The sequence below is a fragment of the Crinia signifera genome, chromosome 9, assembly GCF_055691185.1.
Source record: "Crinia signifera chromosome 9, ASM5569118v1, whole genome shotgun sequence".
In the NCBI taxonomy this organism is placed as follows: domain Eukaryota; kingdom Metazoa; phylum Chordata; class Amphibia; order Anura; family Myobatrachidae; genus Crinia; species Crinia signifera.
Window position 1 is genome coordinate 121,495,283 of NC_139225.1, and position 72,089 is coordinate 121,567,371.

The window sequence follows — 72,089 nt, forward strand, 5'->3', positions numbered from 1 at the left end:
ATGCGCTAACAGGCTTCACACAGCTTGTCCACCGCTCTAACATACCTGCTTTGACCTACGCTATTCACCTTTTCTCCCCCCTGACTCCCTACAAGCTAACCAACTGGCTTTGTGCTACTAACAAATTACTGGCTGCTTGACTATTACATATACCTGCTTTTTGGATATACCCAGCTAAATAAATTCTTTCAGCTTGCGACCTCATTGGAGTGGGATACTCAAATAATAATCTACCTGATTATATGTTATAATATATCTGTTTTTAGACTAAATTGTTGTCTAAATTATATGTAACCCATTTTTTATTGTGTGTTTTTTATAAAATTTAATATAAAAACTTTAAATGTGTCTGGATACTCTTTTGTTCAGCATGGTTCACAGGCTATCTTATTAGATCCAGCAGCGCAAGTGCAAAAACCCTTCAAAGTGATAACTACTGGCATACATTTGATTCCTTGAATGGAGGCTGAGAACATAACGAGCTTTTGAGACTATAAGTCATGCAATAATACTTACCAATGGGGACGCCATAAAAACAAAATATTGTAATAAAAATGCCCTTTAGCCCTTTTTCTAGCTTCTGAGCATTAGAAAGCTGATTTTGCTATCCGGCTAAATAGCCCCTTATCTGGCGGTACTATTATGGTATTGCTTATGCTTTTCTATTTGAGTATCATGTTCTTGCTTCTGTATTATGGTTAAGTATTAACAGGTGGAGTTGTATACATTCCTATTGTTGTGTAATAGTTATCTAGAAGCTGCTTCTATATACAAAGAGGCCATAATTAAACTTTCCCCATTGAGAGCCATCTGTTGCTTGATTTAACAATTGGAAAGACACCAAATATGGCAGGGAGACTAATTAGGACTTGGGAAGCAGGATTCCATGAAAAGGAGTCTTCTGCAAATAGAGGGAATATGGTGATGTACAATGTGACAGTCAAATGTTTTAGTGCTGTGTTATCCTTAGTATAACACAATGATGGTTCACTACAGTTTAGTCATGTTATTACATTTACTAGAGAAGTGCGGGCTTGGATTTCCCAGATCCGAGCCCACACGAATGTCACTAATCCGAGCCCGGATCCGAGCTGCGGTTGGAGCTTCCCACCTGACTCGGATCCGGGCATGCTGGCAAAACGTCATTGCCCGGCGCCAGATACCGCTATATAAATAGCAAGCATACGGCGCCATTTTTCACTCGTGATTTGAGGATCCTGCAGCGCTACGCCTACTACTACTGCTGCTGCTGTTGCTGCTGCTGGGAGTCGGTCATCATCCCAGAGGGGAAGTCGTAAGACCGCTACGTCTTTCACTAAGCAATTGACCGTCCAACAGTCGTTTGCCATGAGGACGAAATACGACAGCAGTCATCCTATGGCAAAGCGGATAACTGCGGCCTTGACAGCTATGTTGGTGTTAGACGTGCGTACGGTGTCCACCATCAGTGGAGTGGGATTTAGACGGTTGATGGAGGTATTGTGTCCCCGATACCAAATCCGGTCTAGATTCCACTTCACTAGGCAGGCGATACCCGCGATGTACAGGGACCTCAGAAAAAGTGTCCTCAGTGCCCTGAAAAAAGCGGCTATACCCACTGTTCACTTAACTACAGACATGTGGACAAGTGGATCAGGGCAAACTAAGGACTATATGACTGTGACAGCCCACTGGGTAGATGCATCGCCTTCTGCAGCAGCAGCATCTCCTGCACGCCAGCTCCTTCCAAAGCAAGCTACACTGTGTATCACCGGTTTCAGTAAGACGCCGACAACCTCTTCAGAGTTGGGCGTTAAGGTTTTTTTAGCGGATCTGTTCACTTGTTCTACTTTTTTTGGATTTGAATTGTTATCGCGTATTCACACATTGTTTTTTCATCTGAATCTTCATTTTCAATTTTTGTAAATGAATTCTTCATTTCGCGTATTCGTAATCTCAGTGTATATTTCACTTTGGTATGATTTCTCTTATTCACTCTTTTAATTTCGATGCTTTTTCGCTGTTTGTTAGGATGACTTCCGCGATTTTGATTGCGCTTCTTTCTGCCGCGGAACCATGCCACATGTTAAAAATGCTTCGTATTTTTCCATATTTTTTATATTCATTTGTTCCTTTAAATGTGTTCCTTTCATTTTTCCAAGTTTCTTTACTTTTAATTGTTCTTGAATTTATTTTTGATTTTAAAGTATTATTATATTTGTCCCATGATGCACTGTCATGTGATCCATATTTTCACCCAGAATGCAGTTCTTCCCTAGTTTAGACAAGAAAAATTAACAAAAAAACAATATACTTACCACGTCTGCAGCAGGAAACAGGTTCACACAAGATTCCGGGTGTCCTCCGATATCCTTGGTACTCCTAGGCCGTTCTTCCGAAAGGAACTCCTCCTAGTCTGACATGCAAATGGCGTCTGACTACGCAGATAAAAAATTGATATAGGCGAAATAAAGGCGGGAAAGTGAAAAATATACGCCCTCTCATCGCGTGATTGGTCAGATTTCACGGGGGCGTAACACACCATTTGAAGTTAGAATATGCAAAAACTTCACCTAAGAAAAAGGATTTCGAATGCCGAATGAAACGTTAAGTTATAAATATTGAAAAATGGAAAAACAATGACAATGTCTGAATACCCCCCTTAGACTCTCCTGGGGATTTAGACTCTCCTGGGGATTTGTGTTGTCGGACAACGCCAGTAACATTGTGCGGCCCTTACACATGGACAATTTCCAGCACGTGCCATGTTTTGCCCACACAATAAATTTTGTGTTGCAGCATTTCATCAGAAGTGTCAGGAGCGTGCAGGAGATGTTTGGGGTGGCCCGCAAAATTTGTGGACACATTTGGCATTCTGCCACTGCCTGCCGAAGGCTGGAGTGGCAGCAAAAACTCCTCAACCTGCCCTGCCATCAGCTTAATGTGCAGATTCATACTGAATACAATTTCCAAAACGTCTGCCACCTTTTACCCATGACTTACCCACACAAACATGCCCCTCTCTACTCATGCCCCTCTCTACTCCCTAACACACAACCATCACCAACCTGTCCCCTCTATCCTCAAAGGCAGCCCAAAGGCACATTTTTTACTCACTAAGCTTTAGCAGGGCAAATAGGATCCCCCCTTGGCTGTGCATATTATATTGTAATTTAAAAGGTATAATGTTCATTTTTTGTATCTGTCTATATCACAACCATTGCCATTATGTTCAATGTCCACAGGGGTGTCAAACTCAAATTCATAAGGGGGCTGCATCAGCAGTTTGGTCACCCTCAAAGGGCCGGTTGTATCTATGTGTCCACTCTTTATTATCATAAATTATTGTCACTGCATTCAATTATTACTGTTTTTTGTAATAATGTAAGTAATAACTAGCAGGGAGATTGGCTGGGGGCCTGGCACAGGGCACAGTGACGTGACGTCAGATCACCCAGCAGGTGACCTGGGCCTCTGGGTTCGCAGGACTCTCGCTAGAGTTCTGGACTGGTGGTGACAGTGGGACAGATAATTATAATGACCCTGGACACAGGCAGCCGCACTGCAGATTTGTGGGCTCAGGCTGCGGCTGTGTGCTACTGGCCTGGCTCTCTGCCTGCCCGGCCACGGACTCTGGACTGGACAGACTGGTCTGGACAACAAGAGACAACACAACTGTGCCCACCCCACTGCCGAACTTACAGTAAATATACTGAACCAACTGATGCCACTGCTGCGCAGCGCGGCACCACAGGCAGGAGGCAGCTCACCGCCGGGCTGGCGTCCAAGTCCGACAGGCAGCCGCAGCAGCATGCATGTCACGGTGTCACTGGCACTGCTGTCAGGCGGGTGTGTGTCACACATGGCAGCGCCGTAGCCGCTGCCCGCTGGAGGAGCCTGGGAGGAGTCGGGCATGTCACACAGTGACACTAACAAGTCTGTGTCCACTGTCCTGCCTCCCTCCTCCTCCCAGCGAGCGCTGCAGCGGAGTGACTGTGTCACCCGGCTTCCTCACGTTGTTAGCTATGTCTCTCAGTCTTGAGTCGTCATGTGAGTGTCACTGAATGTGATGTGACACTCACACTGTGATGGCATCCCGCAGTAATGTAATTGGCGCCAGGCGGGGGTGGGTGGCGGCGGCTGCGTGGGCCACATGACGAGGTCTGGCGGGCCGGATTTGGCCCGCGGGCCTTGTGTTTGACACCCGTGTTCAATGACATACAGTGCACGAATTATCACTTACAAGTAAAACTAGCATAAAAACAGTACTAATGTGGTGTGATAAGGGAGGAGGTCCATGGGGTATGGGAGGGGGGAGACATAATGAGTTACCACATCGGGTGACACCAACCCTAGTGACGCCTCTGCTAAGCAGGGCCATAGGGAGGGGTGTGTGGGGGGTGTGTGGACTTATGGAAACATTTGGAAATTGTGTAGCACAGAGCAAACCAAATTAAAGTCAGTGCAGCTCTTCTCGAAATTAAAAGCCATTTTTCTTAGACAATTATTCCAGTTGGAATTATTTTATAGAGCAAGAGGGTTTCATATATTTCTGAGAAATCTCATCTCTCTCAATACAGTCTTGTTTCTCTTCAGTGCATATTTAAAAAAGAAAAACCCTCAATGTTGGGGAGGGGAGTGGTCATGCCTTGTCCCTATGGCAACGGCCCCTACTACTTCGGAGAATGATCCAGGCAGAGAATACTGTATTAATGGCTGTGCCCCATAGTGATGTCAGCAGGGAGACGCCCATGGGGCCACACCCCTTTCTTTCGACCGGGATGTAATATTAGCCGGCAGCTGCCAATGCAAGATGTAACATGGTGCAAAGGACACACAGACATGTCTACATAGAGAATGTTTAGCACACACAGATGGAATAATGCACAGGAGCAGAATTTTATGAACTATATATTTCATAGATTTTATTTTGTTTTATAAAGTGAATATCTTATAATAAACAGTTTCAGGTAGACAGTAATACATAACACATTAAGGGCCAGATGCACTAAGCTTCAAAAGTGATAAAATGGAGAGTGATAAAGAGCCAGCCAATCAGCTCCTACCTAACATTTTTCAAATCCAACCTGTGTCATGGCAGGTAGGAGCTGATTGGCTGGCTGTTTATCACTCTCCATTTTATCACTTTTGAAGCTTAGTACATCTGGCCCATTTACCTTGGTCTTGTATTGTGTATTCAACATTCACAGTACAAATATAAAATACCTATTTTATGTACAATTTGAAATGTTTTTTTTTTTATTTTTTATAAAAAGCTACATTATTGTAAATAACTTAATATAGTTCTAAAAACTAAAAACTAAAAAATATATTTTCATTCCTATCGGCCAAGAAATAGCTACAATCCTATTTAATATTATTGTGCAGATATAACAGAAATGTATTATATAGTACTTCAAATTATTCCTTCAGGCAACCTTGAGCTTTGGTCTCTGTAATTCACCAGTCTGGGCTATTGGCTGCTCCATGTTACGCCACATGTGATTCACTTGCATCATGGTATTAAATAAACAAACCGTTTCTGTTTCAACCATTTAATCTTTCTTGACATGTACTCAACAAATACCATATAATGTGAATGCTTTCAGTAACAGAACATGTAGGCAGTGGCATATCACCATATCCCCAGTGTCGGTCTGGAGCCAGAAGGACCCACCAGGAGAAATGCAGTGATAGGGTTGGGGCAAATTCAGGGGTGTGTCAAACTAATTTCTGCTAGTGCATGGACTGGAACCTGATCCTTAGAAGAGAAGATGGGGCCCCAGACTGGGGCCAGTTAATTTCCACGGTGCCCCTATGGGCCAGTCCAACCCTGCCCTGTACCCATTCGACAATACTTACCTCCCCGGAGTCTTACGGCAATGACAGTGACTCTGAGCACTAGGAGGTGCACAGGGCAGTAGTGAAAATCCGCTCTTAATACACCACTGCATGTATAGCAGAGGTGTCCACTGCGCTTGTAAATGAAAGCTGCTCAATATAATATGGTCAATTAAAGAGAAAAGATGAGTGCGAAAAATGAATGGTGACAAATGCAGCACAAAGTGAAGATAGATAGAAAAGGAAATGCACCTGTAAAAGAAAAATGTTATTAAAAATGTTTACAAATCTTTCAGATTTGATTTTGCTGATAATTATTGGAACCTGAACTCTCTGCCGACCTCTATGCAGCCATTGGTGGTATGTGGGCTAGAGTCCTGGATGCTGCAGTTGTTGATTGGCCGCTTGTGCCGCATGCCGGTCGTTGGTGGTATATGGGATATGGAGTGCTTGTGGCGATGTTGTTAAACCGCTCACGTCCCAAGATGTCTCTGCATCTTCTTCTGGGGGTTCGCCAGTCTTGCAGCAAGTCTCAACGCGATCTTGAAAAAGTGCACCCAGTGCACGAAACGTGTTGAGACTTGCTGCAAAATTGTGCCACCCGCCTCCTACAGCACTTAACGTCGGAGCCGAGGTCGCGGTAATGCAATGGAGAACTGGATGTACTTGTGTTCCTGGCTGTGACTGCAGTGGGCCATTGTTGGACATAGAGAACTGGAACTTGCAAGGCTTGATATACAGTGGATGAATACACTAGAGAGATGAGCTATAACTGAGAGAGGGGATGCTCTTCCACACACTTGCAGAGGGTACGCAAATGGTGGAATGAACCTCCTCTTCATATACAGTATTTGAAAGGTCCGGCTCACATATGGCATCCGCGGACACACTTCGACTGTCCTCTGGGATTTGTGACATTTGTGAACTCGCCTTTGTCTTCTTCTCATGTTTCCTTTGTTTGATTGTACTACCAGAAGGGCTACCATCATTCTGAGATGCTGTACCATCAGTCAGAAACAAAGGCCAAGGCCTTAGCCTTTCCTTCCTTTACCTGTTTGGATTTTTAATGGACCTTTGTAAAATGAAACTTCTGCTTTGATTTCACATGGCCTATAGGCATGCGCGGATTTAGGGGGGGGGGGGGGGGCACCCGGGCACGTGCCCCCCCCAGTCATTTCTGACACTTTTTTTTTTACTTTATCTCCCGCCAGCCGCCAGAGAGCATTTACACCTGGGCAGAGAGCAGAGAGCTGCCTGGCTGTATTGTCAAGATCAAGAGGACACTGCAGCAGCCCTAGGTCCCGTCCTCCTGACTCCCGGCTATTTTAAAACTTGCGCTGCTGCAGCAGCCTGTCGGGTCTGCAAGCCAATCGAACCTCGTTCGCGGTCCGGCAGCCAATCAGGAGACACCACTCCTGATTGGCTTTTGGACCGCAAGCGAGCTACGATTGGCTTGTGGACCCGGCAGGCAGCTGCAGCAGTGCAAGTTTTAAAATAGCCAGTAGTCAGGATGGGACCTAGGGCTGCTGCAGTGTCCTCTTGATCTTGACAATACAGCCGGGCAGCTCTCTGCTCTCTGCCCAGCTGTGAAGACACTAGCACCCTAGATTTATTAGCACCCGTCCCCAGCCCTAGGCAAAAATTCTACTACTGTGCGTGGCCCCTGCATCACCCCCACAGCCTGAACCCCTCACCCTGCGCCCCCACAACCTCCACACCCCTAACTCCCCACACACTGTGCCCCTTACACCCCTCATTCCCCACACCCTGCCCTCCACACCTCTCACTCCTCACCCCCTGCACCTCCACACCCCTCACTGCATTGACAAAATAACTAGTTTCCTCTGTGGTGACCGTTATCATGAGCAGACAGTAGCAATGCTGCCTGTACACCATGTAGGCGATCATATGAAGCATTGCTGTATAGTCACACCATTATAATGTGGCACCTGCTGGGGCATTGCACTGTGCAGCCTTTAATGGAGCCGGACATCACTGCGGGGGAAAGATAACGTTTAGCTATAAGCCACCCACCTGCAGCAGCAGGGAACAAAGGGGCACTTGTGGCTACTCCAGCTATTCACTGCTAACAGCACTGATCCAGCAATCCATCTGTTCTCTGCCCCTGTGCCCACTATGCTGCACAAATACTGGGTGCCCACTATGCTGCACCAATACTGGGTGCCAGTGTGCCCACCCCCGCACCGCACCTCACACACACTCACCAGGAGTCCAGGACTCACTATTCCTTTCTGCATAAGCATCATTGGCCGGGACAAAAAAAATAAATTTCCCACATGGCAATGAGCATGGAATCCCACATGGCATTGAGCATGGAATCCCATATGGAAATGAGCATGGAACCCCTGGCAACGAGCATGGAACCCCTGGCAACGAGCATGAAGGTAAGCAGCACTTATGTAGCATAATTTGTAATTGGCATTATGGTGTTTGGCATAATACGTAATGGACATATTGGCGTAATCTGTGTAGCATTATGTGAATTTTGGCTCCATCTGTGTTGCATCATGTGTAAGTGGCGGGTATAATGAAGTCTACTATTTTGTTGCATAATGTGTAGAAGTGGTATATGGTGTGGTACACTACACTCAAGATTACGCCCCCTTTTGATTGGCCCCACCCCCTTTTTCGGCGCGCGCGCCATCGGAAGGGTGGGCAATCCTCCCGGATTCAGGGGGGACCCCCGCTGCGCCCCCAACCGCGGCATTTAAATGGGTCTCAGAGGAGGGGGCGGGACTAAAATGGCAAAATCGCGTCATATTAGCCCCGCCCCCTCCACGGAGATACGTGAATTCAACTGTTTAACATCATGGGATGGGGCTTAGTGACGTCACGCTATAGCCCCCCCAGCAGCTGCTGAAACTCTCCCGGAGAGGAGAATATTAAAGTCGGCAACCCTGGTTTTTATTTTATTTATTACTTTTATTTATTTCTCTTACTTTACACTGGACACAGCCTGTCACACTGGACACAGCCCCTGGACATTGCGCCTGGACACAGCCCCTGGACACTGCCCCTGGACACAGCCCATGGACACAGCCCGTCACCCTGGACACAGCCCCTGGACAATGGACACCGCCCCTGGACACAGCTCCTGTACACTGGACACAGCTGTCACACTGGACACTGCCCCTGAACACTGCCCCTGTACACTTGACACAGCCCATCACCCTGGACACAGCCCCTGGACAATGGACACAGCCTCTGGACACAGCTCCTGTACACTGGACACAGCCGTCACACTGAACACTGCCCCTGGACACTGGACACAGCCCGTCACCCTGGACACAACCCCTGGACAATGGACATCACCCCTGGACACAGCTCCGGGACACTGGACACAGCCCGTCACCCTGGACACAGCCCCTGGACACAACCCCTGGACAATGGACACAGCCTCTGGACACAGCTCCTGTACACAGCCATCACACTGGACAATGGACACAGCCCGTCACCCTGGACACAGCTCTGGACAATGACACAGCCTCTGGACACTGCCCCTGGACACAGCTCCTGTACACTGGACACAGCCGTCACACTGGACACAGCCCCTGGGCACTGCCCCTGGACACTGGACACAGCCCGTCACTCAGGACACAGCCCCTGGACAATGGACACAGCCCGTCACCCTGGACACAGCCCCTGGACAATGGACACAGCCTGTGGACACCGCCCCGGGATACAGCTCCTGTACACTGGACACAGCCGTCCACTGGACACTGCCCCTGGACACAGCCCCTGAACACTGGACACAGCCCCTGTACACTGGACACAACCCCTGTATAAAGCCCCTGTACACTGGACACAACCCCTGTACACTGGACACAGCCCCTATCACACTGGACACAGGCCCTGTCACACTGGACACAGGCCTTGTCACACTGGACACAACCCCTGTATACAACCCCTGTACACTGGACACAGCCCCTGTACACAGCCCCTGTACACTGGACACAACCCCTGTACACTGGAGACAACCCCTGTACACAACCCCTGTACACTGGACACAGCCCCTGTCACACAGGACACAGGCCCTGTCACACTGAACACAGCCCCTGCAGCCCTTGTACACTGGACTTGTGTACAGTCAGCAGCCCCTGCGTGCAGACCCTAATTGAGTGGGCACTGCAGCACCAAACAAAAGCGTACAGCACTGAGCACAGTGCACAGATCCCAAACACCCTCTTCCCTCTCCTAGGGCAGGATGTACTAAAGGGAAAATGCAGTAAAACGGGGGTTTTACTGCATTTTCCTATGTACCAATACCCGTCCGCCCTGTTTTCGCCAGGCAGGGTATCGCCACCCTATAGAAGCCTATGGGCTTCTCTTCGCCGCCCGCCGCGTCGCCGCAACCCCGCCGCCTCACCGAACCCCCCTCTTACCTTCCCTTGGGCTTACCTTCTTGCAGGTGCTCCAGGACCCAGGAAGGTAAGCTCTTCCTCCCCCTATCAACGCAGCCGGACGTCCTTCCGGCTGCAGGGGGGAGGAAGAGGCGCCAGGGACAGCCTGCTTAGTTATGCGTGTAGGCATCAGGAGCCAGCAGGGAGGAGACGGAGACCCCCCGCAGACCACGGTACAGGTATCGCAGGGGGTCTCCGTTACCGCACCGCGATGCCAGCCGCATATGTTAGTACATATGCGCTGGCATCGCGGCGGACACCCGGCGAAGGGCGGCGATGTATATTAATACATCCCGCCCCTACAATGGAGTGAAGATGGCGGGGCGCGTGTGTGTCTTATATAAAATCCAGATCCCGCGAAAATCCGACAGCGCGATGATGACGTTTTGCCTCATTTTCGCTCCGGAATCGGGCGGGAACTCCCGAGTCAGCTCGGATCCGGACTCGGATGGCGATGTTGGGGTGGGTTCGGATCTCAAAGATCCGTACCCGCTTATCTCTACTGTATTCTAATGTTTATTGGGTTTTTCTTTGTAATGTTGTGCTGTTTTCGCTTTTGGTGGTAATTATTATTTGTTCTAAAAAACTCACCCTGAAAGTGCATTATAGTAATATAAAATCGAGTTGTACTTTTTATGAAGTGTCAGTCTGTGTCTGCAATCAAAGGGGAGAAATACCACTTGCCTCTCTGTCACGGTGTGCTTGAGACAAAGGAAAATAAGACTTACAGTAAGAAAAGAATAAGAAACTTCAGGTGAAATTTACTAAGATGTGAAATACACTTCACAGGTCATGTTGCTATGGCCAACCAATCAGAAGCTACTTCTTATTTATTTACCACCCTCTAGAAGATAGTAGACAGTATGTGATTGGTTTCCCATACCAACATGACCTGTGAAGTGTATTTCACATCTTCGTCAATTTCACCCTTTGTGTCCACCGGTTTCAAGCACATCTCAACTACCTGGGTAGTACATTACATATATATGGGAAATGCGATCTGCTTACTAATGAAAGGGTTTGAAGCAGTTTTTCAGGAAAATTGCTCTAAAAGCCCTTTAATTCATTTAAGTCAAATGAAAATAATGTTAGCCCCGTTTGCTAAAATTGGCCCTAGTGTGGTAAGCTTTGCCTGTGATAAATAACATTGTGAAACACAAATATGCTTTCTGTATACCTTCATTTACAAATATCAGCTTAACGGTGCTTTGTACTGTAACATCGTATTTGACCAACAACATTGCATAGTTATGCATAGTGCACTTAGGAACCTGTTTATCATTATTTCACCAAGATAAAAAGGAAGTATATTGCATCACCATGACAACAAAGGAAGTGTTTATTCTCATCACTTTTTGTGATAATAAATGACCGTTTCAATTACATTTCTAAAAAAAATACAATGAGAATTGTTGCTGCCCTGGGAATAGGGAATAGTAGCAGCAGTCCATCAGAGAGAATATAGGCATGCCTATATTCTCTCTGATGGACTGCTGCTACTACTTGTTGCTGGCTTGACAAAGACCCCTAGAGGGTCGAAATGTTGACATTCTAACTATTGCCTGTAGGGCTGCCATCAGAATTTATGATGCCCAAGGCAGGGCCCCCAGCCCCTGTTGTTACTAACAATTACATGAACAGCAGGCTGAGTAATTTACAGGGGCAGATTGGGATTTAACACCAGCCCAGAAAATGTGGCTGGGTGTATGTGTGGATAGGGTTAGGCAAGGGTTGGGTGTGTGTATATATTGATAGGGTTAGGGTGTGCGGCTGGGTGTGTGTGTGTGTGTGGATAGGGTTGGGCTACGGGAGTGTGTGTGTGTGTGTGTGTGTGTGTGTATGGAAAGTGTTAGGCTATGTATGTGTGTGTGTGAATGGATAGTGTTATGCTATATCAGGGTTGCCGACACTAAGATTCTCCTCTCCGGGAGAAGCCCGGAGAGGAGAGTTTCAGCAGCCGCTCAGGGGGCGGGGCTTACTAGTGACATCACTAAGCCCCGCCCCCATGTTGTTAAAGCAGCTAATTCAGTGATCTCCGTGGAGGGGGCGGGGCTAAAATGACGCGATTGTGCCGTTTTAGCTCCGCCCCCTCCTCTGAGACCCGAGGATTGCGGCATTTTAATGCCGCAATCCGGGGGTCAGCGGGGGTCCCACCTGAATCCGGGAGGGTTGCCCACCCTTCCGGGGGCCGGGAGGGGGTACCCGATTTTCGGGAGACTCCCGGAAATTCCGGGAGGGTCGGCAACCCGGTGCTATATATATGTGTGTGTGTATGTATGGATAGGGTTAGGCTGTGTGTGTATGTATGGATAGGGTTAGGCTGCGGCTAGGTGTTTGTATGGATACGGTTAGGCTGGGGGTGTATGGGTAGGGTTAGGCTATGGGTGGGTGTATGGACAGAGTTAGGCTGCGGATGGGTGTGTGTGTATGGATAAGGTTAGACTACAGGTGTGTGTGAATGGATATGGGTAGGCTGCCAGAAGGTGTACAGTTTGGGTTAAGCTGCAGGGAGAGTGGGGTGTGCGGTTAGATTTATGATGGGGTTATGTTTATGGTTAGGGTAAGGCTACGGGAGATACAGTTAGGGATAGGCTGGGAGGTGTGTATGGTGAGGGTTAGGCTGGGAGGAGGTGCACGGTTAGAGTGAGGCAGCAGGAAAAGGGGTTCTATGATTAGGGATAGGCTGTGTGGGAGGTGTATGGTAAGGCTTAGGCTGGGGTGGTGGTGTATGGTTAGGCTGTGGGGGGAGGGGGGTTAGGGTTAGTTGACTAACCTAGCCATCCTATGATTGTAATTACACTGCTTGATGCTCCACGCTGCTATGGTCCCCGGGATATCTCTTCTGCAGCCTTGTTCTTCTCCTTTTCTGCTCCAGCTTCTGTGCTATATTTCCTTCGTCACTGCGAATGTCGGAACACGCTGTTCTTCTGCTCCACGGCTGAGTGTGACTGCTCTAATCTGTCCTGGTTCCTTGGATCAGCGCACAGCTCAGCTCACTCAGGGGTAGATTTATTAAGCTAAAGTGAAAAAGTGTCTGGTTTTTATCACCGGCCAATCAGCTCCTACCTGTCATTTTTCAAACCAAGCCTGTAACTTCACATATAGGTTTAGCCGGTGATAAAAACCAGACAGTTTATCACTTCACCTAGCTTAATAAATCTGCCCCTCAATCCGGAGTCCTTGGTGGGGTGGGCGTGGCAGCCTTCCCGGCACGCAGGCACTGAAGAGGGCAGGCGACGGTAGTCTAGAAAGGGCCCAGGGACACTGCACACAGTGAGCTCTTAAGCTCTGTGATCTGCGAGATGCGTAAATATACTGTAGGAATTGCTGTTGAGGGGTTGTTGGCAGGCTGTGTGCGGCTGTGCTGCGGGCTGGCGACCACCCGTGGATTTTATTGGGGGGAGAATGGCAGCCATGCGGGTGACCCGGGCCCGCCCCACACTCAGGGTGGCTGGGCCCAGGACAGTGTCCCCTTAGCACCCCCCTAATGGTGGCCCTGATTGCCTGTATGGATTAAAAGAGAACTTTGACTACTAATTTGTTGGTGAGTTCTCTTAGATATCACTTCCATCAGCCCCTGCAGCAATAAGTACAGTACCTGTGTTTGAAGACAGGTGGCGTTACTGAGGAAGTTGGTATTATTATCTTGTACTACCATCTTTCAAACAACAACATACTAAATTTCAGCTTGAGTCATAGATTATTTTTTTTCCCACCATGACAAGGCTCCAGCTCCCTCATCCGGAATAATTGCGGCCAAATTGCATGAATTGCACTATGAATTGTTGCCGCATCCACCGTACTCACCTGACTTGGTTCTCTGCAACTTCAATCTATTCCCTAACCTGAAATCGTGGCTTGCGGGAAAAAAATTCACTTCAAATGAGGAGGTCATCGTCGAGACAGAAGCCCATGTGGAGTTTGACAAATCATATTTTTTAGAGGGTTTGCAAAAAAGGCAGGGACATTGGGAAAAGTGTATTGCCGTGAAAGGAGATTATGTTGAAAAAGAAATAAAGGTACTTATGTAATATCTGGGCTCCCGGTTTTCTTATGAGACCGTGTCCGCTCGCCACGCTTCAGGCACGGTGCCTCGCTGCGCTCGCCACACTATATAAAATCAACTCCATGCGTAGTTGGATAGTAGGGGTATGAAAAAATGGGGTGCATTTAACATGGGAGTCCAGATAATACATAAGTACCGAAATAAAACATTTTGTGAAAAATTTTCATTTTCATTCTTAACAGAATACATAATGTTGTTTTAGGTGATATATTTTTTGGGTACTTGTGTAGTTTCATGGCGCCACTGCCAAGGATCGCATTGCATGCAAATCGAGGGGGTGCTGAATACACAGTAAGTAATCCGCGTCCCCTCACGGGGCTCACTGTGCTCGCCATGCTTCGGGCTCATTTTACGCATCCCCTCACGGGGCTCGATGCACTCGCCATGCTTTGAGCTGAAGTAGATAGTGGGAGTGTGCTAAATCGCATCGCATGCAAATCGTATGTAAATCGCATGCGATACGCAGGCAGTGGCGCCGTGAAACTAAACAAGTACCATTTTTTGTAATCTTTATATTTTGAAAATTGTGCGGCCCTCTCACCCCCAGGGTGGAGTGATAATGAAATTTGCATTAAATTGCATCAATGTAGCCTCCCTCCCCACTTTACAATGATGTAATGGTATTGTAAAGTAGGGGGCAGGGCTATAATGTTGCTATGCTGATTGGCTGCTCCAGAGGGAGCAGCCAAAAAGTTGGTAACTATGGGTCCAGTTCAGTCCCACTCATAGCGAGCTGAATTTGTCCTAATGGTTGGGGCTTGTGCATTCATAAGCACGAATATGCGCATCTGCAAATACGGCTTCGACGAGTTTCACACTTGCTAGAGCCATTCGCTCCAGGTGGAGCGGGAAGGGAGAGTTTACCTGTTCGCTAGGCTGCCAACATATGCAGCCTAGGAAACAGGTCTGAATCAGGCACTATGTTCCCGACTGTGCACTGATACTTCGGTCTATTCTCTACAACGCATTTTATGTAAATTATCATGCATGCACTAGCAGTATTTACTAAATACATTTAGCAAGGTCCATACCATGCTGTCACTAATGGTTAACCAAGACTCTATTGCAGCTGGCCACAACCTGTCTGGAGACTGGCCACACCCTTTATCATGGGCCCCTATCATTGCATTCCCCCGATGGGCCCTTAATGCCCCAGTCCGGCACTAAGACAGGTGTGAGTGCAACCAGGCTGTATCGCCAGCAGAGGGAAATGAGTTCAAAGTAGCTTCAAATAAAGCATATTTATTATTATATGCCTTCATTATAAGTTTAAACAACTGTTTTCAATGTTTTTTTTTTCTATTATAAAGTTTACCAGTGTCAACACATATACATCAAATGTGCTTTCAGCATGTACAGTGATGGTAAAAGCAAATTTGTAGATAAGAAGCAAGGAACATCCAGTGGTTAGTTACACTATGTTTTCTAGGCGCTGCAATGTCCTTGTTAAACCTCAAGTGTGAGGAACTAGGGGCTGTACATTGAACAAAAACAAAATGTGGACATGAGAATAGTACAGAACGTTCATATAACAGCATGTCATAATTACCCAAAACACTGGTTATTCTGTCTTGTTTAAGGTTTGTTACATAGATCAAAGAGAACATGGATCACAAATTCTACTTGCAAATTGCAGTATTATCAAACAGCTAACATTCTTATGGGCCCTACACACGTAGCGATGTCAGGTCATTTTCTGAGCGATGTTACTTAATTTAACTACATCATTCAGAAAATTCCCCCTTAATAAATAGACCTGTAATCCGCGAGGTTCTTCGCTTAGTTATGGCCATAAGTAACGGCTTGCCCACCGCGACCAGGTGACCTCATTAGTCGGGCAAGTCCCTAACATTTTGGGGGGTACAAATCTAGGGCTCAGGGCACCCCAAAATGGTGCAGCTGAGTGACCCCAGGGCAACACAAGACTGAAAGAAATATATATAGTGAAACAAAGTGAGGATAGGTTAGTGAGAGAGGCTGCTAAAAGATAGCAGGGGTAAGTAAGTGAGAGGTAAAAAAATGAGAGATAAAGTAGTGAGAGGTGAAGTAGTGAGAGGTAAAGGTTAGAAATGAATTACATTGAAATAAAACACACAATAGGGATGAAAGTGAAAATGAAAATAAGTGTTAATTTGTGTCGCTCCTGAGGCCAAACAGCCACACCAGTCCAGGGGGGCCCACAACCCAGAAATGCACCCCCCCATCTGATAATCCATTAAACATTTGTGCAGGTCTCACCTTGCTCTGCATGCAGTCTAAGAAATGTCAGGAACCTAATTAAAACCAATATATAGGACAGGTGGGCGTGGGTGCTACCACCAGGCGCAGAAGGGGTCTCTGGCCTTCTAATGTGTATGGAAATACACGGCATTAGATATACAGGGGTGGGGTCCTGGGGTGCACACCAATTGAGAGGTGCGACCCTGCGGAGACCTTTCAGTAGAACTGCATACAAAGTCAAAAGGTGCAGGTGCACAAATTAAACTCCCAATTTCAAAATTTTTGCAATAAAATTTTGCATTTTTAGCGAGGTTCTTCGCTTAGTTATGGCCATAAGTAACGGCTTGCCCACCGCGACCAGGTGACCTCATTAGTCGGGCAAGTCCCTAACATTTTGGGGGGTACAAATCTAGGGCTCAGGGCACCCCAAAATGGTGCAGCTGAGTGACCCCTGAAAGAAATATATACATTTCTTAGACTGCATGCAGAGCAAGGTGAGACCTGCACAAATGTTTAATGGATTATCAGATGGGGGGGTGCATTTCTGGGTTGTGGGCCCCCCTGGACTGGTGTGGCTGTTTGGCCTCAGGAGCGACACAAATTAACACTTATTTTCATTTTCACTTTCATCCCTATTGTGTGTTTTATTTCAATGTAATTCATTTCTAACCTTTACCTCTCACTACTTCACCTCTCACTACTTTATCTCTCATTTTTTTACCTCTCACTTACTTACCCCTGCTATCTTTTAGCAGCCTCTCTCACTAACCTATCCTCACTTTGTTTCACTATATATATATTTCTTTCAGTCTTGTGTTGCCCTGGGGTCACTCAGCTGCACCATTTTGGGGTGCCCTGAGCCCTAGATTTGTACCCCCCAAAATGTTAGGGACTTGCCCGACTAATGAGGTCACCTGGTTGCGGTGGGCAAGCCGTTACTTATGGCCATAACTAAGCGAAGAACCTCGCTAAAAATGCAAAATTTTATTGCAAAAATTTTGAAATTGGGAGTTTAATTTGTGCACCTGCACCTTTTGACTTTGTATGCAGTTCTACTGAAAGGTCTCCGCAGGGTCGCACCTCTCAATTGGTGTGCACCCCAGGACCCCACCCCTGTAGACCTGTAATCCCTTGTTGAACACTGGTAAACTATACATTTTACAATTTTCAATGGATTCAGGTGTTCTAACCCCAGTGCTATCAGGTGTAATACTTTGATTTAGTTATAGCTTTCTTTTGACTAAACAGTAAATCATACTTGGCTACCCTCCCGGAATGGCCAGGAGGCTCCCAAAAATCAGGTCCCCCTCCCGGCACCCCTGGGAAGGTGGGCAAGTCTCCCGCATGCTCCCCAAAGCCCCCACCCCCCCACCTCATGTGCATCAATACACTCATGAATACATCATGCATTTTTTCTGTGCAATTTTATCACTTGCCTGTGCAAGCTATTTTGAGGTTATCCTATTTCCATTCATCCCTGAATTTTTTTATTCTTTATTATTCCATTTATGTTTTATCTTTATTACTTATATTCCAAATATACTTTAATTCTGAAGTTCACTTCAGCGTTGAATAAATATTATATTTTTATATACAGGTTGAGTATCCCTTATCCAAGATGCTTGGCACCAGAAGAATTTTGGATAACTGATTATTCCGTATTTCAGAATATTTTATATTTCAGTTATGTTTCTTGAAGTATCTTGCATTTATGCTGTATAAACTCATGAAATACACACAAATATATTTATTTGTGGATAAAACAAGGTTTCAAAACATGAAACAAAGTTTGTGTACTATCTCAGATACTGAATTTGGATGCCAAGCAATCATTTTCTTGCAGATATCTAGTGCCAGTTACATTTTATTTCCACAGTAGTTACAGATGTCCCAAGCAGGTTTCACTTTCTGGAATGTATGGTTTTCAGAATAATTTGGATAACGGATACTTAGATAAGGGATACTCAACCTGTATTGAGTGCTTTCTCTTACATTGGGAATAGCATCCCTAATTAGACAACACTTTTTCTAAACTTTTTCTAAACACTTTTTCTAAACTTCTGCTCCATCAACACTGAGGTTACAAATGAATGTCCAAGACAAATATCACATTTATAATAGATGAGTTTGATCCTGAAGGATTTGTTTATCCACATGCACCATACGCTACAGTAGACACTATAGTGTTTGTTCCCTGTAGCCCTAACTGCGTATCCTGAGGACCACCCACCAGAAGGTCTGAAAGACATCATTGTATCCAGCAATCACTTGTGGGCAACAGTGCAATATTATCAAGGCTTGATTATATCCAAGAATCGGAGAACATACATCACATTGAGTGCCTATTTTTGTATTAACAAAGTGTGTGTACATTGTATTGGTTTTCCTCTCTGTGTGGTAAAATTACCAGCACACATCGAAACTAAAGACTGGAGAAGAGCTGGAACACAAACTATGTAATTCTGCTACTTCCTTAGAACATAATGGTTTAGTTCCAAAGTTCTAGCTACATACTACAAACCTTCAGTGTACCTTCTTCTGTAGGGCAAGACCTATTTGATTCCTTTTAACTACCTTATCATTCATCAAGACTCACAATACATGTACAGCATGGAACAATTAGCACTCCAGGCAGAGTGGTTCCAACTTATCCTGAGATCAAATCTCACAGTGCATTATACTTATAGATGGCAGCTACAACATGACATATTATTAAGCATATTATGAAGAACACATCCAGAAATATACAGTAACAATAATCTATTACCAGTATAGGTTTGTCACAGTTCATCCTTTGAATTGTCTCTGAAGTACGGTATATAAGACAGTGAGTTACTGCTCCTTTCTGAACAAGAAAGGCACTAGCGTCACATCCATATTTGGAATATGCCCACATATGATGGTTCCTTAAACCCAGTCCTGAGGCTTGATGGCCCAGTACCATGTATATTGGCCTGTACCCATTAAATAAATCCTACCATAGCTTACTTACTTAAACACAGGTGGATTTATATTTCATATCAACTGGTGCTTAGCACTGAATCAGTTGAGTAGGCAACTGGTGCTTAGCACTGTATCAGTTGAGTAGGCTACTCCAAGGAACTCTACCAAAATTGTTCTTTGAGCATTCTGACAGGGGGCATTAACAATGCTTTGAAAATCATGTCAATAGGGCAAGCCTGTCACACATGGATCTGGTCATTTTGTCACTGTGAAGTGTTCTGCTCCGAGAATGCACTCCATAACCTCTTTTTTTTTGCCACTGTGAAGAAGTAATTATCAACATGGGACATCTGCAAATGTCACGATGTTCCAACCTAACTTTCATCGCTATTCTGGTTCTCCAGCGCAGGATCTACTTCAGACTTCTCATGTAAGCTTCCTGACTTTTTCCTTTTATTGTCCGGGAAGATACTTGTAACTGACTGTTTTCTAAAGGTAGAAAGTCTCCTTCGAAAGTTTTCCCCTGAGAAGAAGTAAAGCATGGGATCAAAGCAGCAATTAGAGGCAGCGAGGGCCAGTGTTATCACCACCTTCTTCTGCTCCCAGACCTCTGCGCTACAATCATTTCTGCTCTTTACTGCATTGAGGTGTATTGTCCGCTGGATGTGATACGGCATGAAACTTAGAAAGAACACAAACATGACAATAATTATCATCCGGATTGCTTTCTTCCTGGAAGCCTGCTGTTTCTTAAGAGAGTTTTTCAGCAATGTCCTTATAATCATAGTATAGCAAAACAGTATAATCAGAAATGGGATGATGAAGCCAATGGTCAGGGAGACATAGTTGAGGATGAGAACCATTTGCCTCTTTGTTTTGGAAGGAGGATGCTCAAAACACTTTGTTGTATTTCCATGTTTGTGCGACCCTGATATAAGGAAAGGTGAACTTGTCAAAGTGACAAACAACCATATTCCAACACAAACCCATTTGGCTGTCTTCACAGATACAAACTTGAGGTTTTTCACTGGGAAGACTATTGCCAAGAAGCGAGAGAAGCTCATGGCTGTCAGGAGGAAAATACTGCAATACAGGTTGACGTAGAAGACGTAGGAGCTGATTCTACACAAGACATCACCAAATAACCACTGTCCTTTCCGGACATAGTAGACCACTCTCAGGGGGAGAGTGCAGATGAAGAGCAGGTCGGAGATGGCCAAGTTCAGCATGTAGATGTGGAAAGCTGTTCTCGTTCTGTAGGTTTTTAGAAGAACAAACAAAGCAAAACTGTTCCCGGTGAGACCAAAGAGGGTAAACATGGAGTATGCCGTAGAGTACACTTGGTTACGAAACTCATCAATGCTACAATTTGATGTATTCGACATGGCTTCTTCCAGAGGATATAAAGATGACATCTACAAAAACAAAGGCATTGTATTTAAATATATATATATATATATATATATATATATATATATATATATATTGGAGACAGTTGGGAGGTAGGTATTCAATATATCATAATGTGCATTAGAGATGATGTAACAACATTTGTGGTACTTGTTTCCTAGCACGGCGCCCATCGTATGCCATTGCATACCACTAATTAAGGTATGCGATGGGATGCGATGGGACCCGAAGAGCCGCACTGTACAATTTTAATATTGCATGCCATTACAATGGCATGCAATGCGATATTTAATTGTACAGGCACCCTGATGGGTGATTACTATGTTAAATGCACCCCCATTGTTAACGCCACCCCCACTATCAACGCCAACCCGAAGCGCGGAGAGCGCAGCGAGCCCGCGAGGGGTGGCGCTACGCGTCCTCCGACCTTTACATACCCCCATTATCCACGTCAGCATGGAGTTGATTTTATATAGTGTGGCGAGCGCAAAGAGCCACCGATCCCGAAGCATGGCGAGCGCTGCGAGCCCCGCAGAATACATGTGAAGTAATCCGCGTCCCCTAGCGGGGCTCGCTGCGCTCACCACGCTTCAGGCTCAGTGGCTCGCTGCGCTTGCCACACTATATAAATCGACTCCACACCGACGTGGATAGTGGGGGTATGAAAAGGTTGGAGGACGCGTACCACCGCCCCTCGCGGGCTCGCTGCGCTTGCCACGCTTTGGGTTGCCATTCATAGTGGGGGTGGCGTTAACAATGCGGGTGCATTTAACATAGTAATCACCCATCAGGGTGCCTGTACAATTAAAAAATAGTTTTAATCGCATCGCATGTGATCGGGTCGCATGCGATGCAATCAAAACGATGGCATAAGATGAAAATCGTGGGCGCCGTGCTAGGAAACAAGTACCACATTTGTTATAAACGCATACATAAGTTATTTAGCATTTTGCAATATATCCACTTGTCCTGCTGGTAAAAACTCTTCTACTGAAATTACAAAACATCATATAGCAATAGGCACAAGCTCAATTTGGTAAAAATTATGACACTGCATGTACATTACCGTTCAAAAGTTTGGGGTCACTTTTCCTCTTTTTATATAAAAGCACTGTTTTTTCAATGAAGATAACATTAAATTAATCAAAAATAAACTACACGTATATACATTGATAGTGTGGTAAATGACTATACTAGATGCAAATGTCTAGTTTTCAATGGAATATCTACATAGGTGCATAGAGGCCCATTTCCAGCAACCATTACTCCAGTGTTTTAATGGTACATTGTGTTTGCTAATCACATTAGAAGACTAATGAATGATTAGAAAACCCTTGTGCAATTATGTTAGCACAACTGAAAACAGGTTTGCTCATTAGAGAAGCTATAAAACTGGCCTTCCCTTGAGCTAGTTAAGTATCTGGAGCATCACATTTGTGGGTTCGATAATACTCTCAAAATGCCCTTAAAAATGGAACTTTCATGTGAAACTCGACAGTCTATTCTTGTTCTTCAAAATGACGGCTATTCCAAGTGAGCAATTGTCAAGAACCTAAACATTTCCTACAACGGCGTGTAATACTCCCTTCAGAGAACAGCACAAACAGGCTCTTCCTAGAGTAGAAAGAGAAATTGAAGGCCCTGTCGCACAACTTAGCAAGAAGGCAAGTACATTAGAGTCTCTAGTTTGAGAAATAGATGCCTCAAAGGTCCTCAACTGGCAGCTTCATTAAGGGTAGCCATAAAACGCAAAAAAATAAAAAATAAAAAGGAAAAGATTAATATGGGCAAAAGAGCACAGACCATGGACAGAGGTAGATTGGAAAAAAGTGTTATGGACAGAAGAATCAAAGTTTGAAGTGTTTGGATCACACTGAAGAACACTTGTGAGATGCAGAACAAGAAAAAAAGATGTTGGAAGAGTGCCTGACGCCATTTGTCAAACATGGTGGAGGTCTGGGGATGGGGCTGATTTGGTGCTGGTAATGTGGGAGATTTGTACAAGGTAAAAGGGATTTTGAATAAGAAAGGCTATCACTCCATTTTGCAACACCATGCCATACCCTGTGGACAGTGCTTGATTGGAGCCAATTTCCTCCTACAACAGGACAATGACCTCCATATTATTCAATAACTACTTAGGGAAGAACAAGGCAGCTAGTATTCCATCTGTGCAATGCCTGAAATACCGCATTGCATGGCCACGAGGATGCAATCGTCTTTACACCCCCAAAGATGACCTTCATCCATAACTCTGCCCCTTCTGCCCCTTTCTCATCCCTTCAGTGGCCCCGCCCCCCTGCCTCAAGTAACTGGCTGCCCTCTCCCGGAGAAGGCAGCCAGAAAGTGTGCAACCCTGGTCTAACTGCTATTTTACAAGATGTGTTTGTCAAATGACAGGAGCGGACTGGTTGGTAATTTATCTCTCTCTAAAAGCAATGCATTGGTGCATCTACTACCTAATGGTATCTGCTACCATTCATTCTAAAGATATAAAAAAAGAATGTGGCAGGAAAGAAGAGGGAACCTAATGATAATCTGACCCTCAGGAAAAGAAGTACAGTAAATAAAGTACAGACTGCTGCTTTTCTTTATCACCTGCTCTTCATTTTCACTAGTTACACAATGTATGAAGACGTTAACTGTCTAAAACGACAAAGATAAATCATGTTACAGATATTTTGGGGATGTTTGATTTGCCAATAAACAGCGAGTTATGTACCTGCGTGATCATTTCTAACATCTGAATTCCTGCAGAGGGTCCTCTGTGCCAGCTGCAAGGTCCAAGGAGTCTTTCTGGCAGCACAACTGTTCCCTATGAGAACATGGAGTATTCCACTTTACACCGAAGATCCTAAACATCAAGGAAAAAAAGTAATTAATTGGCCTTTTCCTTACAACTATGTACATGATAGAGGTTATGCATAGAAATGTAGCATGCTCACTGAATGCCCCATTAATTTGTGGGTGCGCCTAGATTTACACGATATATGCGTGTACTAGTGGGCACATGCAATTATCGGCACCAGGGAACCGCATTAAATACAATATGCAATCAGGGCAGCCAAGAGGAATACCGGGCCTGGTAAAATTGTGGGGGTGTGGCCTAAGTGTGGGAGGTGTGGGCACCTCCCGCACATAGGCCACACCCCCAAAATGTTTAGAGGAGGGTGAAAGAAAACTCTAAAAACTGTAATCTCAGCAGCACCACACACCTACAGCATGTGCTGTGCTGACAGCAGGCTCAGCATGACCTCTCACGCTGTCAGTGAGACACTCATGCTGAGCCTACCATCAGCACAGCACATGCTGTAGAAGTGTCTGCTGCTGTTACTACCTGTGAGGGATGGAGGACAAAGCCATGCTGCACCGCAAGTGGGGCAGATGTAACGTGCAGAGAGAGAAAGTTAGATTTGGGGGAGTTATTTTGTTTCCGTGCAGGGTAAATATTGGCTGCTTTATACTTTCACTGCAATTTAGATTTCAGTTTGAACACACCTCAAAAAAAAAGAAAAAAAAATATATACAGTATATAAAAATAAGCATCAAACAGACTGGCACTCTCTCCACACCGTCATTTGGCTGCGTGCCACTCAGCACGGCACTGCAGCAACTGGATTCAAACAGTTTTATTTCCTCTACGTTTCGGGGCAATCCGCCCCGTCTGCACATGTCCTCCTGAAGACGGGCGAATTGCCCCGAAACGTAGAGGAAATAAAACTGTTTGAATCCAGTTGCTGCAGTGCCGTGCTGATTTTCTTACCTATTGGTGTTGGAGATCGAGGAAGCTATATATATACAGATGGGGCAGGTCCCATCTTGGTAGGGGATGGTGATGGCGACGCCAGCCGCCATCCCCCGCCAGCACCATATCGATTGCGAGAAGGGGACGCGCACGCACGAGAGGCGCGCGCGTCCCCTTCCAACGGCGCTTCCAGCTGCTCCCCCAGGTCCCCGCCGGCTTGTCGACGGTAACCCGGGGTCCCCGCCGCCTGCCCACACCCCACCTAACCCCCCCTAACCCTGTCCATCTCCCTGAGGCGGAGACGGACAGGGTTCCCTTCGCCCCACCGACGGAGATTGAGGCGCGTGTGCGCGTGAGACGCACGCACGTCTCAGTCTGATGGCTGGCGAGGCTGCTGGCGGTTCGCCAGCGGAGACGTTCTGGCGATTTGCCAGCTAGGAAGAGGCCTGCCCCATCTGTATTCAGCGGATTTCCTGACTAAACAGTGTTTTTCTTTATTTCCATTTCTCTTATCCCATGCATGTAACGTGCTAGTTCCCTGCTCTGTGTGGGAAGGAAACAGGGTTTCTGTTAATTTCATTATTATGTCAGGAAATTTTTTCATGTACCTAATATTCCATGCTCGGAAATGCTGGCCTGCTAACAAGTATTTGTGAAATGAAAACATGAATTCAATATGCTAATGTGTTCTTTAACTGTTAAGAAGGGAAAGGTTGTAAGAAACCATAGAAATACTGTTAGCTGAAATTCATCCAAATTTTGTCCCAATAGACATGCATTTTCCTCATAAAAATAAAAATAAAAAAAATAAGGAAATTAACTCCCCAACCTTTGTACAGGTTTTGATGTCACAGGGTGGATGTTTACAGTTCAAAACAAAATATGAAAAGAAATGTGCAACCTGCTCTTCTTCCCAAATCCTTAACCAGTCACAACTCTATGGGCCCCATACATTAGCAATCACAATTAATGGATTTCCAGATCCAGGGATTTTTTGGCCAGATAAATGGATTCTACAATCTATTTGACTTGCCCACACATTACAGATTTATTTCAGTGATCGTCAGATTTTTCCATCTAAAGATTGCATGAAGAAGATGAATTGGGAATGCCCACACATATAAAAAAGAACCTCAGATAATACCAGATTAATAAGCATGTTTAAAAATCTGATTCAGCAATCGATTGGCGATCCCGATCAATTTTTGATCAGGATCGCCAAGAGGGGAGCCCACACATCTAAGATTAATTGTGGCAATCATCTCCATATCTCAGGATTGTCACAATTAATTGCTGATGTATGGGGCCCATAACACTATGTGCTGTCTCTTAATTGTTTGTTATTGTGAATAACTCATCTGTCTAAATAACATCACATGTCAGTTAAAGGTCAAATTAACTCGACTCCATGTGCAGGACTTGTTTACAGGCCTCTATAAAAGCATCTGCATGTGTACTAGTCTGTCACTATATTATTGGAGAGCCACAGTGCTGTATGGTGGTACCAGGAACGTTTTAGGACAAGATGAAGACAATTTGAACCCTCCTCCATTGTGCAGTGCTGCACTATAGAGTCTGAGCACTAGAGGGCTCCGTCTCTAATGCACGGTATGGCAAACATTTTTCCAGTGACTTCTGCAGCATTTCTTCCAATATCTCGGGACTCCGCGAAGATGGGAGTAGAAAATCTGTGCAATTTATGCCGCTCGGTCGCCCATTATAAATACGCAACTGGGTAGTACTACACTCAATAGAGATGATACCTTATCATATTGACTGCTGTTTGTATTCATTCACATGATATATGTTATATTCAGTAAAACTACTCCAGGTTCGAATCAGAGTGTGGACTAACCTCCTTGAGTACATCCGATATGCACCTTCAGGGATAACAGGTACACCAAGCAGGAGATTACAGTGCCGTTTCCAGCATTGCCTGTGTGATTCATAGGGCCAGACCAAAGGTAGGTGTTTACCTACTTTTAAAGATGATGAATAGTGATGTCACTATAGAGGGTGCAGAGAATGCAGCTGCCATGGGGCCCTTCAGCTTGAGAGGCCCCAAATGCAATCCTACTGCACCCTTTAAAAAAAAAAGATTTTTTTTTAATAACTGCTGCCCCCAGATACGGACAGGAGGAGAAAGCCGAAACTGCTTGACTGATGAGGGAACCACTTCGTGGAAGTCGCCATTTTCTTATTCCCACGAGTGCCTCTACTGTCTCCTCAGCTCTCACTCACCCGCACACTCACCAAGCTGCATCCCACTGCCGCCAGCACTCCAGTGGCTTCTTCTGTGACTCAGTCAGCACAATCTCCCACTGCAATTTGTTGTCTGTGACCCTATCCTATTGCCATAGCCCTGGATCTGCCCGCGTGCTACCCACCAACCACAGCCCCATTAAAGAAGGACAAAATCACTGCTGACAAGAGGTCCGCATTGGCTACAGACCAAAAGCCTGGATAAATGCAGCCAGCATCAGACCTACATCTGGCCCATGCCTGTACTCCTCTGTAAAGGCCTCCCTCCACCCTGCAGGGGTGACAGGGGCACATAGAGCTGCAGGGAAGGAGGGAACAAGAGGTTGAGGGGTGATGGGGATGGAGTGGTGCAGGGAAGGAGGGAGTTAGAGGTGTTTAATATATATATATATATATATATATATATATATTTAATTGTATCATGATTTTAATTTTGGACCTTATGGCCCCTCTGTTTTAAGTACTCCAGGCTCTCCAGAGCCTTAATCCTCCTAGTTACTGTACATCTACCCTATAACCAGTGCACCCTCTCCCCCAGTTACATCCATCCTATAACTAGTATGCCCTCCCCCCCAATTACATCTGTCCTATAACCAGTGCACCCTCTCCCCCAGTTACAGCTATCCGAAAAACCAGTACGCTCTCTCCCCCAGTTACATCTATCCTATAACCAGTGTGCCCTCTCCCTCAGTTACAGCTATCCTATAACCAGTACGCTCTCTCCCCCAGTTACATCTATCCTATAACCAGTACGCTCTTTCCCCCAGTTACATCTGTCCTATAACCAGTGCGCCCTCTCCCCCAGTTACAGCTATCCTATAACCAGTGCACCCTCTCCCCCAGTTACATCCATCCTATAACTAGTATGCCCTCCCCCCCAGTTACATCTGTCCTATAACCAGTGCGCCCTCTCCCCCAGTTACAGCTATCCTATAACCAGTGCACCCTCTCCCCCAGTTACATCTATCCTATAACCAGTGCACCCTCTCCCCCAGTTACATCTGTCCTATAACCAGTACGCTCTCTCCCCCAGTTACATCTATCCTATAACCAGTACGCTCTCTCCCCCAGTTACATCTATCCTATAACCAGTACGCTCTCTCCCCCAGTTACATTTATCCTATAACCAGTACGCTCTTTAACCAAGTTACATCTATCCTATAACCAGTACGCTCTCTCCCCCATTTACATCTATCCTATAACCAGTATGCCCTCCACCCCAGTTACATCTGTCCTATAACCAGTATGCCCTCCCCCCCAGTTACATCTGTCTTATAACCAGTGCACCCTCTCCCCCAGTTACATCTATCCTATAACCAGTGAGCCCTCTCCCCCAATTACATATATCCTATAACCAGTACGCTCTTTCCCCAAGTTACATCTGTCCTATAACCAGTGCACCCTCTCCCCCAGTTACATCTGTCCTATAACCAGTGCACCCTCTCCCCCAATTACATATATCCTATAACCAGTGCACCCTCTTCCCCACTTACATCTATCCTATAACCAGTGCACCCTCTTCCCCACTTACATCTATCCTATAACCAGTGAGCCCTCTCCCCCAGTTACATCCATCCTATACCCAGTATGCCCTCTCCCCCAGTTACATCTGTCCTATAACCAGGGCACCCTCTGCCCCCAGTTACATCTATCCTCAAACCAGTGCGCCCTCTCCCCCAGTTACATCTGTCCTATAACCAGTGTGCCCTCTCCCTCAGTTACATCTCTCCTATATCGAGCACCCCTTACACAAATAAAGCTTTTTGTGGTTCCAGGATCCATGCATCCCCTCCTCTCTTATGTTATCCTTCAGTTTTCAGTGTGTGGAGCCGGGTGCACCACTTATTATTTATTAAGTTTCTTGTATAATGCAAAAAATTCCGTTGCACCTTAAAACTGGAAACAGTGATAAAACAAATGAGTTAGTTACAGTCAAACAGTAGGAAGGCCCTGCTCGCAAGCTTACAATCTATGCACATATCATCTATTGCGGTGGACTTCCGTTATTTTGGTGTCATCCCTTTTGATAGTGTAATTCGGTGCGATACGCACCTCCTGCACCTCTCTAGTGAAGCCACTTCATGCAGTTACCATGTACTCCCCAAATCTGAAGGGTCTATGACAGTGGCTCTCAAACTCGGTCCTCAGGACGCTAAATAGATAATGTTTTGCCCAGTGTTTTCATCATACCTCCCAACTTCTGTCCGGCGCGAGCGTCCGAAAAGGTGGCGGGCGTATGCAAATGAGGGCGCGGTTTATGCTAATTAGCCGCGGCCTCATTTTCATACGAGAATAGACGCTGTGCGCATGCGCACAGCGTCTATTCTACTAGATTGGGGGTCTCCCAACTGTCACCCCCCCGCAGCGGGACAATGCCTGCCGCGGGTGGGACAGCGGGACAGGACCCGAAAATCGGGACTGTCCCTCTAAAATCGTGACAGTTGGGAGGTATGTTTTCATGGGGGCACCCAAAAAATGCTGGGGTTTCCAATGGGCGAGCCCCATTACCACCGCCGTCCGCCCCAGGCCTGATATTTGCAAATGGCTCAGCCACTATGCAAGTCACCAAAGCCATTCACATAATAGACCATGCGCAGTTCCCTAAACATCGGGACGAGGCAGAAATCGCAATAGTGCGAAGGAACCATAATCATCCTTATGTGAAGATATTTTGTTCATCTTATATAAAATATGATTTATGCAAAACATATACAAAATCAAAAATATGTCAAGTAACCAATGTGCTATATAGTTATATATATATATATATATATATATATGTGTGTGTCTGTGTGTCTCCAAAACACTGCCTTCTGCTGGCAGTGAGTGAAACTACATCTCTCTCTCACACATGCACAAACACAGAGGCAAATTATTATTATTATAATTTTATTTATAAGGCGCCACAAGTGTTTCGCAGCACCGTACAAAGGAACAATACAGGGAGACAAAGCTTGGTATAACATTGAATAAATAACAAAAATACAGTACAAATACAGAGCACCACAGATCAATACACATTACAGCTTAAATGTAAGTAGTGAGGACTCAATCAACATACAACTAGAGGCTTGAGGCCAATGATGGAGAGGATTATGCAGACGAAGATGGTCACTGAGTGTTTGAGTATAGGAGAGCTTTGAGTGAAATGTGAAGAGAAGTGGGCTTTGACAACAGGAGGGAAGAGGGCCCTGCTCAGAGGAGCTTACAATCTAGTAGGAAGGGGAGATAGACAGATTACAAGAGGTGCAAGCAAGTGGGTTGTGGTTAGATAGCAAATCACAAGGTAGCAGACTAGCTTTCGACGCATTTGCTTCGAGTTGGCTTACTAGTGATATAATATTGATATCATGTTTAATGCTTTCCATAATGAGGCACATACTGTACTATGTAACACTTTAACAATCTAATTGTTTCCTCTCTACAATGTAAGACTTCTAAAACATAAACTTTGCTTTATATGTATCTGAAGGGGCATACACATGGGGCAATTTCAGCCCCTTTTCTAAACAATCTGACTGGATAACTTATAAAAGGAGCATGGAACACAACATTTGTAAGCCCTTCAGGGATGTCGATGCGGGATCCAGCCCACTGGTGTCGCCCACAGCTTTCCTTAGATTGTGGGGCTTTGCCTATTATAAAAAGAGGCAAAGCCGTGCTCAGCACGAATGCTCAGCACAAAGCATTGCAGTGAGGTGGACCGCGATGTGTGCTGCAGCACGTTGCTTAGCGAAAAGCTTGGTCGACCCATACAACTGCCTCTCTAGGTCCCTCCCCTGTTGTGGGCACATCGCTAAAGTGTGAGGGCTTCGCCCCAAAGCAAAGGGCTTGCAAATAACCATCAGCCCCCTGGTTGCGGAACCTACAGCAGCTGCGAAGCCAGGTGCAGGCCGGCTAGGTTCTGGTGTGCAGCGGCTATGTGTGATGTCAGCAGCCACCACTGCCCACCCGCCGAGCGGTCCAGACATGCCTGCGTATGAATCAAGATATTCTGAGATAGTTACCCTTGAGGCTTACTGTGCATTGTAGTTGGCAGCAATTGAAAAGCTCAGGACGTTAAGACCTATGGCTAATTTATACAACTTAATAAAAAATATATCCCAAATCCACAGAAGGTAATCAAACCTTTATTTCTTCCACACTGGTTACCTTTTTTTAAATAATAAATACACATAGCTTCAATTTGACATAGATTAAATATTAGGTACTTGTCGCCTAGCACGGCGCCACCGATTGTGTGCAATTGTGTGTAATTGTATGCAATCGGGTTGCAAAAATCGGGTCAATCGCATCGGATGCAACCAAATTGCATCCAATGCGATTGTCCCGACCAACTCGATTTTTTACATTGGAACCAATGTTAAATGGTCCCTGAGACCCGATTTTACATTGGCCCCAATGTTAAATGCCCCCCAGAACCCATTTTTCTTTGATTGCACCCCCATTGTTAGCGCCACGCCATGATCAACGCGAACCCGAAGTGTAGCGAGTGCAGCGAGCCCGCGAGGGGCGGCGGTACGCATCCGCCGACCTTTTCATACCCCCACTATCCACGTCGGCGTGGAGTTGATAACATATAGTATGGCGAGCGCAGTGAGCCACCGAGCCCGATGCATGGCGAAAGCAGCGAGCCCCGCGAGGGGACGCGCATTACTTCTGACGTATTAAGCGTCCGCTCACCACGCTTCGGGCTCGGTGGCTTGCTGTGCTTGCCACACTATATAAAATCAACACCACACTGACGTGGATAGTGGGGTTATGAAAAGGACGCGTACCACCGCCCATCGCGGGCTCACTGAGCTCGCCATGCTTCGAGTTGCCATTCATTGTGGGGTGGCGTTAACAATGGGGGGGCATTTGACATACAAATTACCCATCAGGGTGGGTATACAATCAAAAATTGGGTATGGGGGGCCATTTAACATTGGTTCCTATGTAAAATCGGGTCCATCGCATTGGTTGCATTGTATGCCATTATAATGGGATACAATGGACCCGATTTTACATAGGAATTTAACATTATATAAAATACTTACAATGTAAAATCGGGTCGGTCGCATCGCATGCCATTATAATGGACCCGATTTTACATTTGTCGGCAAACCTCAAAAAAAGCCAGAAATTGGGTCTGTCGGGTCCCATTGCATACCTTAAGTTAAGGTATGCGATGGGACCCGATGGGCGCCGTGCTAGTAAACCGTACCAAATATTACAATACAAAAGCACAGACAGCAGCAAGCTGAACTGCTCCTTTTTCCAGCCATGCAATGTTCTCAGTAAATAACTAAGCCAACCGCCATATAAACAGCATAGTGCTCAGGGCTGGCTCTACCATTAGGCAGCTTTAGGCAGCTGCCTAGGGCGCCGGGATCTGGGGGGCGCCACAAGTCTGCCTATCAAAAAATCAAGGATGTCCATGAGGATCCTGGTTGTACTTAATGCAGGTGGCTGATGTGGAACATCTAATACCTCATCTCCATACTTTCCCTTGAGGCATACTTCCCAACATTTGCTGCCCCATCCTCCATGCACTCTATTGTGGGTTTCAAAAGGGTGCCTCCAGGTAAAGTAAGGGACTTGCCCACCTTCCTCGGTGGCTGAGCAGACCACCCAATTTTTGGGAGCCTCCCTGCCATTCCAGAATTTTAGGCAAGTATATGTTAAGGGGTTGGAAAGAGGGTATTGATGGCAGTATGGGGTTGCAGAAGGTTGAAGTTTTGCCTAGGGTGCTGAGAAGCCTTACAACGGCCCCGATAGTGCTCCCCAATAAACAGAAGAAAACCCTTCATAGCCAATTACATGACACCAGCACAAAATAGAAAGGAGTCCAAAAAATAAAAACACATTAAGTGGTGAGCAACACTCCAAGACATGCCTAGCAACAGATACATGCACATATGGAAAAGACTTCTCAATGGCATTCCCATGTTTCAGAATATGGTAATAGAGACAGACCAGGATGGAGGATGAAATCACAAGAAGAATCAAGCCATAGATTCACAAATAGTCTTAACCCTTTGAGTGCCAAGTGAATTTGTCAAAACGGATGTGAATATGACCAAGCAACTAATTTTATTCCTCATAATGACCTGTAATGTTTACCTTATATAGGAAATATCATCTTTTTTACACATTTTTATTTAAATCTATATAACAAATGTGACCGACGCTGGTATTTTTAGACGATATTTTGCACATCCCTCACAGGTGATGTCTCAAATCTGTCCCTGAAGAACATTTCCCTCAGATGTCCAGATGGCAGGTTCTCAATTCAGCCACTTACCATTGAAGTCTAGGTGACGAGTCATTCCAGACCATACCCCGATGCGTGGTCCTGCGGGTCAGTCGGTCGTTATTCAGATCCTACCTGCAGCAGATAGGATCTGGAAATGACCATATTCCCGGGTGCGGGTCGCCATCGGATCGGACCCGCTCCCGGTGCACATCATGAGCGGTTCGGAAGAAACACTGATGACCCACTCACGATGTACATCGTGAGTGGGTCATCCTGGTGGGTACTTGTGGAGTATCACGGCTCCCACGACCTGCATCGTATGCAGATCGTATGCTAAAAATCGCATCGCATACGATCAAATCGCATGCGATGCGATGCGATCGCACCCGATTTTGCACTGAAATGCATCAGAATGCATTGAAATGTGTATTAAACTTGTGAAATGCCCCCAAATGCCCTTTTTCATAGTGCACCACCCCCACTATCAACGTCAACCCGAAGCGTGGCGAGCGCAGCGAGCCCGCGAGGGGCGGCGGTACGCGTCCTACGACCTTTTCATACCCCCACTATCCACGTCGGCGTGGAGTTGAGAATAGAAAGTGTGGCGAGCGCAGCGAGCCACCGAGCCCGAAGCGTGGCGAGCGCACGCGGATACCTGTGAAGCCCGCGAGGGGATGCGTATAGCTGTGAAGGTATCCGCGTCCCCTCGCGGGGCTCGCTACGCTCGCCACGCTTCCGGCTCGGTGGCTCGCTGCGCTCGCCACACTTTCTATTCTCAACTCCACGCCGACGTGGATAGTGGGGGTATGAAAAGGTCGTTCGGTTCTTCCTTGGCTTTCAGGTGCCTTTGTATTTGGCTTGTAAGAGGCACATTACTAATATTTATTTCTACAATGAGACTGTTTATAAATTATGTTTATAAATGTGGATAAAATATGTAACGGTAATGGTATTGCTCACACTTTTATCGTTGTAAATTATGTCTTAGCTCCTGGGTTAAGGATCTGCTGTTTTATAAATGAATGTCACGATGTTGACACTAAAAGAATGTTGGCCTGATTCAGACCCATATGCAGGACTGCGAATACACAGCCCTGCCGATTATCTAAGGATAGCGCATATACACTGCACACATGTGCGCGATCCCTTTGCCAACAGACCATGCCAAGGCTAGCCTTCGCAAGGTGATTGACAGGCATTGGGCATTTGGGAGCCTAATGCCAGCGTTTTATGGGAGTGTCCCAGAAAATGCAGGCAATTCCCGGCCGTTAGGAGGGAGGGCCATTGATGTCTGCAGTGGCCACATTCTCTTCACAGCCTTCGCAGCGCTGAGTGAGTCTAGACTTATTCAGCTCCGTGAGCAGGGGAAAAATGGGGTCTGCTGTTTCTTAGCAACAGCTGACCACAACTCTTTCCCTGGAGCACCTCAATTGCATGTTAACTTTGCATTTGTACAAACACAAGTCCCCCTTTAGTAATCATTACTCTCCCCATTTCAATATTATATTTTATGATTAATGGGCAAACTATGCCATCTGACAGGGACTAATGAGCAAACTATGACATCCGATAGGGACATTGTTTCACTTTCTTCCATACTTGTTGTAGAACAACCACATCACATCCAGCAAGATTCACATCTGGGGGATCAGCTAACCCTCCGCCATGTGCCATTCCCCGCCCACTGACTTTCTCCCTGACTCTGGCCTCAGATCAGGATGTTAATCTTCTTTACAATATCCTTGCAAACCGTTAGTTCCGCCCTTACAACATCCCAGCCAGCTCTTCACATCCGCCCTGACCTCTCAGGATTGTCCAATATGCCTACCATGTGATCATCGCCCCATCCTTTTGGATACCATGTTGATAGGTGATGCCTGACTTTTCCTCTTATCTTATATTAGAACCACACTCCTAGATCACTGTACATTTAATTGGACATATTGTTTTATCTTACTATCCCATTAACCTATTTAGTGTTTAGAATCATATGACCCATGAAGGGGTGGACACTTCCAGCTCCCCCACCTAGCCCATCCCCCTTATAGGAGGTCATAAGGTAGAACAGGGCACCAGTCAAGAACCTGGTAAACAAGTCTACTCTGTGCAAAACCTACGTCCAGTCAGCGCCCAGTCCATGCATGGACTGGCACCTTGTACCACCCCTGAAAACTATGTATCCACCCCAGACCAATTATATTTATTATTGTTTTTTGATCTATTGTATATTTGCATGGAATATTCAATATTGAACTCCTGGGTGCCCATATCTGTCACTTGCTTTATAACCTAGCAGATATTTCTCTGCTCATTACACACTGTTGGTGTACATCTTAGGGGGCTGCAGAATTGTGTGTGCACCCTATACTTGATATACTGTAAGACACACCATATGCTTACACTAAATGGTAAACTTTATTTCCATTACCATAGATTGTTAAACCATCCTGAACCTACTAACTGTGACCTTCAGGGATAGACCAACCCTTTTTTCAGGGAGACATTTTGGATATCCCATGTTTCCCGACATGCTCCTGTGAAGGATTGGGCCCCAGATATACCTCTCCTACATTCATACCTCATGGAATAAGTCCAATCTCATCCGATCTTGCCAGCCATATCATGTTGGGCCTGACTGTACCTGAGTGTGTAACCATCATAGAAGATCTGGTACTATAGGTGTCCATCTCCTATCGGTCTTCCTGTCCTTATCACACCCCAGGTCCAGGAGGGTTATTAATTCATACTGTGCTATACCTTACTACATGACTCAGTACCTTCCCAGCATACACCACTGTGTCTTATATGCACCATCACAAGGTCGTATCAAATATTTGTACCCTTCTTTGATTTCCCAGGCTCTTATTGTTTTGTCTCCCTGGTGCTGTTCCTGCTCTGGATCCCCCAACTGAGGGCAATGGGAGATTGTCCATCAACAGCAGACTTGGATACTTTACTTTCTTCCGTTATGGACCGCAAACTGGTACCAAAGCATACGGTACACTCATCCATCTGTTCACTGTGGGACACACATGGAAGGACAGCAGATACCCATTAGAATTCCTTGCAGTTTCCTGACATGCGCCTGGATCCTTCCTTCTAGCAGATTACTTTCATACTAGGAGAGAATGGCAGGTGGGACACCCCTGATACTGGGCCCATTACTCATCTATCCATTATAAATCGTGGGAACCAACCCTGCATCCAATATACTCTTATATATTTACCCATAGGTTTATGAAGTGATATATATTTGCCAATCCAAACTACTGCAATCAGAGCTGTTACAAACCTATTTTTAATTCTACTTATTACTTTTATCTTGTAGCCACTGTTGTATGCCCCGACACTATATAAATTTAGAACTATGAAATAAAAGTTAGGGTTAGTGCCCGGGTCTTTTTTCTCCTTTGTGTGACCAGATTACTACTACTAGGAGCTCATCAGCTCAAATACTGTATCGGCGGCGCCCCTGTGCTCTGTGGTGTGCACTGGCTTTGCACTCCCCTGGGAACGGAGAGGAGGTGCAGGGGTTCCGGGGAGAAATCCCTAAGCAAGCAGAGGACTGCCGTCCCGCTGAGTCCCCCCGCAGTGCAACCTGGGAAATGTAGTCTAGGCAACTCATACTACACAAAGAGCAGCTGGCAGTGTAACAGATGAAGACTACAATTCCCAGAGTCGCAGGAGTCACCTCAAAAATCGGTACATTCGGTACAGTTAGATTTAGCTGGTACAGACCATTAAAAAACGGTACTGTACCGGCTAAATCGGAGCAATTGGAGGGTATGCATTGTTACCCCATTTTGGGTAATTTACCCCTGTTCCCTGATCACTGATATAAAGGGTGGAATGCATGAAGTATCACATTTTATGTACGATGCATCCCCCAAGTCACTGCAAGCATAACTCCATATGGTAGTATAAAATCGCAATATACAGCTCTGCCTGTATGAGCTGTCCTTTGCAATAGAAGAACTTCTGCATGTGTGCACCCACCCCTGGAAATTATGGGGTTATTCTGGTTCACTCCTTCTGGCGAATTGCCTCTTAGATGGACAAAACCATGTGCAGATGTAAAATTAGATTTGGGTGAGGTATTTTGTTTCTGTGCAGGGAAAATACTGACTGCTTTATTTTTACACTGCAATATACAGTAGATCTCACTTTGAAGCACAACCCCACCCAAATCTAACTCTCTCTGCTCAAGTAACATCTGCCCCACCTGCAGTGCACATGGTTTTGTCCATCTAAGACGGAATTTGCAAGGAGTGAACCAGAATAACCCCTATGAGAGAGTATTGAACACAAAAAGAAGCCCATAGTCTTCTATAGGATAATGCCATCTAAAGATGGCTTTGCCAACCGAATCAAAGCTCTTTATTACATTCCGGAGATTGGTGTAAATGAGAAAAGCGTCCAAACCTCCAAAAAAAAAAAAACATTGGTACTTATGTAATATCTGGGCTCCCGTTTTTCTTATGAGACCGCGTCCCCTCGCGGGGCTCACCACGCTTCGGGCACGGTGGCTCGCTGCGCTCGCCACACTATATAAAATCAACTCCATGCGTAGTTGGATAGTAGGGGTATGAAAAAATGGGGTGCATTTAACATGGGAGCCCAGATAATACATAAGTACCAAAATATTTTTCTAGGCTTGACTTCTGTTTTAGTTTTGCACCAGTCTGCTCAAAGAATGTACCTGTAGGTGGAGGGAGTTAAAGAAGGACACTTCAGTGATCACAAGTGCCCCTGGATTGGGGTGGCTGTGTGGTGCTGAAGTGGAGGATTCAGTACAAAATCCTGGCGGTCGGAATCCCGGCGGTCGAAATACAGACAACGTAATCCCGACCGCTGAAATACCGACATGGGGCGGAAGTGGATCACCCCCCCTTGCAGGCTCGTTGCGCTCGCCACACAGCGGGCCCAGTGCCTCGCCGCGCTCTGCACACTTTTTTATTCTCCCTCATGGACACCCATAGAGGGAGAAATTGCAGGCATTGCGGCGGTCGGGATTTCGGCATCAGTATTTTGACCGCCGGGATTCCGACCTCTGGGATTTTGACTCCATCCGGAGTTGGCACACTACTACATTCCATTTAACACTTTTCTCTTATGAGTAATCACTTTGTGTACATAGCTCTTATATTACATATTAACACTCTAGTCGTTATTAATTCTTTTAACTGATATCATTCAGTATTCCTCATCAGAACATAGAGCATGTAATGTGTAAATGGCAGGCACATGTAGAACTAGATATGGGGTCATTGAGACAAATGCATCTCCATATCCACTTGCAAACTTTAATGGCGAAAATAACTACTGTAGTAAAAGCATTTTAATGCCTGCAGATAACAGACCTAAACCAACTTCCACCCTGGATTCTCAATCCATCATTATGCCAGGCACCAGAAATGAGTCCCTAGAAACATCTGTTATGGGATGAGATGCCATTATAATGTCATTTATGGTTAGTATAAAATGTAATCGCTTTGGGGAAGGAATTACAAACCACAAAGCTCAGGAACATTAATAATAACAAAAGGCTAATTGTTACCACAGACTAGATTATAATTAGTCTCTTATACTGCACAGGACTGGTGTATTTTCTACACTGCGTTGCTGTTATTTATCCGTCATTAGAATTTTTTGATATTCATGCCTATTAACCTTTTGTAACACTCAATTTGGGACCTGACGTGTCAAATGTGTAATCGTCCAGAAAAGGGGGCGGGGTGAATGGGTGGTTGGCGCGCCCTCAAGTAGAGGGGTGTGGCCTAGCACCACGACTCCTGTTTTTATCATTTTCAGCTCCTTCTCTGTCCTCCCTTTCTCCCTGCACTGAAGAGATGCCGATGCAGAGCAGACAGCGGCGTAGCTAGGGTGGAGCCGGTGGAGCATGGGCTCCGGGCGCCGGAGCCGTGCACTTTGCCACCGGCACCCCCGCCCTGCTCGCCCGCTCCCCCAGCACGCCCGCTCAGTGGCATAACTATGCTGCCTGCAGGGAGCGCCAGACAAAAAAAATGCTGTACAGGGATTCGGGATGTGTTGTCCCAAGCTGTCAATCAGCAGCGCCGACAGCGGAAACTCTCCCGACCTTTAACCCCTCCCGACCTCACATCCACTCTTTGAGGTTTGACATTCAGGCAAGCACCACCGGCGCTTACCTGCATTGTACACAGCATTGCCATGGACAGGCGCTTTCCCCGCTCTGCTGCTTGCTTGCTCCTGTCAAACAGCTGACAGGCCAGGGCAAGCTAAAGCAGAGTAAGCACTGCAGCATGACACAGCTCACAGTGAGTGTACTTTCTATATCCATGCCTCTTTCCTGGCCATCTGTGCCTCTGATACTTCCTCCTCCTCTGTGTCCCTGCTCTCCATGCCATCTTTACCTCTGCCACAATCTCCATTTGTCCCTCAAGGAGCCCCTCTTCCTTTCCCCATCTGCACATCTGCAACCTCCTCATGTTTGCCTGTGCCTCTCCCATCCATGGCTGGTGGCTGCCATTAAAAGTGGTAATGACCAACAGAAACAAGAATCATGGCAGGTAAGCACAATTTACACACACACACACACACACACACACACACACACACACACACATGTGAGATGTGTCATTACAGTGTGTCATATTGTGTAAGGGGTACTACGGTGAGTGGCATATAGTGTAAGATGCATTATGGAGGGGGGGGGGGTAAGTGTCACTTATGTGTCAAATGTGTAATGGGCATTACAGTGTGTTACATAGTATGTAATGGTCATCACGGTGTGTTATATAGTATGTAATGGGCATTACGGTGTGTTATATAGTATGTAATGGGCATTATGGTGTGTTATATAGTGTGTAAAGGGCATTATGGTGTGTTATATAGTATGTAATGGGCATTACGGTGTGTTATATAGTATGTAATGGGCATCACGGTGTGTTATATAGTATGTAATGGGCATTACGGTGTGTTATATAGTATGTAATGGGCATCACGGTGTTATATAGTATGTAATGGGCATTACGGTGTGTTATATAGTATGCAATGGGCATCATGTGTGACCTTATGTGTAATTGGCATTACGGCATGTGGCTTTATGTGTAATGGGTATTATGAAGTTTGCAAAAATGTGCAATGGGCATTACGGTGTGTGGTATAATATTAGGCCATACCCCCTTTTTGCCGTGCAGGAGCCGTGTCTAATACAAATCGGGGGCAGTTGGGGGCACTGTGCACCTAGCTACACCACTGATAGCAGAGCAGTGATGATCTCCGCCTCCCTCAACTGCCCCCCCCCCCACCCACCTGAATATTCAGAAATGTCATTTAGTTGTCAGTTTTTTCTGTTTATTCTGGTGAATTTCTTGATGGCCTCTACAAGTTTGTGCGTCTGAGCTTCCGCAGTACATCATGCTGTGGTGCAGAATATATCCATCCCTCCACACTGGCCCAATTATAGTGGGATAATTTGGCTATTTGAAGACTGCCCCACTGTCTCTGCTGCGGGTGGCAATGTTCTGAGGGTGGGGGGGGGGGGGCAGTTGGGGGAGGCGGAGATCATCACTGCTCTGCTATCAGTGGTGTAGCTAGGTGCCACAGTGCCCAGAGCAAGGGTATGTTTCGAGCCCCCCCGATTTGTAGTAGACGGGGCTCCTGCGCGGCAAAAAGGGGGTATGGCCTAATATTATACCACACACCGTAATGCCCATCGCACATTTTTTGCAAACTTTGTAATACCCATTACACATAAAGCCACATGCCGTAATGCCAATTACACATAAGGTCACACATGATGCCCATTACATACTATATAACACACCGTAATGCCCATTACACACTATATAACACACCGTAATGCCCATTACATACTATATAACACACCGTAATGCCCATTACACACTATATAACACACCGTAATGCCCATTACATACTATATAACACACTGTAATGCCCATTACATACTATATAACACCGTAATGCCCATTACATACTATATAACACACCGTAATGCCCATGACATACTATATAACACACCGCAATGCCCATGACATACTATATAACACACCGTAATGCCCATTACACACTATATAACACACCGTGATGACCATTACATACTATATAACACACCGTAATGCCCATTACATACTATATAACACACCGTAATGCCCATTACATACTATATAACACACCGTGATGCCCATTACATACTATATAACACACCGTAATGCCCATTACACACTATATAACACACCGTAATGCCCATTACATACTATATAACACACCGTAATGCCCATTACATACTATATAACACACTGTAATGCCCATTACATACTATATAACACCGTAATGCCCATTACATACTATATAACACACCGTAATGCCCATGACATACTATATAACACACCACAATGCCCATGACATACTATATAACACACCGTAATGCCCATTACACACTATATAACACACCGTGATTACCATTACATACTATATAACACACCGTAATGCCCATTACATACTATATAACACACCGTAATGCCCATTACATACTATATAACACACCGTAATGCCCATTACACACTATATAACACACCGTAATGCCCATTACATACTATATAACACACCGTAATGCCCATTACATACTATATAACACACTGTAATGCCCATTACATACCATATAACACCGTAATGCCCATTACATACTATATAACACACCGTAATGCCCATGACATACTATATAACACACCGCAATGCCCATGACATACTATATAACACACCGTAATGCCCATTACACACTATATAACACACCGTGATGACCATTACATACTATATAACACACCGTAATGCCCATTACATACTATATAACACACCGTGATGCCCATTACATACTATATAACACACAACAATGCCCATTACATACTATAGAACACACCGTGATGCCCATTACATACTATATAACACACCGTAATGCCCATTACATACTATATAACACACCGTTATGCCCATTACATACTATATAACACACAGCAATGCCCATTACATACCAGGGACGTGCAGTCAGGGGAGGCAGGGGAGGCAGAGCCCCCCCTGTCATAATGATGAAAATAATAAAAAGAAGATTTTTATATATCTTCTTTTATTATTTTCATCATTTCTACCTCTCCGGCTGCCTCCCACTGCTGCATGTGAGGGTGGGAGGCAGCGGGAGAGGTGCCTCCCGCTGTTAACATTAAAACTCCGGGCAGCGGGGGGCGGGTAGGGGTGGGCAGGGGGCAGGGTGCAGCAATGGGCTGTAAAAGCCCATTGAAAATGAATGGGGAAGCAGCACTAATACTGATGCCGCAATGACAGGGGCACCAGTATAAACGCACGCCCCCAGATGTGATTGGGCCAGCAGATCCAGTGCTGTATCCGCTGTCCAATCACATACATGCAGGGCCCTGGAGAGGAGATGCAGCAGCGCGGGCAGTGGGGAGTTCGGCGCCTGCAGGGAGAAAGCAGATGTCACTCACCCGTCTCACCGCCGAGAGGACTGGCCACCGCCGAGGACAGGTGAGTCCGCCGGATGCTGGGAGGGGAGGGGGGGCGCATGTACCGGCGGCCGCTGCATATGTAGCACCGCCATGTCCGGGGGGGGGGGGGGGTTGGTGGTGGTGAGGTCAGTGCCTCCCCAGGCAATGACCTCACCGCACGTCACTGTTACATACTATATAACACACCGTAATGCCCATTACATACTATATAACACACCGTAATGCCCATTACATACTGTATAACACAGCGTAATGCCCATTACATGCTATATAACATAGATAGATATTGCTGGGGGGAGCCTGGAGTGCCAGTTATGCCCCCACAGTGGCAGATATTGCTGGGGGGAGGGGGGAGGGGGGAGGGGGGGAGATATGCCCCCCACAGTGCTAGATATTGCTGGGGGGAGCGTGGAGGGGGGGAGAGCGCTTACCCAGTCCCAGTCGGCTTCCAGAACACGGACGTGGCTACAGGAAAATGGCCGCCGGCCTCCTGCACTGAGTACATGTCCTCAGTGCAGGGGGCCAGCGGCCATTTTCCTGCAGCCGTGTTCTGCTTATGGAAGCCGCGGCCAGCGCAGGAGGTCCAGCGCGGGCCGCAGACAGGGACTGGGTAAGCGTGCCGGGGGGCATATGGCACCCTGCCCCCGGCCCAGCCCGACATTGGTCCGCGCCTGCCCAGCCCCCCTGCCGGACACGCCCCCCCGGCCTGGCGCTCCAGGATACACATGACAACTGCCCGGGTGCTGCACTCAAAGAAATGGTTCTATCCTTGAAAACGGAGTAAAATCCGAAATGTTGGAGCTGATTCCGACTGAGTAGTCATTTTTGTGGAGTCCAAAGGAGTGCCACTTTCCACACACACACATATATATATATATATATATATATATATATATATATATATCCCCTGCAGTTACCCATTGACCAAGTTTATACTGCCTTTACTCTGTGTTTTGACAGTGTAAAATTCTCCCATGCAGTTTGCGGCCAGTAATGACAAGTGCAAGGGGGCCCCCCTGTCTAAAGTGCCCCTGGCCCCCAAAGCCTTAATCTGGCACTGCTGGCGATGTAACTAGATTTATCCTGCATGCTGGATATTACTCGCCGGGCCCTGAAATGATCCCATTAGACTCAGAGCCTATCCATTTTAAAGTGGGTGATTCGGGAGCTTGATGACACAACTTGTGTTAGGATTTTTAAAATGTTGGCATGAATCATTTTAATGAAATAAATCTTAATATGTTTTGTAGGGATGATTCATGTTATTCCCTTTATAAGATTGTTTGGCAAAGTCAATATATATTGTATGCTGTAATCAGACAGATTATATACTGCATATTTACTACTAATTTGGCTTAACAGGCTAAATGACCATTGCAAATGATATTGATAAACAGACTCAACACTTCTGGTTACAGAATGACGCATGATCTTGGGATATTATTCCTGCTTTTAGAGAAATGATCCATAAAATTTTATTTTATGGCTTCATGAGCAAACATGTTTGACATATTAATTAATTTTATCTATATACATAGTGTGATAAATTGGCATTCTGTGTAATGGGGCAAATTTACTAATCGGTGCGGCCGGGTAATAGTACATATGAAAATGTGGTAAAACTGCCTAGTGGATTGTTTATTTGGGCAGAGCTGTCATTTTATAACAACTTCAGCTGGGTCACTCAGTCAGTTGTAACAGTTCTGTTCTACGATGTTAAATCAATAACTTGCGTTATAGAAGTGCAGTAGGCAACAATTGTTGTAACGTGTAGAAACTCCACTGATTAGGTTATATACATATAATCACACTGAGTATCGGAAGGAAAGCCTTTTAATAATGAATCACATTTAGGAGTGAATTGTATAATGTAAAACGAATATATAAATCTGTTGACACCTCTCACTAAATTAGCTTAGATAGTGAGCTGTAGTTAAACTGTTGCTTATGGTGGTTAGGTGGATCTCAATTAATATTGACAGTTGTTATTATTATATCCAGATCTAACTCGAAATTAGGACTCCTTAAATATTAACAGTCTATATTCATAAACGATTGATATATCTCAATCTAAATTTCCCACTGATATTGGGTAACTGATATACGCCGCCATAGTGGTGTAACTAGAATATTTCTTTCCCCTGCAAAAATGTTTCTAGTGAAGAACCCCCCCCCCCCCTCCTCAACTAACTGGGAAGTACTTTATGTTATAGGATGTGCTTATAGTATAGGCCTGTGGATCCAGGGGTAAAGCACCACTATAACAGTTCCTGCTTTGCCTCATTTGCGAGGCGAAGCAGGAGGGGACACGACAAGATATATCAACATCTTGCCGGCCGAAGCGGGAGAGCGTTAACTCCCCCCTCCGGCGATGTCCTTTCCTGGAGACAGCGCATCAGTTAATACTGATGTGCTGTCTCCTTCCCCCCCCGACCGGCTGGACTGCGCATGCGCGGGATCTTGCTACTCACGCGAGATCCCAGCGCAGCTCAGAGCCAGCAGCAGGGACAGAGCTGTCCCTGCTGTAGGCATAGGGCTCGCAGCCTGCAGCTGTCAAAGTTGATAGCTGCAGGCGGCGGAACCGTTCATAAATTAGGCAGGAGGCAGGCGTGCAGTACAAAATATTGTATCTGCGCTATGCCTCCTGCCCCACACCGCCGCACGTGAGACACCAGCTCAGCGGGTGTCATAGATCAGGGGAAACTCTATCCCCTCTCTTATTTCCCTTATCGTCAGTTCGTAAATCTACCCCTGTATCCTTCCCTGGGGGCGAGGGGTGGCACTGGCGGCCACCGGGCTGTCTCTTCATGTATTTTCAGTGTGCCCCGCAGACCCCGCAGCACTTCCTCTCCCAAGCCACTGCGGTGTCTCTATTGTTATGCCACTGCGCCGTCAGATAGTAATATGGTCTGATCTTATGTCAGTCATATGTTGAAGCAATTAATAGACTGTGGGTTAAATTATTAATAATAAGGGTTGAGAGATAAAACACACCTTGTATATAAAGTGAGAGATTCCACAAATGCATGTATTGTGATGTACTGTAATTGGGGTGATATCGCCCTTTCACTGAGTCAGTTTATGTGTATACAGTCAAGCAGTAATAAACGATTTATTTATATATGCAAGTGATACAGCAGCTCATGCATTAATAAAAAAGCCAATGCAGTAGACTCTATAGTCTGAGTCTAAACTGCAGTATATACGGTTGGAGCTGGCTGGCCATAGAATGGCCAGCCCTCGCCAGCCGCCAGGCCCCACATCCATTGGAAGAGGGGGCGCACGAGATGCTCACACGCCATGTTGCGATGGAGCTCCCTGCTGCCATCCACCGCCTCCTTGTTTTTTGTTGCGGGTCCCCACTGCCTCCCAGAACGCCCCCCCTAACCCTCCCTGTCTCCCTAAATCGGAAATGGGCAGGGTTTCCGCCGCCCAGCCACCAGGTGACTGGGACGCTCGTGCGGGTGAGACGCCCCAGTCTGATGGAGTCGCCAGCGGGGACATTCTGGCGGGCACTGGGAATGAATGAGAGGGGCTCCATCCCATCTGTATATGTATTCGGCACCTAAATATGCTATGCATATAGTTGTATGTAGGAATATGGGCTTCAATAGTGTGCTGTGAAAGATAGTGGAAAAGTACTGCTGTGTACACACGGTGAGATTCCTTTGTTATTCGACGAAGATTCCATTTCTATGCAATCTTTGTTTTCTCTGTACTATTTACATACAATTCACACTATCTTCATTCAATGTGCACTATGTAGTCATTGCTGCACTGTCTATTTGGCTTTTCGATTTAAGCTGTACGGGAGCGCGCATCGGCATGGAATCGGGATGGAACACTTAAAAACATGTTCTATCTCCATTCGATGCCTATGCGATACCAATTTGATTTTGACTATTTCAAAATTGAAGGCTAATTTGCACCGTGTGTATACACCATTAATCAATAGCAGCACGTGTCTCTACAAGGAGACAAAGCGCCGAACTGTCAGTGTGAATCCGACTGCAGCAGCGTTTAGCAAAGCTGTCTCTGAAAGGATCACATAAACGGTGCGTACACACGGGCATAAAATCGCTGGCAACATGGTTGCTCCCGTTTTCAGCCCCCTAATGGTCGCTGGTCGGAGGAGCACGCTCCTCTGACCAGCGACTTCCCCTGCCTCGTCTCCCGACAGTGTGTCATTTTCATCAGCGACCATCTCTGGTCGCTGATGCAAACGGGACACTGAAAAATATTTGAGGAGTCCAAATTTCGAGTTAGATCTGGATATAATAATAACAACTGTCAATATTAATTGAGATCCACCTAACCACCATAAGCAACAGTTTAACTACAGCTCACTATCTAAGCTAATTTAGTGAGAGGTGTCAACAGATTTATATATTCGTTTTACATTATAAAATTCACTCCTAAATGTGATTTATTATTAAAAGGCTTTCCTTTCCGATACTCTGTGTGATTATATGTATATAACCTAATCAGTGGAGTTTCTACACGTTACAACAATTGTTGCCTACTGCACTTCTATAACGCAAGTTATTGATTTAACATCGTAGAACAGAACTGTTACAATTGACTGAGTGACCCAGCTGAAGTTGTTATAAAATGACATCTCTGCCCAAATAAACAATCCACTAGGCAGTTTTACCGCATTTTCATATGTACTATTACCCGGCCGCACCGATTAGTCAATTTGCCCCATTACACAGAATGACAATTTATCACACTATGTATATAGATAAAATTAATTAATATGTCAAACATGTTTGCTCATGAAGCCATAAAATAAAATTTTATGGATCATTTCCCTAAAAGCAGAAATAATATCCCAAGATCATGAGTCATTCTGTAACCAGAAGTGTTGAGTCTGTTTATCAATATCATTTGCAATGGTCATTTTGCCTGTTAAGCCAAATTAGTAATAAATATGCAGTATATAATCTGTCTGATTACAGCATCACTATACAATATATATTGACTTTGCCAAACAATCTAATAAAGGGAATAACCTATCAACATGAATCATCCCTACAAAACATATTAAGATTTATTTCATTAAAATGATTCATGCCAACATTTTAAAAATCCTAACACAAGTTGTGTCATCAAGCTCCCGAATCACCCACTTTAAAATGGATAGGCTCTGAGTCTAATGGGATCATTTCAGGGCCCGGCGAGTAATATCCAGCATGCAGGATAAATCTAGTTACATCGCCAGCAGTGCCAGATTAAGGCTTTGGGGGCCAGGGGCACTTTAGACAGGGGGGCCCCCTTGCACTTGTCATTACTGGCCGCAAACTGCATGGGAGAATTTTACACTGTCAAAACAGAGAGTAAAGGCAGTATAAACTTGGTCAATGGGTAACTGCAGGGGATATATATATATATATATATATATATATATATATATATATGTGTGTGTGGAAAGTGGCACTCCTTTGGACTCCACAAAAATGACTACTCAGTCGGAATCAGCTCCAACGTTTCAGATTTTACTCCGTTTTCAAGGATAGAACCATTTCTTTGAGTGCAGCACCCGGGCAGTTGTCATGTGTATCCTGGAGCGCCAGTATATATATATATATCTCTTATATATTTGGCTACATGTGTCAATCATCCGGACACTGTGTCCGTAACGCTGGGCGGGGTCACACACCCCCTCCCAGCTGACACATGTAGCCAAATAGCCATACAGCACGACGTCATGGAAAGAAATGCATCAGGACCAATTAGCCAACGGCAGCAGGCCGGGGGGGGGGGGGGGGGCGTGTCCAGCAGGGGGGCAGGCACGGGCAGCGCACACTCCGGCAGCGCCTACTCCAGGGCGCGGACCAATGTCGGGCTGGGCCGGGGGGCAGGGTGCCATATGCCCCCCGGCACGGTTACCCAGTCCCTGTCTGCAGCCCGTGCTGGACCTCCTGCGCTGGCCGCGGCTTCCAGAAGCAGAACACGGCCGCGGCTACAGGAAAATGGCCGGCGGCCCCCTGCACTGAGGACATGTCCTCAGTGCAGGAGGCCGGTGGCCATTTTCCTGTAGCCGCGGCCGTGTTCTGGAAGCCGACTGGGACTGGGTAAGCGCTTCCCCCCCTCCACGCTCCCCCCAGCAATATCTAGCACTGTGGGGGCATATCTCCCCCCTCCCCCCAGCAATATCTGCCACTGTGGGGGCATATCTGGCACTGTGGGGGCATATGTGTCTGGCACTGTGGGGGCATATGTGTCTCTGGCACTGTGGGGGAATATCTGGCACTGTGGGGGAATATGTGTCTGCCACTGTGGGGGCATATGTGTATCTGGCACTGTGGGGGCATATGTGTCTCTGGCACTGTGGGTGCATAGGTGTCTCTGGCACTGTGGGGGCATATCTGGCACTGTGGAGACATATGTGTATTTGGCACTGTGGCGGAATATCTGGCACTGTGGGGGCATATCTGCCACTGTGGGGGCATATGTGCCACTGTGGGGCCATATGTGTAGGCTCTGTGACGGAATATCTAGCACTGTGAGGGCATATCTGGCACTGTGGACATCACATTGTGCGGTGTAATGGGCATCATGGTATGGGGCGTAATGGGCATTACGGTGTGGGCAGCATTGGGTAATTGCCATCACAGTATGGGGTGTAATGGGCATCAAGGTGTGCGTCATAATGTGTCATTAGCATCACAGTGTGCTCTCATTTTAATGGGGCGTAGCCCCCTACGACGGTGTGAAGAGCGCCCGTAGGGCGCAATGAATCACCTAGTATATATATATACACACACACACACACACACACACATACACAGACATACATACAATACCACATGAAAAGCCTGTGTTTGTCCCTCTGCACCTTACTCTGTAGGAGACCTCACAGTCCCAGTGCTGCCTCTGATTAAAAACCTTCCCATGACTAGGCTGCTGCTGTTCTCTGAGAAGCATGTAATGAGCTCCACCAATCAGAGCTCAGCACAAACGTCTCAGCCTCTGCCCTCTGGTGCAAAGCATCATGGGACTTAGTCAACTCCCAGTAATTCACTGCATATTTGTGCAATCAGTGTGCCTTGGCTCCCGATGCTCAGCACCATTAATCATTGTCACATTGGCAGATAGGTGAAGCTGCAGCACTACCCCACTCCCATGCACCTTAACCTTTTTTTTTTAAAATACATATATTAAACATTTAGAGAAAGAAGACTCTTTTTGGGGGCACACTTGAAACAAAAGATATATGTATCAAAGGTATACTATAGAATCAATGGGTAGTTGGTGATTTAAAAGCTTTTAATAGTATCAAATTTATAAGATAGAGTAATCTCAAAGCATGAGATACATTGTAACACACATAACATATACAAACACAGATTTTAAAAGGCAAAAATCCCCCGCCTAAGGAGCGGGGGTACTAGACCACACCCCTGAAAATAATCACTAGATTGTGGATGTCTCAGCAAAGCAAAAGAGATATATATATAGATATAAACACAGGGTATATGTTTACAGATATGGGGAATATTGCCGAGTTCGGTTTATCAGGAACAGTTGTCAGCACACAATTTTAAACACACAATTTAGTTAAAGCCGTTTTAAAAGTAACAGCTTTTTAAATACTCCTGAAACTCAGTAATCAAAGGATTAATTGGTGACAATGGACACTTCTTAAATTCAGTGTATCAGTGTCTCATTTGATCATCAACCAACATTACACAATATTCACTGGTCTGAAAACAGTATGTAATTGGTAATATCAAAAGCTCAAATAGGGCATTTAGTTTCCAATCAGCAGAAACAATCCTGTATCCAATCAAGTCAATTCAAAACAAAACAGAACAGTTTTCCTGTGTAAAACGTTACTGTATCAATTTAGAGTAAACATAAGTATCCAGATATTTTAGTGATAATTTATTGGCCCTTTAGATAGAAAATGAAACAAAGAGACGGCTACAATATCTAGTTTCTCACTCTGTTTCTGCTGTCTTATCATCATATATCGATATATATCGGATGATAGATGAGAGAACAGAGGATAGATAGTGTAATGCCTGAAATTGGCCAAAGAGGAAAGATCTTTCTGCTTTTCCTGTATACGGTATCTTGCTCAGGCTGTTACACAATTAAGTCAGAGCAACCATTGCCAGACCATACCAGCGAATGAGAGAAGATTAAAGAAGGTTTTAGCATAGTAAGATAAAGTCATAGAGAGATAAATATGGTATATTTACGGATTGGAAAGGCGTCCAAATTGTAGTTTGGATGCTAGAGTGCCAATGGTTACCCTTAGTTACTCCCTGTAGCCCCAACCATCGTGAATCAGAGGATGATTGTTAGGAAGGGTAGAGAAAAAAGGGAGATTGTGGCATAAATAAAGGTTGGCCAAAAATAATCCTTCTGCTGCTCATTAAAAACGGTACCTAATTACCACTGTTGTCCATAAAGAACAGTGCAGTGAAATAATGGCAGTTCCGTGAGTGATAGAGGATTTGAAATACAGACACAGGTTAAGAGAAATTGACAGAGTGCTTGATTGGTTTAAATACAATATGTTAAATGTTGCTTATCTGTTAGGAGCAGTATGCCGTGGAACCGTCCTACATACTGATATTGTAAAGGACTTCAATCTCTTACTGGCATGTTACCAAACAGGAGGCGCCGGTTTAACAGCAGGTCGCTGTTACACAGTGTGCAGAGTGTAGCGATAGCCAGGCGACGCGCGCAGGGTATTATCTGTGTCAATCACGAAAGCAGTCTGCTCTGGAGCCGGTCCTCGCTTTGCTGCAATGTCAGGGGTGTGGAAAGGTTTGCCAGGTGGCACGGAAGACGCGTTTCGCCCCTCCCTGGGGCTTTTTCACATCCTCACTGTGGGGGCATATCTGGCACTGTGGACATCACATTGTGCGGTGTAATGGGCATCATGGTATGGGGCGTAATGGAAATTACGGTGTGGGCAGCATTGGGTAATTACCATCACAGTATGGGGTGTAATGGGCATCAAAGTGTGCGGCATAATGTGTCATTAGCATCACAGTGTGCTCTCATTTTAATGGGGCGTAGCCCCCTACGATGGTGTGAAGAGCGCTCGTAGGGCGCGATGAATCACCTAGTATATATATATATACACACACACACATACACAGACATACATACAATACCACATGAAAAGCCTGTGTTTGTCCCTCTGCACCTTACTCTGTAGGAGACCTCACAGTCCCAGTGCTGCCTCTGATTAAAAACCTTCCCATGACTAGGTTGCTGCTGCTGCTGTTCTCTGAGAAGCATGTAATGAGCTCCACCAATCAGAGCTCAGCACAAACATCTTAGCCTCTGCCCTCTGGTGCAAAGCATCATGGGACTTAGTCAACTCCCAGTAATTCACTGCACATTTGTGCAATCAGTGTGCCTTGGCTCCCGATGCTCAGCACCATTAATCATTGTCACATTGGCAGATAAGTGAAGCTGCAGCACTACCCCACTCCCATGCACCTTAACCTTTTTTTTTTAAATACATGCCAACCACAGGGGGCCCCGAGTTGGAGGGGGGCCCAGGGGTACTGACACCTTGTGCCCCCATTATGATCCGGCCCTGATCGCCAGTCAGGGCCAGTGTTCTCACCGCAGAACACTAACCCTGACAGATTACTCAGCACACATTGCTGACAAATCGCTGTGCGCTGAGCGATCTACATTGCTCAGGTCCCTCAGTAAAATCTCCCCCTATATATTGTACAAGTGTTAACCCTTAGCGACCAAGTTCATTTTACAGAATATGACACAACCTGGACCGCACAGGCTGCTCCCCCTGTATAATAACAGGAAACCACAGGCTGCACGCCTGCACAATAACAGGACACTTTTTGTCCCCCGTATATTTAGAACCAGCTCCGGCTCAATGAGCCCATGAGCCCGGAGATGTTATGCTCCGGACGAGGGAACCCACAATGTTTTTTTTTTTTTTTTTTAATGAAACTGCACATTACCAATGTGTCTCCCAAATCGCACGTCAGCAAAATCGCACATTTCCATGACTAAAAATTGCATCATATTGCATTTTTTTACTGCAAATTCGCATCTCATTAAATATGCAAATTCAGACAAAAATTGCGATTTTACGAAGTTCAATTTCAGAAAATACGATAAAATCGCATTCCATTAAATGTCACCCACCGTGTTACAGCAACCACTTTCTTTGAGCAAAAATTTTTTATATGGTTGGCTAGAAACCCCCCTCCTCTTGGCAAGTGCCTTAAATTATGACAATAGCACTGGTATATAATATGATCAATACACCTGCCACCACATCATGCAGTTTAAGGAACAGAGCTGCTTTAGTCATATGCCTAAGGCGCCGGCCACTGAAGGGCAGTAGTTGTGAGCAGGGACCCCCGGATGGAGGTAAACGGCGGTCATTATCCCCCCTCCCCCAGTGACTTGTGGAGCAATGCAGCGGCCGTATCGCACCCTCCCCCCACCCTGGAGCAGTGTGCCGGCCACATCGCACCACCCCAGGGAGCAGTACAGTGGCCGGATCTCCCCCCGAAAGCAATGCGTATCCTCCCGTGGAGCGGGTAAGTGCCGGGGCGCATCACGGCGGCCCTACCCCCCTCCCCCCGAGCAACATGGCGGCCACATCACCCCCCCCCCAGCAACGCTGCGGCCAAATCACGCACCGGCCCTGGCTGCACATGCCCCGTGTACCAGCTTCTTATACCAGATTTACTGTGTATGTGGATATGAGCAGCTGCCAGGAGGAAGAGGCAGGAGCCTTACCATGAAGTGGGAGATTGTGAGCTTAGAAAGTGCAGTACTGGTTCTATTATGTTTGTGTATGTATTTATTATATGTTTAACCTTTTCCTCACCACTTATTTTATGTTTGAAACAGGCTATACTATAGACCAGTGGTTCTCAAGCTCGGTCCTCAAGTAACCCCAACAGTGCATGTTTTCCAGGTCACCCTGCTAATTATTTAATTTGTGATTCTGTGTGGAGACCTGGAAAACATGCACTGGTGGGGGTACTTGAGGACCAAGGTTGAGAACCACTGCTATAGACCATCTGTACTGTTAAATATTAATACCTTATTCCATATAGTATCCAGTGTATAAGAATACCAATTTTTAGGGCTGTTACCACTGCCCCAGACTCCCGTACTTACTCCAATGCGCTGCAAAGTTGGAGATGTTGGAATACATTTGGAAACCCCCCTCTAAATATCCTGCGTTTGCCACTGAGTTTAGTCATACCTTTCAACATTACTGTTGCTGAACCCAGGATCTCTGGCTTTGCAGGAATTACCCTCTGGCTGTGCATCATTAGGCCATTTGGACATTAACGCTATAGCAGGTATAAATATATGTAGTGGGTGCACATTGCGTAATATCATCATATTGAGCTGCATGCACGACCAACTTGAAGACATGATGAATGACTCACAGGAGAACGCAGTAGTGTACACAGTGGACAGTGAATGTTTTTATGGTTCAGATGCATCAGAATCGGCCACATCCTTCAAAATATTGTGTAAAGTTCACCCAGCTCTACATTAAGAACATGTAACTCATGGTACTTGTTACCTAGAACGGCGCCCATGATTTTGATCCTAGGCATCGCAAGGGAAAAAATCGCGTCGGTCGCATCGCATGCGGCCAAAAAATCGCATGCGATGCGACCAACGCAATTACCGCGATTTTACATAGGGAACAATGTTAAATGGCCCAATTGACCCGATTTCACATAGGGAACAATGTTAAATGGCCCACAGACCCCCAAATAGCCACCCTGAAGTGTGAAATGGCCCCCCCAATTGTTAACGCCACCCCACGATCAACTTCAACCCGAAGCCTGGCGAGCGCAGCGAGCCCGCGAGGGGTGGCGGTACGCGTCCTCCGACCTTTTCATACCCCCACTATCCACGTCGGTGTGGAGTTGAGAATAGAAAGTGTGGCAAGCGCAGCGAGCCACCGAGCCCGAAGCGTGGCGAGGGGACGTGGATACCTTCACAGGTATCTGCGTCCCCTCGTGGGCTTCACAGGTATCCGCGTCCCCTCGCGGGGCTCGCTACGTTCGCCACACTTTCTATTCTCAACTCCACGCCGACGTGGATAGTGGGGGTATGAAAAGGTTGGAGGACGCGTACAGCCGCCGCTCGCAACGCTTCGGGTTGACGTTGATCGTGGGATGGCGTTAACAATTGGAGGGGGCCATTTCACACTTCAGGGTGGCTATTTGGGGTCTGTGGGCCATTTAACATTGTTCCCTATGTGAAATCGGGTCAATTGGGACATTTAACATTGTTCCCTATGTAAATCGCGGTAATCGCGTCGGTCGCATCGCATGCGTTTTTTGGCCGCATGCGATGCGACCGACGCGATTTACCTTTTACCATTCATTTCTATGTGAAATCGCAGGCATCGCATCAGTCGCATCGCATGCCATTATAATGGCATGCGATGTACATGCGATGCCTACGATGGGCGCCGTTCTAGGTAACAAGTACCGAAATCATTTATGTACTTGGCTCACTGACAGCCAAAATATGCAGTGTTTTTGTCTTCCTACTTTCTGTATGCATTAATATTTATTTTTTATTTCCAGTGAAAGGTGTGACTGGGTGTCTCAATAAAAGCCTTCACTTGGCCACTTAGCTGTACTGTGAGTGCCAAGTCACTACTGCACACAGTAAGCAGATGGCCTGTGGAGTTTATATGTTGATCAGTGAGGCTGGGTCACTTGTCAGTAGTAAAACTTTTGCAAGCTATTTCTGACTGAATTCATCAAACCATAGATTATAATCTAGGTGCTTTGAAACAATAGAGTTAAACAACAGGATGCCATTTAAAAATGTATCGCAGTTGTCGGTGAATAAAGATGTTATTTTTATTATATTTTTAACATTTTTAATAGATGCCTTTTGTGCGCACACAAAATCTCAGCCCCTTCCCAGGAAGTACCCCTGGGCTTCCCTCAATCTAGGGCCCCCTGTGGTTGGCATGAATTATGAATCCCCCCCCCTCCCAAAACATTTTTTCCAGTAAAAGTTTTGTGCATGGGAGTGGTGTAGTGCTGCAGCTTCATCTATCTGCTAATGTGACAATGTTTAATGGTGCTGAGCATCGGGAGCCAAGGCACACTGACTGCACAAGAGATCAGAGGCTGAGAGGCTTGTGCTGAACTCTGATTGGAGGAGCTAATCTTATGCTTCTCAGGCACATTGAGGACAGCAGCAGCGGCGGCCTTGTCATGGGAGGGTTTTCAATCAGAGGCAGTGCTGAGCCTGTGAGGTCTCCTACAGAGTAAGGGACAAACACTGGCTTTTCATGTGATAAAGTGACCCGGACCCCTGGGTAAATAAATAAAACACCCCAGGCTTCTGTTTTAACAAGAAAAATATACTGTCCATTTAATCAGTCACCATCATAAAAGAACAGTAGTCAACATTTTGGGCAACTGCTGCCCTTTGTCAAGACCAGGTATGGAGAACTTCAGGAAAAACATCCTTGTTCTTCTTAATGTGGGTGGCAGCTGTGGAACTTCTAAGATGCCATCTCCACACTTTTATTGAGTGGATGGAAAGTATTGGTGGCAATGAGAGGTGTGGGGGAGGGGGGGTGGGCAGTTAGTTAAAGTTTTGCCTAGGGTGCCCCGAAGCGTTACACAGACCCTACCCGGAGCAAAACATTCTTCAAAGTGAGAGAAGTAGTAGAACACAGGGACATGTGGTGAAACTGCAGGAGGTGGGTTCAGAGGAAATTTAAGGAGAAATGACTTCAGAAAGGGTTGTGTATAAGTGGAATAGCCTCCAATCAGAGGTGGTAGAGGACAAGACAACAGGGCAGTTTATACATGCATGAGATAGACATAAGAATATTCTAATATCATTATGTATATTCAATGCACTAATTTGATTGAGAAGCTTTCACACTTTTTTTATAAGGGTATCCTTACATGGAAATAAGGATCAAAAAGTATTTACTTTACCTAAAGGTAAAAAAAGGGGCAGAGTGGATGGTCCAAGTGGTTCTTATCTGCTGTCACATTGTATGGGTGAGATTTAATAGGAGGAGATATTCAGAAAGTGAGAGATTTGGTAAGAAATCTCCAGTTTTTTTAAAGTGACAAAAACAGTTTGATTTTGAAGTGTAAATGTTACACTTCAAAATCAAAGTGTTTTTGCAGTGTAAATGATTGCCGCTTTAAAAAAACAGGAGATTGCTTCCCAAATCTCTCACTTTCTGAATCTCTCATCCTATTACATTTCACCCTATGTTTCTATGTTAATACCAAAACATTGGGAGACTTCTGCTTTGTTTATAGACATTCCCCACCACACGTCACTGGCTACAAGTACATTCCCAAAGTTCACAAAGATTCGGTGAGCCAGCACAATCATTTCTAGAGTGTGGTCACATCCAATTCATGTGTGATGTTTACCAGTTGCATACAATATACTGTACATCATCATTATAGGAGGGACAATTGTGGATAATGCATTATCATCTTTCCCATTCAGCCTTAAGTACAGTAAAAGTATTTTGAGGTCTTATTTGCATTATGAAATATTTCCATTTCCTGCTGTGGTATATTGTGTTATGTAGAATAGGCACTGCAAGCTTATTCCATTAGTTTTGTGTCTGTCAGTCAGTCAGTCAGTCTGTCGATCTACAAAAAGGTCTAGAGCATAGATGCTCAAACTTGGTCCTCAGGACGCCACACAGTGTATGTTTTGCAGGTCTCCTCACACAAGTAAAATAATTAGCTCCACCTGTGGATCTTTTAAAATGTGTCAATGAGTAATGAATGCACCTGTTGGGTGACCTGGAAACCGTAACCTGTGTGGGGTCCTGAGGACCAAGTTTGAGAACCCCTGCTCTAGACATTTGAGTACAATGTTCACAGCACCGTACTGTCTCAGAAGTGATAACAGGTTTCTGCAATAAGGACAATGCAAGTTCACATTATACTTTTGCTGTAGAGAAAGTTGCACATTAATTTTAAAATGTTCTGTCAAAATAAGGTTTTTTAGTATTGTGACCTAGCTATATGTTTTCAAATATGTTTATTTGGATTATTTAATATCAGATTTTTTTATCGCCTTTGCATCAGTCTTTAATAGGTTTTTAGACATTTTTTTCACAATAATCTGGATTATGTCAGCAGTTTGTCCTCTTATTGTCAGGACTAATAGCATCAGATTACAGTCAGCAGTGTTTCTAATGCCCCTTTCAGACCGCACTTATTACCCGGTATTTTGCATTTTTTTTACCGTCTCAAAGCGGTAATACAGTAAGGTCCAGAGTGAATTTACCGGTTCCAGAATACCAGTCGCCCAAACATGCAGGGTCCTACCCGTTTCAGACCCTTTTTTTGCAGTCTAAACATCCACTATTTTCTATGGGTTAAAAATGGGTTCAGTGTTGTGAAGGGACAAAAACGGCATTGAAATACCATTTAAAATATGCAGTGTGAAAGGGGTTTAGCTGTCTGACCCGGTTTTAGAAAATACCGGGTCCATTCTGTTTTTGCGGTGTGAAAGCAGCATTATATGTTCTCTTACTGATGATAGTGATAGCTTAATGGGTCTCCTATTTTATTGACTGTCACTTACGTAACTGTTGGCTGATTACCATCCTTATAGACTACTTGTGGATTCATTGTGGATAGACATGCCGGCAATGGGTTGGGATTGTTTGGTCCACAGCAACTAGGTCAACAAGCATTAAGTCGACACCACTAGGTCGACAGGCAGCAAGGTCGTCATGTGTCAAGGCAGACATGGGTCAAGATCGACATGGGTCTAGGTCGACAGGACATTAGGTTGACACAAGCATTAGGTCAACATGGGTCTAGGTCGGCAGGACATTAGGTCGACACAAGCATTAGGTCAACATGGGCAAGGTCGACAGTCAAAAGGTCAACATGGGGTTTTTCACTGTTTTTCGACCCAAATTTCTACACAGTCGATGTGGACAGTGTGAAGTGCACCGCACCCCCTCGTTTTGCTCACAATGCTTCAGGCACAATGCCACCATGCGCTCGGCAAGCACCCTATTTTATTCTCCCACCATGCCTGTCGGGACATGTCGGCTCACAAAACAGTGAAAAACCCCATGTCAAGCTTTTGACTGTCGCCCTTGCCCATGTCGACTAATGCTTGTATCAACCTAATGTCGATCTACATCCATGTCGACCTAAACCCATGTCGACCTTGCTGCCTGTCGACCTACTTGGATTGACCCAATGCTTGTCTACCTAGTTGCTGTAGACCCAATGACCGTATCCCCAGTAATGAATGAAAGACTGTAAACATCACCCATGAAACACATGGCACCAGACCAATGTTGGGACTTCTGAGTGCTGGAACATTGATCTCTAAATCTATGATAATGTTATCTGTCTGTAATTATTGTATAGGGTCAGATGTACTAAGCCTTAAAGTACCAAACACTTAGCTCCTGTCATTTTTCACAACCTGTTAACATGACAGTTAGGAGCAAATCGGCTGATACCTTATCTCTCTAAATTGTATCACTCTCCAAGGCATAGAGGATCTCCCTCTCATTCCTCCTTTATACAACTTGAGAGTGCAAGCAGCTTTGCAAAGCAACGCTATAGAGATTCACAAAGCAACATGTGCTATTAGTAATAGGGGTACATCTAATAAATATATCAAAATGAAAAGAGATGATGTTGCCCACAGCAACCATTCATTCTATCTATCTATCATCACCTTACTGTCTAACACAAGTCACACCTGATGGCTTTCTAAGGCAACATTAAGCAGAAAACAATAAAAATGTATTAAATGAATAATAAGCATTTCCCCAACTTACCCATTACATTCCCGATTTGGTCCTTTAGCCGTTCAATTAACATCAGTGGTGCGAGAAGGGGAAGTTACACTGCTGGGTATACATACGTCTGTGCTCAGCAGCAGACAACTGATGTCAGATTGTCTGCAGAGTACAATAAATAGTGCACATGCCGTCTTCCTAGCACCGCCCCTCTCTTAGCAAGCCCATATGACATCTGCCTTCAAATGTGGGATTCAAACCATACAGGAAATTAGTTATCAGCATCGTATTCATCACATACATAATTTATTTATAGAAAGTATAAACTCTTGTCCTTCTGACACTCGCAGCTGCAGAGGTTACAGTTCATATACATACTGCGGAGATCAGGATGCTTTTCATACTTTAATGCTGAGTCACTTTCAGAAGGAGTAACTTTTGGTACTTATGTATTATCTGGACTCCCATGTTAAATGCACCCCATTTTTTCATACCCCGCCTACTATCCAACTACGCATGGAGATGATTTTATATAGTGTGGCGAGCGCAGCGAGCCACCGTGCCCGAAGCGTGGTGAGCGCAGCGAGCCCCGCGAGGGGACGCGGTCTCATAAGAAAAACGGGAGTCCAGATATTACATAAGTACCTAACTTTTTTATCCACCTAATTATAGAGAACTAGGTGATTCTTCGCGCCCTACGGGCGCTCTTCACACCGTTTTAAGGGGCTCCACCCCCTTAACCGCGGAAAGCAGTTATTGCGTGAAATATGGTTTGTGCAGGAGGGGCGGGTGGGGAAATACTGGTGGTGTAGGAGTTGTGGGTGTTTAATGGTGGTGGGAGATGGGAGCGGGTGGTGCGTGACAGGGATGGGGGAGTTCTGGGCGGGGACTTGCTCAGTGATATACCTGGGTGGGGTAGGTGTTTAGCGGCGGTGGGAGACGGGAGTGGGGTGGGGGGTGACTGGGACAGTCGGGTCTGGGTGGGGACTTGTTTCGGAAACACACACTTACCTGGCTGGGTCAGCTTTTTAGCGGCAGCGGGGGTTGGTTTTGGGCGGGGACTTGCTTAGTGATATACATGGCCGGGAATAGAGATGGGCAAAATGGGTCACTAAAAAGAGCTGGGATGGAGGGATCAATCTGTGCGAAGATCCGGATCTTTTACACGGGTCACCGACTGACTTTTAAAAATGAGGTAACGAAGCATAATTTGTTGTACAATCTTTTATTGGCGTAAACGGTAAAATCAACAGTCTTTTTTTTTTTTTTTTAAACAGTGAGCTGAACAAATAAGAACATACATGACCGAGTAAAACACTAATCGATGGCTGGGTGCAGAATTACCATCGATGGCAACCATCGATGGCGTCTGCACCGATGGCCATCCCTAGCAGCAGCCTTGTGATTCTTTCAGTTGCAGTCACAGCACTGTACTCAGTCTCCAGAGGTAGTGTAATACGCTGTAATTCTTTTCTCACACTTGGTTACCTTTCTCTTTCAGGTTCCGGTTTTTCCGTTGCAATGCTTTCCTTCGTTACAGGTAAGTACAGACGGTTGGTTTTGTAATTAGAGATTTATTATAACCATAAGGAAAACAGGGTAATCCAACAACAATGACTTTTCAATCTTGACAGGTTAGATCACAATACGGTATCGTATACAATGCATCTTATTAAATTGCTAAAACTATTTCAACATACTGCAGTAACATTTCCTACACATTTAATAATATCACTATGAATACACTACAATTTACTTTTACACTGGTAACAATTTGATTACAGTATACCTTCGCAACAAATATATTATATAGCTTTGGTGCAGTTCCAGTATAAGTTGTGTCACAGAGCAGCTCCTTTGCAACAAAGTATTATTTACAGTTACGGTGTAGCAGCTTCCGGCTGCTTATTAATCATGTCAGAGAAATTCTAGCCTACTTTCTAATGTAATTCAGAACCTTGTAAAGGCTGGTGATGCAATATTCTCTCTGTTCTGGTTAGTCGGACTATGCTGACAGATGTCTGTAGATTTAGGAGTCCTGTCCTAACCTGCACTGAAATGCCGGCTGTCCTTCTTGTATCAACCCGCTGAACTATTCTGTAGTTAAGATGATGATCATACACTTTCTACGAATTATAGATACGACAGGTTAAATAAGCCTCCCTGTCGGTAAGGAGTGGTTGGCGTTTTGCTGCTGTCAGACTGAATCGATTTTGTCCACTGGGTACACTATATCCCTAGTAATGACCTGACATGCGGTAGAGGATCTGAGTAATATTTCCTGCTCACTTGACCAGTACTACTCTAGACTGTCCCTGCCGGTTATGCTCTAGCAGGTTCCTCCACAGGGCTATAACCTGCAGCTGATCACTCTCCCTTCCTCAGCAGCTACGCTATGTGGACCTCTGTGGGCGTCCCCTGGCCAAGGTTGGAGCCGGGTTTAGTCCTCTTCTGCACGCTGCACTATGTAAGGGGCTTTCCAGGGGCATGATTAGGGGCGTGAAGCAGTGTTGGGCAGGCGGAGAGAGCACTCCGTTTCCTTCAGCAGCTATACTGCGTGGACGTCTGTGGGTGTCCCCTGGCTAATGCTGGAGCCGGGTTTAGCCCTCCTCTGTGTGCTGTACGATATAAGGGGTGTTCCTGGGGCGTACTAGGGGCGTGAAACAGTGTCAGGCAGGTACAGGGAGATGAGGCAGTGAGGCGGGCTCCAACACTCACCACTCCCCGACTGGATCATTAGCCGTATCAGCCAGAGCCGAATTTCCCATTAGGCACGTGAGGCACCGGCCTAGGGGCGGCACATGTTTGGGGGCGGCACTTGGATGCCTGTGATAGTACTGTCAGCCCAAAATGTACCAATAACTGCAAAATATCCACTGTACTGTACTATATTCCATCTTCAATAGAGTGTAAATGGATAGGACATGCAGATACTGCCCCTATAAACTGTCCTACTTAGTAAACATTATTGTTGTGCCTAGGGGCGCCCTCCTCCCTAAATCCGCCCCTGGTATCAGCGCTGCTTGATGCCTTGTCCTGCGCTCCCCTTGCTCCTCTCCGGTTGCCGCCCTCTTGGTGACGCACCTCTGGCCGCATGCTGTGGACGGCCGCGTCTTCGCTCTCCGCTGCGCTGCCGCCTCCCGGGATGCTTCACCGGGACTTCGTCAGGTGATGCCCCGGAGATGATCCACACCGCCCGGACCTCTGAGAGCCTCCGGTAAGTATATTCTGTCTCTCGGCACCGCTTCCAGCTGCGCAGCCCTGCACTTTCTATTTCTCCCTGGCGGCTGCTTAACCCCCATCATTGGCTGCCGTACCTTATATACCTCCTTCCCCGCGGGCACCCTGACTGTCCGGTGCACGAGGGAGTAAACTTTATTATTCCCCTGATACCGTAGTGTCTTCAAAACGTCCCTGTGTTTTCACATTTCCCACTGGTGAGGGTATTACAGTAGTACATCTCAGCTGCCACAGGTGGCACTGCTGAGCTCAGGCAAATGCATTGTAATGGAAAACAAAACTGAAAGAATGATGGATCACATGTTCGGGAGCGGTGGCTCACTCACTCATTTATCGGATCCGTCCAAAAGATCCGCTTCCTGCGCGAATGCCCCATCTGTACCCAGGTAAGCTGTTTAGCGGTGGTGGTGGGAGGGAGGGTGGTGAGAGGGGGACTTGCTGAGCATAGGGGATTGTAGGGACGGGGCAGCTTTGGCAGTCTATCATTCTGGGACTGTGTGTGGGCAGAGTAAAATAGGCTTTGATTGAGCCTTGACTCCGCCCAGCGTTATAGACACACTCCCAGAATGGTTGACACATGTAGCTAAATATATAAGAGAATGTATAGTATTTATTTTTTCTTGTATTCATAGATAATATACGTTATAGGCAGCACTGACTGTTTAATGGTTAGCATGACAGCCTCAGAGCACTGCGTTCATGAGTATAATTCTCACTATGGTCCTGTGTGGAGTTTGTATGAAAGTTTCCACCCACATTGCAAAAATATGTTGGTAGGATAATTAGACTGTGGGGCAGTGCTAGGGTCACACTACTGAAAACTAGTTTCAGGGAGATTATAGCTGGTAGTGCACTTTCACACAGCACCCATTTAAGGGGGCATGTCAGGCTCAACCCAAGTCTAGTTCCATATTTGGGCATACATGTGTTTAAATGCTGGGTTGCAATATATTTCTATGCAATATTAACTATATATTTTGCGAAATTTAGCAAGTATTGATAATTACATTGCTGCCTGCAATGCTGGTTTAGTTTAGTATTTCACTGGTCATGCTTAAATTTTTGGTCATTTATCATCTGGGATGTTCCTATTGAGAGCTTAAAAAAGCAGCTATTTTTGCATAAACATCTTTTTGGAAAATGTGAAAATGATCCTATTGGTTAAACAACCAGTGGTGCAGGTAAAGGGGTATGGCGTACCTGTAATAAATATACTGCAGGTACACCATACCACTTACCCCTGACTCGTAGCCTCTGCGCCCTTGCGCTCACAACACGCTCCAGGGGGTGTGTGATGCGGCCACCGCTGCGCTCCACAGGGGGGGGGGGCGGCTGGGGGGGTGGATTATGCGGCTGCCGCCGCTGCGCTACATGGGGGGGGGGGTATCCAGCCGCCGCTACTGCACTCCACGGGGAGGAGAGTTGGTGGCGGGAGATGCTGCGGGGGGATGGGGTTTGGAGATGTGGCTTCGGATGGGCTCCAGGGGGGGGGGGTCGCTCCAATGGGGGGGTCACTCACCTGCTCCCAGCTCCTTTCTTCCTGCTCTCCACGGAGGGAGCGCTGCTGCTGCTGCTGCTGCTTCCTGCTGCTCACCACCGCCCTCCAGTGGCCCTAGGCAAATGCCTAATCCTGCCTAGTGGTGGCGCCGGCCCTGCCTAGCTGTCACATCACTTCCATTCTGCCTGGCCCACGGCTGTCAGCGTGAGCCTCACTCCCCCATGGCAACGAGCATGAACCGCCCTTGGCAGAGCATGTAATCCCTGTGGCAATGAGCATTAAACCCCCTTGGCAACAAGAATGTGTTCCCCCATAGCAAAAAACATGTAACCCCCCATGTCAGGCCCCTTGGCAGAGCATGTAATTCCCTGTGGCAACGAGCATGTAATCCCATAGCAACAAGCATGTAATCCCCCATAGCAACGAGCATGAAACCCCCTTGGCATTGAGAAAGAAACTCCTAGCAATGAGCATGTGGGTTAGTGGTAATTATGTGGCATTATATGTAATGGGCATTACGGTGCGGGGCATAATGTGTAATGGGCATTACAGTGTGGGGCATAATGTGTATTGGGCATTACGGCATGTGGAAGATTTATTATGGTGTGTGGCATAATGTGGCCATGCCCCTATAACCATGTAACCACTCATCTATTTTCATAGGACCAAAAATGACACGTGACCACATCCACTTGTGGCATGCGTGTCTACAGCGCACACAGAGTACCACTGAGCAATAATTCCTGCTTGCGCCACTGTACACAACTCATTGTTCCGGAGGCAGGAGGCAGAGAACTTGCCCACTTTTGCAGGAAGACAAGAGTGTCACCTGATTTACATGAGTCATCTGATTTACACGAGCCCTACAGTTCGGGTGAGGTTTGTGGCTCCGACAGTCTGGATTCCGACAGTCATTATAGCGACATTGGAATCACAACCGCCGGTACTCAGACAGGTGGGTGCACAGAAAATACAAACATAAAGGATGATTCCCGCACCAGTCTTTAATATTAGTGAGACTGTCCTATCTCCTCTAATAATAATATTCCTTGGGGAAGTTCCCCTATATTTTTCGAAAAGGAGGTGCCACCTACTACTTAAGCAAAGACACACATTTTTACAAGAAAAGTAAGTATTTTGTAAGTGCACTAACAGTCACAATGTTTATTTTTAAGATTTAACTTTTATTTAATTCATTAAAAGGTGAAATATTTAAAATATGAAAAAGATAAAGAAAGAAATATAGTTTAAAATATATCAATGACCCCTGCTCCCCAAACAGAATTATTGTAGGGTTCTCTTACCTGTATGCCTCTTATATGCTTTATATTAGCACTTTTCTCCCTGTTCAATTTGAGGAAGAGATATTTTGTGCTTCAATGTTGCGAATTTCTATTTTGTAATAGATCCTTATGTATCAGATCCTGTCTTTCCTGATTCTCTCAGATTGATGCGTGTGTTTAGAGTTAAGGTGGCCATACACACTCAGATTTATCTGCAGATCTGTCTGGTTGGAACAAAAACCTGGTTATGGAGGAGAGCAAATGACAGTTGACCATGTGCTTGGAAATGTGACAAACTGTCACTCATCCATAACCATGTTTTTGTTCCAAGCAGCCAGATCTGAAGATAAATCTTACTAGTGTATGGGCACCTCTACATTTCGTTACATTCAATTGATAGAACGAACTGACATCTCATCTTTTCTGCAGACAGATTTTGTCAAATATTTTGCAGAGAGAAGTCCAGTTTTTTATTATTGTATATATCTCTAGATGCAGCTGTACTCTAGTTTATCAATCACAGTAGATTATATCTTGCGGGCTGACAGGGGCTGTGGGTTGGCTGTCAGAAATTATATTGGTGTTATTTATTTTTTACTGACAGTATTTCACACAACCGCAAATTATGTCCACCGTATTATATATTACAGTACTTGAGGTTTACGTTTAAGTATTGCTAATTGCACAAAGGTAATAAATAATTAGTAACCTCTTTAATCCGTGCTCCTGTATTGGATAGGCACTTATTTGTATAATAATTTGCTGTCGTTATATTTGTCTCCAAAGCCAGGCATTGTCTGTTTATTACACAAATTGCAGTTTTAGGATGTACAGACACTGAGCTATATCTGGTATTGGTGCTTTTTAGTAAGCGATTATATGACCCAGCTCTTGAATCATAAGGTGTCTGACAGACGTCCTGCCTTTTGCAATGTGCTTTCTGGAGTATTGTATTACTGACAGCTTATTTAAATATACGGTATTTGTGCTTGCTGCACTGAATGTTATAATGCCTAATGCTTAAGTTCTCTTTTCACGGATAGTGCAATTGTAATATACAATAAATAACCATTTTGCACTGTTTATTAGTGTGCAGGTATTTAGGTGTACATTCACCGAGCTATATCTGGTATATATGCTATATAGATGGTAGTCATATAACCCAGCTCATAAGATGGAAATAGATGGTTACTATTGCGTTTGGTATATTGCGGTAAATGTGGAAATGCTGCTGCTGGTAGTTATTTCACAAATATTATTGCTTCCCACAGCATTTATTATTGCCGTATTGCGAGCTTATTAAACAGCTCTACGGTGACTATGGGCGGTATTCAATGAGCCTGATTCGCCATGTTTTTATGGCGAATTTGTGCTGTTTGGCGAATTTTTGCCAAAAACGGTGAATCACCCTATTCAATGACCACATGGCGAATACATTTCAAGGTTTTTTTCGCCATGATTCACCGAGTAGCAATCGCTATCTTTTTATGGAGAAGTGGAATGTGAACTTTTAAAATAAAGTGTTTTGTTTTTTACATTTGGTGTCTAAAAATAAGGAATTTTATTCTGAGGAGGGGAATGCTACTTTTATTCATGTGCTGTAAGCACATGAATATATATTTAATTTTAAAAAAAAATATTTTTTTTTTTTACACAGCAACCAGCAGGGGGCGCCGGAGCCGAGCCGCTCATTACATATTCATATATTCACTGCACCCGATGTTACGATCGGGTATAGTGAATATACGCTCCCCTGCTGGCACCCCCGGGGGGCAGCCTGTGCTGCCTGGCACCCGGGGAGCCCACCTGCCCCCCACAAACGTTCAGGGGCAGGCAGAGAGACTTCCATTTCTCTGCCTGGCACCCTCCTCAGGCTCCCTGCGGCTTTCGCCGCAGGAGCTCATATTCGCCTGTCAGGGGCAGCAAGCCCCTGACACGTTGAATACCGGAGCCCGCTGGCTCCGGAACGTGGCGAATGTGCAGCGAATCCTAAAAAGGATTCGCTGCACCTCGCAGGTATTCACATTGAATACCGCCCTATGAGTCGGCTGTAGCAAGCCAGAGAGTGTACTCATATCACCGCTGTCTATTATGAATACCCGGGCAGCTGCCGCTGACAGTTATTTTACAAATGCTTATCACTGACCACAGCGTTTATTAGCTGTATTGCGGGTTTATTAAACAGCTCTCCGGTGACTATGAGTCGGCTGTAGCAAGCCAGAGAGTGTACTCATATCACCGCTGTCTATTATGAATACCCGGGCAGCTGCCGCTGACAGTTATTTTACAAACGTTTATCACTGACCACAGCGTTTATTAGCCGTATTGCGGGTTTGTTAGATAGATCTCCGGTGGCTATGAGTCGGCTGTAGCAAGCCAGAGAGTGTACCCATACCACCGCTGTCTATTATGAATACCCGGGCAGCTGCCGTTGACAGTTTTTTCACAAATGCTTGTCACTGACCACAGCGTATATTAGCCGTATTGCGGGTTTGTTAAACAGTTCCCTGGCGGCTATGAGTCGGCTGTAACAAGCCAGAGGATGTACTCATACCGCCGCTGTCTATTGTGAATACCCGGGCAGCTCCGTGTCTAGCGGGCTGCACGGAGGCTGTGAGCCGGCTCCTGCCAGCTAGACATGCACCCACGCCGCTCCTGTCACTATGTCCCCGCTCATATTACAGACTGCTTAACACATCACATACATTATCATTTCATTATTACAACATAAGGTGCATTTTTAAAGAGGCATAAGTTTGGGAGCTGAGGTCATTGCTAGCCTATATAATCTACTGTGATTGATAAACTAGAGTACAGCTGCATCTAGAGATATATACAATAATAAAAAACTGTACTTCTCTCTGCAAAATATTTGACAAAATCTGTCTGCAGAAAAGATGAGATGTCAGTTCGTTCTATCAATTGAATGTAACGAAATTGAACTCTAAACACACGCATCAATCTGAGAGAATCAGGAAAGACAGGATCTGATACATAAGGATCTATTACAAAATAGAAATTCGCAACATTGAAGCACAAAATATCTCTTCCTCAAATTGAACAGGGAGAAAAGTGCTAATATAAAGCATATAAGAGGCATACAGGGATAAGAGAACCCTACAATAATTCTGGCCCTTATTCTGATCGGTGCGGCCCGATCAGAATATGCGGCCGCAACCGTGCAGGCGAATCCCCGCCTTCCATACGGATCGCCACCTGCCGTCCGTATGCGGATATGTGGCGATCCGCATGAATTTGGACGGGGATACGCCTCCTCCATGGTGGGAGCAGCCCCTGCATTCGATGGTCGCCGAACATCGAATGCAGGGCCGCACGCTCCACCAGGTCCCGCAACACAAGACCACACGGACACTTGTCCGTGTGAAATCATGTATAGAGGCGGGCAGCTGACATCCGGCGATGTCAGATGCCCGCCCCGTACACACGCGTCACGGCCTCATTACCATGCATACGCCCCGCGTTTGCATGGGAACGCCCATGAAACGGGGGGCGTATGCATAGGGTAATGAGGCTAAGTAGCCCCTCACGCCCCTCTACGCCCCCTGTGCGGCGTATAAAGAATCCGTGCGGCGAAATCGCCTGCACATGCGCAGAGTGACCTCTGCACATGCGCATACGATCAACATCGGCGGTCCGTCCGCATGCGGGAATTTCCGCACCGATCAGAATAAGGGCCTCTGTTTGGGGAGCAGGGGCCATTGATATATTTTAAACTATATTTCTTTCTTTATCTTTTTCATATTTTAAATATTTCACCTTTTAATGAATTAAATAAAAGTTAAATCTTAAAAATAAACATTGTGACTGTTAGTGCACTTACAAAATACTTACTTTTCTTGTAAAAATGGGTGCACAGAAAAGCCTTTGCTCTGCTTGACATGCTGAAGGATCGGGGGCTCAATGCACTTGTCAAAGGTTCTATTCTCCATCTATGGGGGTTATGGACCCTCATGAGCAGTGGCGGCTCTTACCTCTGTAGTGGAAGTTGGCTGCTGCACTGCGGCCCCCTCTCCACTGCTACCACCGCTGTAACCGGGCTCGTGGTCCCCGCCGTGGTACTGGTCCCAACTGCTGGTCCCCGCATCTTCAGTGCGCTGGCCCTAGCCTCTATGGACTGTTTTTGCAGCAGTCCAGAGAGGCATATTCAGGATTCGGCTCATGTGCAGTATCGTCCTCGTAATGTGCAATTTTCAAGAACTGGGTTTTATGGACTCCTGCTCAGCAGCCCATATAGAGGCATCCCAAAGGGAGGAAACACCTCCCAATGGGAATGTCTTTGGTGACTGTCAGGTCGGAATTCCAATAGGGAGTCGCTGTCAGTCACATTGAAGCCAGAGCAATCTCACAGACTGCATCTGGCTATCCTTAGGCAGAGAACAGTGGATTTTACCTGGGGGGGGGGGGGGGGGGGGGGGCTGCAGCCCTCAGCCCATAGGTAAAAACCACCACTGCTGATGAGGGAAAATAGCCCATGTAAGTCGGGACTGTCAGGTATTTTACAGTCAGGATTCCAATATCTGTGTACTGACAGTCAGAATCCCAACTTCTGGAGCTTCTTCCCCCACCCTACAGTTCTGGGAGAGTAGGCATGCATGCTTAAAATCATGACAAGTGATGGCTTGCTGGTGCTGGCACCTGTTTTATGCAGATTCTATGCGGCCTGGCCACCAGCATGGAATCTGCTGAAAATGTCCCTCCAAAAATAGCCACCGCTTGGGAGCAGACAGATGTTAGATGTCCCACTGGGCCTCTGGTGTCTGTCAGGGAAGCACGTCGCATACAGCCTTACCCAGAAGTGATAATGGGAAAATTGGCACACCAGTGAGTGTGAAACCCTTGGCAACAAGCAATGTAGGTAAAATTTTGATTTGGCAGGGGGCACAAAATGTCTAGTTATGCCACAGCTTAATATTAGTGTGTGCAGTTTTGGACTTTTATACTGCTACAGCTGAACTTCCTTTTTCTGCCATAGACTGCAGAGGAGGAGTTGCAGCTTCAACGGAGAGGAAAAATCTGTCCTACAAACTTATGACTAAAAATGTTCTTTTCTAGAAGTCGTATTAAAACTCTTATCATACCATACCTCACAACTGTTTCAATTATCACAGGACAGCTCCGAATGGGGCCGTTACCTTGCACTGCGGCTCCATTTGGACTTGTCATTTTCACAGCCTTGATGCCTTTCTTTCCATTCGCCATTTTAAACTTTATAACTTCGCCACTTCTCAGACTCTGGAAATGTGTTTCAGGATTGGTGTTCTGAATGGCGGTGTAATGTATATATACACTTTCGGCGTAGCGAAGGCGCCGGAAGATAGCATGGCGCCGGAGCTGTGCCGGCACCGATACCGCCAGCTCGCTCGCCCATTCCCCCGCTCCCCTGCCCGCTGAGTCCGGGAGAGAGACGTGCACGGCTGATATGTAAAATTTACTTCTCACGATGGACCGCTAGCCAATGGGCGCTTGCGGTCCAGCAGCCAATCAACTGGTGGCTGCTGGACCGCGAGCGCCTATTGGCTAGCGGTCCAGCGGGAGATATGAATTTTACATAGCAGCAGTGCACGTCTCTCTCCCGGACACATCGGGGAGCGGGGGACAGGAGAGGACGCACACTGGCAGGGGGGAGGTGAGCGGCTGGCTATGTAGGTGTACTCCCTCCCTTCTTACTGCAACTGCACCCACCCGCCCTACTGCAGTCACCCACCCACCCTACTGCAGTCACCCACCCTACTGCAGTCACCCACTCACCCACCCTACTGCAGTCACCCACTCCCTGAGCTGATGAGCAAAAGTGTAATTCAGTAAGTGGTTTGGGCACCTTAAGTATGATTTTAAATGGGTTTATCCAATTTTGGGCACAATAAGCATATAATAGACACCCAAAACAACTGAATTGCCCCTTTAGTGTTTATGCTTTACCCACTGGGTGATATAAGCTTAGGCATAATATGGAACAGAATCCCTTAATATTTGATAGATTATGCATAGTATGGAACAGAATCCCTTAAGGTTAGGCATAGTATGGAACAGAATCCCTTAATATTTTATAGATTATCACAAATCTATGTTTGGGTAGGTCTTTCTTGGTACATGTATGCCTCCTTAGCATTTTTCGCCTAGGTACATGTATTGAGTTTAATGAATTGTTAATTTTTTATTTAGATATTATTTTGCCAATTGATTGGGGATACTGCTGAGGGTCCTGTGGAACTTGGCCTTAACAAATTTGGGAGATGTGACCTCCCCACTGGCAGGGGGGAGGTGAGCGGCTGGCTATGTAGGTGTTCTCCCTCCCTCCCTACTGCAACTGCACCCACCCACCCTACTGCACCCACCCTCCCTCCCTCCTGCACCCACCCTCCATCCCTCCCTCCGTCCTGCACCCACCCTCCTTCACCCACCCTCCCTACTGCACCCACCCTACTGCAATACTCCCTGCTGCACACTCCTGGCGGTGCATTGAATTGAAAATAGCGGCGGGGAGTGGGCCGCTGCACAGTTCTATCCCCCTTGGCAATGAGCAAATTCAGTTCCCCTTGGCATCGAGCATGAAGTCCCTTGGCATCGAGCATGAAGCCCCTTGGCATCGAGCATGAAGCCCCTCGGCATTGAGCATGTAGGTAAGTGGCA

The 72,089-nt window shown here is 45.8% G+C and overlaps 1 protein-coding gene across 1 annotated transcript; it reads right to left on the reverse strand.

The window, feature by feature from the left end:
* Positions 1–17,640: 17,640 nt before the first annotated feature.
* CYSLTR1 (cysteinyl leukotriene receptor 1) lies at positions 17,641–59,559 on the reverse strand. The gene is made up of 3 exons (XM_083159616.1): positions 59,457–59,559; positions 23,603–23,734; positions 17,641–20,885 (listed from the first exon to the last, which is right to left on the reverse strand). Exons 2-3 carry the CDS (start codon positions 23,621–23,623, stop codon positions 19,845–19,847), a joined length of 1,062 nt encoding a protein of 353 aa, XP_083015742.1. The 5' UTR covers positions 23,624–23,734; positions 59,457–59,559; the 3' UTR covers positions 17,641–19,844.
* Positions 59,560–72,089: the final 12,530 nt, after the last annotated feature.

Coding starts and splice junctions, on each gene's coding strand:
- CYSLTR1 (XM_083159616.1), bottom strand. CDS start 23,623: ATGTTAGAAATGATCACGCAG. Junction 20,886..23,602: donor TGTTAGAAATGATCACGCAG/GTACATAACTCG, acceptor TTGTTTTTGTAG/ATGTCATCTTTATATCCTCT.